This window comes from Cupressus sempervirens, chromosome 5 (genome assembly GCF_028749045.1).
Source record: "Cupressus sempervirens isolate cs-2001-9-10 chromosome 5, ASM2874904v1, whole genome shotgun sequence".
NCBI classification, from domain to species: Eukaryota; Viridiplantae; Streptophyta; class Pinopsida; order Cupressales; family Cupressaceae; genus Cupressus; species Cupressus sempervirens.
The window spans coordinates 610,803,939-610,876,027 of NC_143122.1; positions in this window are offsets into that span (position 1 = coordinate 610,803,939).

Sequence of the window (72,089 nt, forward strand, 5' to 3'; positions counted from 1 at the left end):
TTGGAACCTTTGAGTTAGTATACTTTTAGGATTCTTGGACTTTAGATATTTGTGCTTTGTGGTTTTGATAGACTGTTTGGGACTTGAGATTATCTCCTCAGCATGGTGGGAGTGGACCACTTAGGTTCCACGTGGTCGGGTGGTAGTGTTTTATCACTCTTATCATTTGAGATCTGTCTGAGACACCGTGGTTGGAGCATTCTTGGTTGGTATTTATCTTCATTATGTTCTTGGATCATTATGATAGATGATATACCTTAAGGTGGATGTATTTACTGGTATGTTCTTGTATTGATGATTTGCATATGTTAGTTGATGATATGTTATGCTTTACTTTGCATGTTAGTAGGATGTTTTAGGAGTGACATTCCTACTATGTTAATACCAGTGATCTCTTCGGTGCTTTAGAATGTTACGCACGGAGGGATGGCTAGGATCCATGATGGTCTAATGATGCTATTAACAGTTGGGAGGAACCGTGCATTTAGTTAGTTATGTTTGTGATATATGGTTATCTTTTATGATGGATGTTTATGTCTTTATGATGATGATGTATCATGTATGATATGTGGTTTCATTATGTTATTGCATCATGGATTAATATTAGATGATGATGTACTTTATTTACATGGATGTTTATTCTTTTAAGCTTTTCATACCTTGTGACATGTATAGTGGATGATTGAACAATCTAAAATGTACACTTGTATATGGTTTTAAGAACATTGGATGTATCCTTGTTATTTCATTGTTAAGGATGTAATGTTAGATCGATAGTTAAGATTAGAAGTAATTCAACATTAAGGGATCTTTAAAGAATGTAATCTGTTATGTTATGTTATTTTCAATTGGATGTTACTATTTCTTTCACAAGTATTGTGTATGGTTTTACTTTCATGTTTAAAATTTTTTTTTTTTTTGGAAAACTTAGTGAAATTCTTTGGATCTCTTGGCAGAGCATTACAAGTGTCTACCTCCAACTTTTTTCAATGCACAGGAACACTACCTCATACACCTAGTTGAGGAGATTGAATTGTGTAGACATGTACACACTAGGTCAATGTGGATGATTGAGAGGCACTTGAAATATTTGAAGGCTTTGGTTCAATAAAGAGTAGATCCTAAGGGTTCTATGGTAGAGAGATATATGGTATACTAGACTATGGTGTACATTATTGAATATCTTCCTAAGTTTGCATCAAATATCCATGTAGATCGCATTTGGGATCTCAAACTTTTAAAAAAATTATAAGGGGAGTACTTGATGGGGAAAGGTACATTGAGGAAAGTGAGAGGTAATAAATTATAAGATGTGATTGTAATAAATTATTTCTTAATCTTCAAAATAAATCGGTTGTAAGTTGTCTATTTTTTTTGGTACAGGTGCTTCAGAGTGGGATGTACTACATTTGTATATTGCAAACAATCTTGATTGGATGACAGTATGGACTGAATGATGTCAACATTCTGGTCAGACATTAACATGGGAAGGTGTATGTTCATTGGTTAAAGAAGCTCATCATAATGGAGATTCCAATGTTATGCAAAGGGAAATAGATTTAGCACATGGTTTAAGAGATTTCCAAGTACGTACAAATTTATTAATCACCCATATGTTTATCAACTCATGATACAATAATTTTGACATGTTTCACATATTATTGCAGGTTAAACACCACAAGGCTATGTTCTGTAATGGTCAAAAAATTTGTGTCAAAGTGTTGGATGACACGAAGAAAACTTGTGATTTAGGAATAACTGGAGTCTTTCAAGTGACTAATATTTCATCTAGAAATGACTTACATCCTCGAGAGTCTAAAAATTGATACTATGGCATTTTGGATGATATACTTGAGTGTGACTTTAGTTCCTTCAAATTAGTACTCTTCGTTGTCAAATGGTACAGGCTAAAACTTAATCCAAATGATCCTAATAGAACTGTTATTGAACATGATAATGGATTTGCAATGGTTAATACAAGGTCATTTGAGCCAGTTGGGGATGAGCCCTATGTTCTTCCAAGCCAATGTGAGCAGGTATTTTACTTAGAGGTTCCACATAAACCGAGTTGGTCATTTGTTGTTAGACATGAACCAAGAGGAAGGTCAATAAAGTATAATGCGATGGAAGAAGAAGATATTGAAGAAGTAGAAGATGATGTAGATGCTGCTACTGATGATGATGATGAAGATGATGTTGATGTTGATGATGATGATGTTGATGATGACGAAAATGATGACAACGATGATGATGGCGAGGATGATGATGACGATGACGACGATGATGATGACGAGGATGATGATGATGATGATGATGATGATGATGACAAGGATGATGATGATGAAATTTAGATGTATGCCATCAATCCTTAATCTATTTAATATTCATTTATTGATAGAAATATATTTGTCTTATATGGTTACATAGTTTATTCATTATCTATTTAAAAGCTACAAGTTTCAACTACAAATGGAATACTACTAATCTAAATTAACTATTAATCTAAATTAATTAAATAAAACTATTTAAAACACATATTGATGCGTGAATGTACTGAGCCTTATTTTCTTTCAGGTCAAAAGCATTTGTAAGTGTTTAGTTTAGAAAAGGGAATTCATTAAATATCTATAAAAGGGAGTTGTACCTAGAATAAAATTCATAGGGAAAACATAATATAAGTGCTTAGCCTTTCACTAGGCCTACTTCCCTAGTAGGCATATAATGTGAGCCTGATTTAAGTGTTATATTGTGTACCTTTTAATGTTTTTAATTTTTATGTGATGCTTATGATGGATATGATTATGATTATGATGTAATTATGCTCACAATAATTGAATTACATTTGCAGGAAACTGAACCCCTTTCAGGAGCATCCCACACAGTCTCATGGATCGACAAGTATAAGTCAATACTCCTTATAGACAGTCTATTTAATACACTTATCAATAGTAAGATTGATGTCTTCTAAGATCTCTCTCATTTGAAGGTACCAACCAATAGGTATTTTTTAGAACTGTCTTCCTCGAGTGAGGGAAATATAGGAATAGAAGAGGAAAGTGAGACATGAAGTTTATCTAGAACAGGGAGATTAACTAGAGGTCAAAGGACTAGAATGAAATTCAATAAATGCATGAAATTTTTCCTTTCTCAAGGGGGATCATGTTCTTATGATGATGAGATGGAAGGTGACATCAAGGTGCCCTTGAGGTATCAACATCTACAGAAACATTGGGTACCCAAGGAGCTTCCTCCAATAAAAATTGATTTTTGTGTTAACGAGAGGATATATCGCATAGCACCATCATCATTACATGGTTTGGGCCTATTTTCTATGGACATCATAAAGGTGTCTTACAAAAAAGTTTCTAAATTGATGGAGTATGTTGGACCATGTTACAATTACAAAAGTTGGATGCATATTGTTCAATATAAAAAAGTATGCGTAGGTATGCCCTCTCGAAAAATTATTTACAACAGCAGGACAATAATTAAAGTAAAAGTGTGGCTATATACATTGATGGAAGGCCAAACGCAATAGGGAATATTGTGGATTTAATAAATAGTACACGACCTAGGTCAACTATAAAGCAACCCAATTGCATATTTGAGGCACGTGAGGGAAATCGTGTATTCATCTGTGTGATAAAATCAATACGTGTAGGGGAAGAGCTTCTTATTGATTACAATTTAAATTGCACAAATACAAACGAGGCTACTATCATGGGGGTGGTACATACTATTAAACAAACTTCTAATCAATGACTCCAACATACCATTTAGTCAATAAATTTTTGGCTAACATTTTTATACTTGATCTTTGACATAGGGGCACAATATGGAGCAACCACCCAAAGGGGATGTTGGTAATGTTCCTGGCTCATCTACACATGAGCAAGTAAAACTCATTGTAAATGTGCAAACAAGATAAAAGCAAAATGTTATTTTTTTAATGTTGTTTTCTTCATTGTTTTGGAGTAATTTTGATAATACTAATACTATTGTTGTCACAGAGGGCTAGTGGTCAGAGGGAGGGAAAGGAACCTACAGTCCCTTAGTAGCCCCCCCCCAAGGAGGGTCCTTTCTATATTGATTTAGCAGAGACCGATGACCCGATCGGTTCAATTAAAAAGGTGCTAAAGAAAATTGGCAGAGAAATTATACGTTTGGCAACCATAAAGCCTACTACTTAGGAAATAAAAGATAGGGGATCTGAATTGTTGCACACCTCTGAAACCTTAAAATTAAGTATTAGTGAAATTTTTAATTATAACAAGAGTTCAATAATGGTTTTTATGTTATACTCTTTTATGACATTAATTAAAATATGGATGCATTGTCTTTACAGAGTTTTTTGCGTGATTTCGAGCCCCGTACCCATGATGAGGGTGCTGCAAGTGGTTCAAGTAGATCGCATGTGCCATTCCCCACTTGTGTTTTCCACTGAATATATATAGGAATGATCATAATCATTGACAATACATACTCGAACAATCCTTTTTTTTAATGCTCTAACAATATTGTCCATGTTAGTCCGCGTGTTCTATATTTATGCATGCTCTAACAATTTTATTCTTCAGCTTCAGATCAATTGTATCCTATGATGATGCTGCCTCCATCCAAGACAACCACAAATCTCTTTTCGACTGCTGAGTTGACAACACACAGCTTACAAGCATCAATTGTTGCATCATCTACTGGTACACAAATCCCTCTTTTTCTCTCTTTTGTTATGTGTTTAAGTGTTATGTGTTTAGGATGTAGATTGTAATGACCCCCCTTTGGTATTCACTCAATGTTTAAACTTTTTCACAATTTTATGATTCCAAATCATAACAAATTGACTCCATTCATAGCTTGGATATACAAGGTTATGTTATAGGTCAAACTTCAATTAGCTATCTTTAGTTATGAAAGATTGTAATATTGAAGATCATCTTCTCTTATAGTCTATTATCACAATTATATTCTGATGCAAAGTCTAATGGCTCAAACACTTTTAAATAAAGCCTCTCAGATGGTTTCAAGTAGTATTTAGTCATTCCAACCCTTAGATCATCATATTCACCATGTGGTGCCTTACAAATGTACCTTCACTGTTTGGTTCAATAGTCACCCTACCATTCCTTTCTTTGTTCACTGTCACCTGCATCTAAATCATGTTAAAGTCATCATATTTAAAAGCCTTAGTACCTCTCCCACAAGTTACATTTTAATCATAGAAAGTGGGAGTGGCACATTTTCCCAAATTACTTCAAAATAGTAATAGATTGTCATGTTTCCTGTGATAGCAGAGATCTAAAAAGTAGTTTTGCTTGAGAATAACTTACAAAACCCTTGCACAAAGTTAACCAAACATGAAAATCTCTTCAAGAAGAAAATTAGTAACTTTTGAATGGCAAGAACCTTATTGAGTTACCAGTGTCAATCTTGCAAATTAGAAAATTGTCCCTGTGACAGTGAAGTGCAAAATTCTTTTATTTATATCTTTTCTTCATACACACACCCCTTTTCTTGACTACAATACTTGTGTCTTATAAAGACCTTTCTTTTTGAGCCTTTTTCCCATCTAACTGACTCATCAAACTGAACAAAGACTCCTTGGATGCCAACTGCCCTTCATAACTATCTTATGATAGCAACAAATAGTTTTTTTTTTAACAACTTTTTAACATCAATTATCATTTGTTCTTTTATACTTCGTGACAAAGACTTATGAAAATTATGAAACTTTTTGCAATAGGAGTTGTAGCATCATTTCCTGGATGTTCCTATGTTCCTAGTACGGGAATGGTGAAGGATGTCCTATTGATCATCAACGACAATGAAGGCATTCCATTAAAAGTAGCCAAAGTTCCAGGTACTTTAAAGTTATTATTATTCTATAGTGATATAATAGTAATTTAGTTTTTGATCACTCTTCATTCGCTAATGATCCCATGATTGTTTTGTAGCGAATGATGTTTTTTGAAAAAAAACTTGGTGATGAGTGTTTGCGAATATTCCATCCCACCCTGTGTACCTGGTGGAACATCATATCCTAACTAAAACCCCAAACCACTATTTTGATTTCATATCATTGCTAGAATAGTTTTCCTCTTCATCCATTTCTTGAACTATATTAAAGGTAGCTTCACTTCATTTATGAGTCTAACATGTCTTTTTTACTTAAAAGGTGGAATAACCAAGACAAACCATTGAAGGATGATCTTATAGAGAGCATGACCCAACTCTTTGGACCTCATGCATTCGAGACAAACAAGCTCCTTGGAAAATTTGGCTTATGTTTGAAGTATATTAGGGACCAGTATAGAAAAGGTTTACAGGATAACCCTAGGTATGAGCATCTGCCCTATGTTCCTAAGGCTAAGTGGCAAGCTCTGATTTTGGATGGAAAGTATAAAGCTAACAAGAAAAATAATATTACACTAGTAGAGAGTACAACAAGGTATGTGATACTATTGAGAATGTAACTATGTATTAATTAACCTCTATATTTATACTATCTATCATATTTCAAACTTTTCATAGATTGCTTGAGACATCAAAGGCAACAAAGGCAAGACTAGAAAAGCACGGGACACACAAGCTCGACTCTGGTGGTTTTTTTAAACTTCAAGCACGAGTTGTAAGTATTAGTAAATGAAAAATTGTATCAAATTTTTTTTATATTGTGATGGGAAATGATAGGATAGACTAGCTTGTCTATGCTCCTGATCCTCAACTTTTGCAACTTTTGTATTTCCTTTTGATATTTTAACTATCCTCCATTGGTTGATGAAACAATACAAGTAAAATTCACCATACCACACAAAAATGTAGGGCTCAGAGTTCAAGAGATGCCTCATAGAAGAGGATAAGAGAATTTGCTTCCAACAAGGCTATAGAGCCATGGCTGAACGACTACAAGCTGAAATTAGTGTGGAAGGTTTTAATAATGATGCATCTAAGCCATAGGTAAATAAGCTAAATGAAATTTATTTCAAACTGAATACTTTACCAATTAGTCTATTTGATGTTAAGTTCCAATATAAAGTGAGTATATCTGTTTTAAGCAAGCAATGATAACAATGCGTAGGATGTTGGAATACAGCCTGACAATCCTTCTACACAATCTGTGGATGCTAAAGGTTCACATGATGTGCATCCCAATGGTGGAGGTATACATTTCCTATTAAAGAATTTATATGTAATTGCAATGGGTGTTTGGATTAACATAACATTTTGTATAGCAGCTATAGAGGATTGAGGGGTCGATGTTCATGAGTGTGTTGATGTTGAGTCCAGACAAAATGATGTGGTTAGATCAGGTAAAGAGCACCACAGTTATGTTATTTAAAATAATTAAATACTTGTAACAATTATAATAAATTATTTTTAATTTAACTCTTTTATTTTTTATTGCAGAGGACCCCCCTTTGCAACAACATAGGAATTTGAGATCATCAAGAATAGAGAACTAAACAACTGATGAGGGGGGAATTGATGATGACACTGATTCTCCTCTTAGAGATTACATAGAAAAAAGAAATAGAAAGAAAAAAAATAGATGATTGTCATCTACATACCTTAATTGATAATGACTGAATTTTATGTCTCAATGAATTTAATTATGTGCTAATGAATGTTCATGAATTGTGTGTTAATGCAGAATATTGATGAATGTTGCATGTTAACGAATCTAATGTGTTAATGAATGTTATCATGTGATATTGATTAATGTTACATTTTAGTAATGGTTGAAAGAATGAATGAATGTAGATGTTAATGGGGAATGTAGAGTGATGTTAGGGGGAGGGGGGTGGGGCCAAATGAGCTTCCACCTTCACGTGGTTGGCCCTGTTTAGTAGAGAATATTAAACTATTCTCGAAACAAAGTGAAGCTCAATAAGATACTAAATATTTCTCTATTTTGTCATTTGTTTAGATTGTTGTCCTATGCATCTAAGGCTTAATGCTTTGAACTATCATGAAGTTCTAAACTTGTAGCTTTTTTATTGCATCCTTGGATCTCAGCACTGTCTTGGGACTGTGTTATCACCAATGATACGATTATCATAATTAACTAGGGAAACCCTTGATCAGCACTATCTTGGGACTGTTTTATCTGAATATGCTGCTGCTTGGAAGAGGTTATTTTAAGCAAAGGGAATTAGGATTTCATCATATTAGATAGCTTTCCTGACAAATATATCTAACTCTTGGACTTCAAATCAATTGTATCCATGAGTTCATGGTCAAATACAAAGCTTACCTCCAAGTTTCAAATCTTCCCAACCATACTCTCTGAATTTTATATCGAATGGGCCCTTTGTTAGTTCACTAAGAACAATTGCTGCTTGTGTCAAGAGAGTCCAAGATATTAGAATATGGAACTGTTTCCCATAATCTTTGCTAAATTGAAACACTGTAAACTCCAGCTAGGTTCATGGAGAACATTATAATGTTACTGCACACCTATTTTCTTAAATATGTACCCTACTTGTAGAACGCCTTGAAATAGGAAAAACCCAATTTTCTAAGCTAAAAGGCCCATGTATGCTTATACATAGCTAAACAAATAGACATATATTATGAGAACGGGATTGGCGCATGAGAGTTTAGATAATAAACATCTTGTGTTTATTTTTACGTGGTAGAATTATGAATTATCATCAGACAAAGAATCTACAAATTTTTCAACTTTTATTAGTACAAATATTATATTCATATTCATTGTTAAGATTTAATAAATAACAATTTTTTGGTCATGAGACAACCAAATTTGGTGTTGGATACTTGCATTTCAACATATTACATGCTTCAGAGAGAATTAAACAATTATAGAAGAATAATGAACTGTGGTGGATGATTGAATAGAGTCCAATTTCTTGGAGAGTTTAGAGTGATAGATTAAAAGTCAAATTATAATGACTAAATGTTGAAGTTTAGATTATGTTGCACTGGGTCCCATACCCAGATCGAGTCCAATTCATATAGTTTGTAGGCCTTCCCCGAGTTTGTAATAGATGTATCTGGAATAATTTGGTTAGGACACCCTTGCCCTTGCCATATCAAGGCTGAAGCTAGATCCCCACAGCCGATTTTGGAAATAAAATAGTATGAAAAATTACAAAAAAAAGAATAAAATACTGATATGTATATACCTTTAGACATTTTATGTAATTATTGAGATTTGGAAGTAGTTTGACCACTAATGATTTGTTTGTTTTATACATATGCCATAAGTATTAAACCTTTATAACTTTTGATTTATTATTTGGCATTGAATTATTGATTGTGTTTCATGGTTAATTTAGCTTGTTTTGTGCAAAATGTGGCTGTTTCTAATTTTTATTTATTTATAATGTACTTTTAGCATGATTGCTGAAATGTTACATAGCTAGCTGTTAATGAAAACTATATTTTGATTCACTTTTTTTTAGGGGAATGCCAGAATACAAACTTGGACTCAATGATAGGGTGCTACTAGAAGCTCAAGGCAAAGCATCAAAGGGTAAAGCAATTGATTTGGATGACATCAAGTTTCATCAGTATGCAATCAAGCTCATTTTCTTATTCAATTCCTTAAACTATCAATTTTATCTTATATTAAAGTGCTTGCAAATTCCTTGATGTTGCACTTGGTCTTATTTTCCCTTGAAAAGGCATATGTTAATTTCTATTTCTTTTGTTAGGTGTGTTTGTCTTGCTCATTTTGAAAATGATAGAACTATGTCCTTCATACCTCCTGATGGGACTTTTGATCTTATGAACTATAGACTTAGCACACAGGTTTGTTCATATATTCAAGAGAATGCATTTTTTGTCAAATATTTGAAGTTTTGTTATGAAGGATATCCTTCTAAAGTAGGTTTCACATCATATCATAGGTTTCATATTGATGATTCTAGTTTATGAACTGGTAAACTAGAGATCCTAGTTGATCAATACTTTCTTCTTATTAAAGGAAATTGCTCCCTATTAAGAGGGATCCTAGACACACCTAAAACTCCAACCTTGGTGTCATCCTAATTGGACAGAAGAGATCATAAACATAGTTTGGAGGAAAACAACAGCAGATGAAGATGTACTATTGATTTTATGAACAGACTGATCAAGTTACATTTAATATTATCATATTTTTGTCCATATGATCTAAATGAATAGTTTCCATCAATTGAATCATTCCAACAATACTAAAGCCCTGACCAAACCTCCAACCACATGCCATAGCAAAATTCAAGATGGCATTCAAAAATCAGAAGCAATCCGCATGTACAAGTGTCTCTAATATCTTCCAAAAGTGATGTTTCTTTCAAAAAGTGCCTTTGAAATTTCTTTAATTTCTTTCTCAAACTCTTAGTATCCTCATACCTTGCAGGATGAATATAAAATAACAACTAATATCCTGTTGCTGCAAATATGTCTCCAACTGTCAATACTTCTAGTTATAGGAGCATCGATGGTCTTAGAAGAATACGATAGTGCTAATAACATTGATGTCTAGGAGATATCTAAGACTTAGTCTAGAATCACACACAACATACCAATACAAGAGAATATGCTAGAATTTTCAATGCAATCTGGGGTGTTATCTCTGGTATTTGTTTTGTGTATGTAGGTTTGAGTAGTCACTGAACTCTTCTATATTACACTGAACTCTCCACATGATTATGTACTATTTGAATCTTCTCTTCTAGCAATAATAGGAATAACACTCCTAATATAGTTTTGATTTGCAAACCTACTTTTAATTAGCAACACTATGGAGAAGTAATACCACAAACTGGACCATGAAGGACAATTTTCTTACCATAGCCAAAGATTTTTGAGGGCTAGTTAATTGTTACCCTAGTTTTTGAGGGTGGGCTCATGTTGTCCAATGTTCACACTTTGATATTAGTTCTAAGTCTATGCTTAGAATAAGGGGCACCAATGAAGATTAAAAGAATTATGAAGATAGGACTGCTTGATTTCAGCTTCAAACCTTGGCAAATCAACTACGTTATCTTGTAGGCATCATGGCTATCTATATGGTTGAGAATAAATATCTGTTGATATTATAAAACCTTAAAGAAATAATCAAAGAAATATCAAAACTTTTTCAATTTATTGGGATTTAGAATTTCATAAAACATCCATGATGATATTCACTATAGTGGAGATAGGAAGGATGTAAAATTTGGATGCTCTTGTATGAATTAGGAAAGATGTAAAATATGGACATTTGTATATGAGTTTGTGATTCTCTTCATCTTTAAATTTTACATCTTGTGTGTGTGTGGAGTAACATGATACCAAATTACCATCCATTGCATGTCATAAGATCTCAGATATATTTGATTTTTAGGCTCGATGCTAGAACAAAGAAGTGTAAAAGTGCATAATGTCAAGATCTTGCAAATCTTATAGCACATATAGAAATACTTGAAGCTTATGTTACACTTTTGTCAATTGCATAGAATAGATTCTAGAACCATCAGCCTTGATTATATTCAGCAAACAACTTAATCTCTTGCTCATATTTCCACCAACCCAAAGACTATTGGGTATGTACAGGTCTTGCATATGGTAAAGGCCATATAAGCGATCCTACTGATGTTACTTTGGAGGTGAATTGATCATGACATTGCCTATCTATCTTGTGTTTATAGATTTAATGTTTATTGCCAATATACTATTTTCTTCTGTCAATTAATTTTGTTGACCTTATACTACTGTCATGCTGTATATATTGCCTTTATACTGTTGTCACTGTCTTGATTTTGATGTCACGATGATGACTATTAGTTGAACTTATAGAAATTTTAGTGTCTCTCTATGTGTTTTCTTCTTCCAACAATAATTAGTGATTACAAACATATATTTTATGAATGATGTCGAGCAACGAGAATTGCTGATCTCAACTACACAAAATGGAAGTGCCAACCATTTGATTGTTAAAAACATCATGTGCTCAACAACCATTTTCCACCTAATTCAAAAGAATATACATGTTTCTTGAGAGTAGAGATTGTTCACTAGAATAAGCAATGCCCTTCTGAATAATTTTGAGTCTAAACAAATTTTCAATAACCCTTGTTAGAAAATCACAATATTAATTCTCAATGTGGAATGCATTCAATATGTTTTTGATCATGCTAACAACAGTGATCTATATTTAAAAATATATATTTGAAGTCTGAGTCATCAACTCTGATCAATCTTTTATATAACAATACAGTAACGTGTCTCATAGCAATGTTCTATCTTTTATGAGTCTGCCATTATTTATTGAACTATCCTTTATAATAATAGAATGACCTATTATAGCTGGAAATCGTTGTATTCCATCACAAATATTAGGCATAGAAAGTAAATAGTTTGTAGGATTCAGCAAGCGATATTATAGGATTGTAATAGTTTTGTACAACACAAGGCTTCCTAACACCACTCAACCTCCTATCCTAAACTATTATTAAAATTTACAAAGTAGGTTGTGGTTTAGGTATTTCTTCTTTTGTATTGTATTCAAAGATCATGCTTTAGTATACAACTTCCTATTATCTCTAGTTCTTTGTTGCAGACCCATCATAAATGCTTTGTTAATTTTGATGCTTGTATTGTCATAGGGTCTGTATAAATGGTTAATCAATTGTTTGTGGGGTGGTGATAAATATGTAATTCATGATTAAATTAAAATGACTATTTACCATAGTCATTCACAAATGACTGTAATATTCCTTTGATCATTTCATCCAATCTTTTTCTTTATGTTCCCAAATTATTTATTCCAATTTGATGCTCAATCTATTTAGTTGATTAAAATATATGGAAAGTTCATATGATGTCTATTGTAGGGTCTATTAATGTGTATGTTGAAAATAGTTGTTCATCGCTCTACAAATTGCTATCTATAGCTACTGCACATTTGATAACGTACTGACCTTAATACTATGAGGCCTATAAAAAGCATCTCTTTGCACATATATTTATCACTACATTAGACATAGCCACCCCTTTGCTGCAAGCATATAATTATAAATAAGAGATAATGGCCAGATCATTGTAGAAGGTACATTAGACTTTGCAAATAATGGTGCCTTCATCATAAACAACCACATTTATATGTAAGACATTGATTGTTTTCGCAATCAATTAAATTATATTTGACAAAATTGAATATAGTAGATAATGTAATAATCATTTTGACATTGTCACCGTAACCCTAAATCTGCATTGCAGTAAGCATTGTTAAATAGGATAATTCTTTAAGATAATAAGTAAGATTCAACAAATATGATCATTTGATCATCATTTGACTCTAGGAAGGAATAAGCATTTATTGATTTCTCTATGGTGTTAGCCAGTTATTTGGCGTACCTTCTTGTAGAAAATCGCATGTTTCCAATTCAATAAGAAAATATAAGATTGTATTAGTTGAATAGGTTGTTTTTCACAGGATGGCAAGATCGTTGCTATGATACCTCAAAGAACTGGTGTCAAAAATAACTCAAATCATTGATCCTGCCTAATAGCAGGAATGGTTTAGTGGAGGCTCAATGAAACACATGCAATAGGAATTCTTGGAAAGAGATATCTCTAATTAGAAGGCAACAATAGAGGTGCTCTTTGTGCCTTGAATTTTTTGACAAAACCTTATGAGTATGGGGCCACGATATGACTTGATGAGAAGATAAATGCTATACTTGCATGATTGGAACAAATAGTTGATGTGCAAGGCACTTAATATAGCACTTGTTGTGCCTTGAATTTCTCGAAAAAACCTTAAGAGTATGGGACCACAATATCATTTGATGAGAAGATAAAAACTATACTTGCATGAATGGAACAAATAGTTGATGTGCAAGGCACTAAATATAGCACTTGTTGTATCAATGTCACCTGGAAGGGCATAAGGCAAAGGATTGTGTGTTGGTGAGAGCTCGAGTGATTAGTATTGGCCAACATCCTTCATTATTAAAAAGTTCTACACTTAATTTTGGAAAACATAGAAATTCTTTGTGTGCCCTATTACTAAAGCTGAATGGCACTACTATTAAAATATTGGCATGAGGTATGAGAATCCAAAGCATGGCACATGTACTTGTAGAGTTGCAAAGGAATTTCTTGAATCCCAAGGAAAGAAAATGATGAAATATAGTTTGCAATAACCAACACCACATTCATACTATCATTCATGCACCACTCGTTATGCACCTTACCAACTACATGCATAAGTACCATTTTGTGCGCCTAGATGGAAGGGATAACCAAGGCTACACGTTCACATTCCCCAAATTAAGAGAAAATGGCCAACATCCACATAAGTGTATTGATTTCCCTCTACATGTGTTTCATGACACTCAACATCAAATAAAGATTGCCCAGCCTTAATGCAAATATTTGTGTTGTGCAAGAAGACCGCACAAATGATCCACGCCGAAAAACAAAAGCAATGAAAAAGACATAGCTAGACAAGCTTGTCCAAGTTGTCAAAGTAAGTGGTGAATATGGCTTCAATGATGCACAAGATGACCCATGAGAAAACAATTGTGCTAGCAGAGAAACATGGTTATGATATGAGTAGAAATTATACCCTCTGATATTGCTGAATGGTGAAAGTTAGTTCATGATGTTGTGCATTTGTTCAAAAAAGAAAAAGAAGAGATTTATGCTAAAGTGTAGACTAGTAAAGGGAGAAATAAAAATCAATTATGGTAGCATTCACCTATTAAAATAAGGTGAAGTCCTTCCAAGTTTGGAATAGTTTGAACAAAGGCCTATTTTTAGTAGGTTACCTCTAGCCAACTAAGTACTCAGAGAAGATGTAAATGGTTAATAGAGTTAGAGAGAGAGAAGATGCTAGTGGATACCTAATGTAAGAATAGCTTCCTATTTTGTCCTTCAATTTTAGTTTTGTCTCATTGGCATTTCATCAAACAATTGGGGTGCAATGTCTAAATTGAAATTGAGTATCCACCAAAGAAATTACAAAATACAAATCCTTTGTATAGGATTTATGTCAAACACTTGCATAAAAATAGAAATCTAATATTTTAATTGTATTAGGAAAACATAAACCCAAATACTTAGCACCCAAGATAAACTTCGCCAAAGTTACTGTGCTTTAAGCATCAACATTTTCACAAACACTTGTCTGATATACCTTATTAAAAATGTTCATAGATTGAACAGAGGCATTTCATTATACATTTTGCATACAATCTTCAAATGTAAGGAATCAATTTTAGCAAAAATATCATTACTGAATGATTTAAGCAACATAAGTATGACATATTAAGGTCTGAGAAGGAGTGAGGCAAAGGGAGGCGACAAGGGAGGTGAAGCTTCCAGCTACGTCATTCTCAACTACCTCCAACATCAAACCAAATCAAGACTCTTAAACCCTAAGTAACTTCATTTGGTCACATCTTATATTTGAGCAAGATGGTGTCGTATTAGTGCTCCTTCCATTATTTCATGATATATTATAATCATGCCATCCAATCGACTATAGGACAAAGATGATTCCTGAACAATTGAATTAGCAATACGGTCAATTTCCTTTGCATTTGGACACTTGGTTTGAGGTTCATCTCATCGATTCTGATTCATCACATGATCTTTATCTGATTAGACCTCGATAGAAAACATTGAGATTTCCTAAGCCCCAAGCCAAAATCATGTAGGCTTCACTCCACATATCATAAATCCTATATATAGAGTTGAGCATTCTCACACCATCTAAGAGCTGATGCAGGTGAAGCTTCCAGCTATGAGATGCCCAACTCTATATACGGGCTTTATGATATGTGGAGATTCAAGCCTGTACAATTTGGGCTTATGGCTCGGGGAATCTCAATGTTTTCTATCAAGGTCTAATCAGATAAAGATCCCGTGATGAATGAGAATTGATGAGATGAACCTCAAACCAAGTGTCCTAATACAATGCAGATCGACCATATTGCTAATTCGATTGTTCAGGAATAATCTTTGTCCTATAGTCGATTAGATGGCCTGATAATAATATATCATTAAATAATGGAAGGAGCACCAATAAGATACCATCTTGCTCAAATATAAGATGTGACCAAATGAAGTTATGAAGGTTTTAGGAGGTTTGATTTGGTTTGACATAGCTAGAAGCCAACAAATTTTTTCTTTTTTTGTTTTACTTTGTATCTGTCACAATTGTGATGTCTGCCACAAGCATTGTGATGGGGTTTCCCTGGCAATGATGCCAACTGTCATCGTAATTGCAAGGGTGTCTGTTATACTTGCGATGTCCACCACAATCATTGCGATGCGGTTGTTGTGGCAGTGACACCAACTACCATCGTAATTGCCAGTTTTTTCGTCATAATTGTGACATCTGCCACAAGAATTTCAATGGGGTTGTTGTGGTGGCAATGCCAACTATCATCACAATTGCAATGTCAACCAAAAGCATTGCGATTGAATTGTTGTGGCTGTGATGCCAACTGTCATCGCAATTGCCAAGGTGTCCATCATAATTGCGATGTCAGCCACAAGCATTGTGACAGGGTTGATTTCACAATAAAGTGGTTGCATAGTGACGGATAGGTGTCATAATTGTGATAGTAAAGGATAGATGTTGTAATTTGTGATTAAAAAATAACGATGTCTATTACTATCATAGTGGCAACACATTGTTATCATAATTGTGACACATAGCCGTGACAAATCGACGCCAAATGCATTAGTGTGTAGATGAACTCCAAAAGTCAGTAGATAAACTCAAAGAAGCCAAAGTGTCACCACAAGAACCACCTCAGATCATTCAAACTACTGGATGTCCATTTCTACTATCTCCATCACCACCAAGAATAGCCATGCAAGCTCATCAAGAGCCGAGTGCAACAACAGGGGTAGATACAAGTATAACAATACAAATAGCAAGTGCACCCCTAGTCACAGTGATACAAGAAGAGGATAAATAAGAAAAACAGGATAAGGAGGAGTTTGCAATATAAACTTAGGTTGACTTGCCAAAACTAGGAACTCCTACCAAACCTGTTTAGCAGCCAAGTATTAAAAAGATGACCTTACATGTCAGTACACCAAGCTCAAGTTCTACTAAGGAACCAGGACCATTCATTATAGTATTCTGAAGCTTGATGAAGAAATTTAAATACCCTATTATTATTCAAGCACTTTAATTGAAGAAAAGATGAATAAAATATAGAGTGCATTGGATAAGACAAGGAGGCAAGAGGCATTGAGGAAAGAATACAAATACAAGCAGGCAATGAATGAGATCAAAAATATATTCATGGATGCATTCAGCCTACAACCTCTAGATTCACGTAGGCCAATCCTTGAGCAACTATATAATATAGTTGATCAAGTGAATAATAAAGATCATGATACAAATGTAAAACTCATGGAATGGTTAGAAAAGTTTCTAGGCATGTTCAACCAAAAAAAATCCAATAACATAATTTTATGATAGGTTGACCTAGCTAAGAAATTGGATAATGTAAAGATTGTGTTAGGGAACATCTTTTCCCTTTATAGAAAATTGTGTGATTTTTCTAGGTTCACACAAGAAACAAATCCAAAAATTATGAACCTTGAGAGCAAACTAAAGCTCTCTAGCATGCAACTATCCTCAAATCTTGCATATAGTGAGAAGCATTTTTCTCAAACACTTCACACTCAGAGGGAATTAGCTGCATTATCAGCAAAAGAGGCCACTATTAAAGAAAAGATGACTCAAATACAAGCCTCTATCACTCCCCATTTGGAGATATTACATAAGGAGCACATGTATGCAGAAATAGTCTTGAAGAAGGATCCAAATATTTCTACACATGAAGGACTTGTTGATCTAGCAATAGAGCTTGCAATCCAACACAAGTCATTGGATATTACATTGAATAACTGGGATGCAGCTCTCAAAATACTCCTTGAGGTAAATAAAACATTTTTTGCCAAACATGGCATTACCAGTTAGGACTGTTTGACATAAAGTGTCAGAAAGGGGGAGAAAATATTCAAAGGAGGAGATAATGTAGGAGATAATATTCAAAGGGGGAGATATAGTAAAGGAGGAGAAATTCATATAGTAAAATAAGGAGATAATAGGATCAAAAGGCAAGAACAGGTCAGAAACAGGTCAAAGAATAAAGTACATCAGGCACAATGGCACAAGACATCAGAATTCATGACATAATCAACTTAGGGGGAGTTATAAGGTATATTGTTGTTGACAATATCTTTTTTGAAATTTTGCAAGAAAATAATGTACATATAATGGTTGGATCATGAATGATCAATTAAGTGTTTTTTTGACACTCATGTCAAAGGGGTAGATTGTTGATCAAATAAGTAAGATTGACAATCGAGTGTCAACACACTTAACCATTTTCACTGCACATGTCGAGTTACATATAGTGCTAAGAAGACGAGAAGATAGTATGTGCCGAGCAAGTCACAGTAGGTGCTGAGCAGATGAGACAAATATGTGTCAAGTAACTCAGGATCCAACAGGCATTGAGCAATGAAGAAAACTAATAGGTACTGAGTGACACAGTAATTCTACAGGAGCCGAGTAACACAGAAACATAGTGGATTCTGAGCAATCTAGAATAGATGATGTTGAGCATCAGTATTACTTCATGTGCCGAGTAACACTAGATTAGCATAAGAGTTTGTGCCAATACAAACCATGATGTGAAATGGTTATGCATGACTCATGATAGGACAAAAGGATAAGATCAAATCCTCACAACCACGTATGCAATCCTCATGCAGCCAATCAAAAAATTAGAGATTGCATGCAGCCAATGGGTGAATTTTTAGGATTTGAGCGGGAACATTTTATCCAAAGATGCATAACAAACCACTAATCTTTATAAGGGAGTCTTGACGCCATTGAATAGAGAAGTGAGAAGTGTGAAAAAAAGAAGGAAAAGCATAACCTATTATTAAGGTCATTGCAGAACATTTGGTGTTAAAGATTAAGTGGATAGGACAACATTTACACATCTAGTTGATCAGAACAGAACAAGGAACACAATCAACAGATCAGGTCTAGCAGAGATCAGTTATAGAAGAGGAGATCAAGAGCCTGAGATGAGCATTAGAGAGTGCATTAGATCAGGTGTATTATTTTAATGCTCTCTCACAATTGTATTAGGAATTTGGAAATCCTATTGAGTTAGGTGGGTTTAGCAACTCTATGTAAATCCTTTAACAGAGTGGCATTCTAAGTTGAATGTTCTTAAGTCCTCTAACAAGGCACACTCCTAACAAGGTGTTGAAATCCTTTAATAGGGTCACATTTAACAGTGTGTTGTAGCCTTTAATAGTGCATGCCTTTAATAGGGCAAACCATCAGAAGTGGTTGAAATCAATTGCTATAGTAATTTTGTGGGCATCATCCCCACCCTAGTTTTACCTTCTTATTCCTGAGGGTTTCTGGGTCACCAAAATCTCAAGTGTTAATGTGGTGATGCATGTTTGTTTCTTATGATTGTTTAATGTTTTTATGCATGGATGTTAATTTCAGTTATGTGTTATTAAGTGTTAAAAAGTAGTTAAAAAGTCTAGTACTTCTGATTCACCCCCCCCGCCACCCCCCTCTCCCCCCCCCCCCCACTCTTAGAAGAACTCTTCCCATTAAGACATTCCAACAAGATCTACCCTCTATGGAAAGTGTGAGCTATCTCTTTCCATCCATAAGTGGTTGCTATCAGTTGTAGCTTGTGTGATAATTCAGCAACTTGTCATTCTCATCATTAGTAGAACATTCTCTATATCTCGCTAAATCTGCCATCTGCATCCTTTTTGGTAGTAATCAATACTCGCAACAATTTAAACATTAATGCATATCACCCTAAAATTTTTCCAATAATCCCTTTATGGAGTGCCTTGTCCTCACGCTCACGTGAAAAAATGAAGGTTTGCCACCTGTTTTGATTATTCATATGACATTATTGAAAGTATGCTCCCTTTCCATCACAACTTGTGTTGATGATGGCAATAATTTGAAGTCATCACATTCAACTAATCTCATGACACCATGCCCAAATTTGGTCAGCTCATCTACAACACCATTCCCCTCTCGATATATATGAGCCACGTGGATCTCATGGTAATCTTCCATCAACCTTTTGATTTCAGTGATTATGACTTTAATTGACCAGTTGCATCGACCCTTACTCTTAACAGCCTTAATAATAAGCATAGACCCCCCCTCAATGGAAAGCTTATTGATTCCACAAGCTCTCACAATTCTCAACCCCCACAAGAGTGCCAAAGCTTCAGCTTCACTATTATAGCCTCCTCCACAATTTCTAGTATAAGCGACCACCATATTTCCCATATTGTTATGAAGGACACCACCCACCATGGTGCTACCCATCATGGATGAACCATCAAAATTTAATTTGAACCAAGGCATAGGGGGTGGGTGCCACACCATCTTCTTTCTAGCCAAGACTTTTGAATTGTCAATTTTTTCCACAATTGATTCAACATTCCAAGTAGAAGCCCATTTCATATCTAGTCCACTAGGGGGGTTCAGGGGCAGGGGGCTTCCAATGCCAAATCTTTTTGCATTCTTTTAGGAGCTTGATAATCTACTGGGCCACCCCCAAATTGCTAGTGGATTGTTCCCTAAAAATCTTATTGTTCCTCTCCTTCTAGATATGCCAAGTAACATATGGGGGGTAATCAAGCAAAATTTTATGAGGTATGGGTGAGAAACTAGATTGTTCGAATCAATAAATTGCTTCAATTCACTCCCCATTCACCACTAGACCTCCCATAGGGAAAGAACTTCCTTCCAAACATCTATGGCAAGGGCCAGTGGATAAGAACGTGTGGAATAAACTCCACATCTTGGAGACATAACATGTAGCCGCTAGCAAGTTGACACCCTCTATGCTGGAGGTTATCAATAGTGAGGATCGACCCATAAAAAGTTGTCCACCAAAAGCAGTTTATCTTGGGTAGGATCCAAGGGTCCTTGGTTTTTCTCTAATCGGTCTAGGCCACCTCCCCCCCATACACCAAAGATAAGAAGACTTAACTATAAACTCCCCTAGGGATGTGAGTTTCCAAATGAAGGAGTCCTCAACTAGAGTGAGGGGGATCTTATAGTTGTGGAGAAGGATTTTTAGCTCTGAGCAAGCCCCTACTCTAATTGCTCAAGGTTCTAGAAATTAATCCATTTTCTATCAAGGGTGATGAAGTTTCCAATCTAAGGGCCATACAATCCAGTACACATCTCATGTAGAGTTAAGAACTTAGTATGCATGAGGGGGTTATCATGAATCCATTGATCTTCCCAGAACTCAATAGAACTACCATTCCCCATAATCCAATAACATCCCTTTCTTAGGATCTTTTGAGTGTTAACCACATTATTCTAGATCTTGGAGGCTTGGGGGAGATCATGTGCCTAAGGGAATTAGTGGGGAGACAATCTTCTAAAATATTTAGCCTTTATAATGTTAAACTAGCTATCCTGGGAGCTCACCAAATTCCAACCAATTTTGGTTAATAGGGCCTTATCGAAGTGTCCTATTCCTCTTAAATTCAGACATCCAAGAGCTTTTAGTTGAAAGACTTTCTCCCAGGTAACCAAATTCATTCTTGACTTCTCTTCGATATCCGACCATATGAAGTTCTGTTGGATTTTCTCAATAATATTTATGAACCTGCCTGAGATTTTGAAAATGGAGAGGAAATACACCAAGATGCCCTATAGGGAGGTGGGGAGAAGCTAGAGTTTCCCAACATTACTCAAGATTTTTCCTTTCTAGCTCGCTAGCTTTGTTTGGAACCATTCAACCAGATCATTCCAAAAATAATTAGTGACTTCCTTTATTGTAAGTAGTAGACCAAGATAAGTATCTAGGAGGGATGCCTCCTGGCATCCAAGAATACATATCACCTTTTCTCTCAAATTGGTAATGGTGTTAAAGAAAAAGACTTTTCTTTTCTGGTAATTTATGCTTTAACTTGATGCCAGCACATATTGATTCAGGGTGTCTTTCCATTCTTTGGCTTCATGGATGGAGCAGAGGATGGAGGAGATGACAAATAAGAAATACTATCGAAAAATTGGTGGATGATTTGTGGGGGGCACTAGGAGATAGGTTTAATGCCCTTAATTCTACCAATGTTAGTCAAAGAAACTAAATTTCTACTTTGAACTCTTGCTATAATAATAGAAAAGTAGGGAGATAGGGGGTCACCTTGGCGAAGACCTTGGGAGGAAGAGAAGAAATTGCCAAGGGCTCCATTAATGATCATCAAGAATGTAAAAGAGGTAACCACATTTTCTATAATACTATTAGCCTTCTCATTAAAGTTGAGTTTAGCAAGAATAGCAAAGAAGAATTCATGCATGACCTCATCATAGGCTTTGGAAATATTCAATTTTAGTGCCATACCTTAGTTCCTAGACCTTTCCATAGAGTGTATTACCTCATGGGTGGTTATAACCGAATTGAGTATCTACCTCCTAGGCACAAAGCATTCTGAAAGGGGTCAATGAATTTGTCTAGAAGGGGCTTGATACAATTCACCATAACATTAGCAAGAACCTTATAGATTGTGTTACAAAGGTTGATGGGTCTAAAGTCTTCCAGACTCTGAGGATTGGTTTTTTTTTTTGTTTTTTGTTTCATAGTTGTTTTAAAGAAAATTAAATTGATACAATGAAAGAAAGGAAAGGAAGGGAATTATTTTCTTATTTTTGGCTTTATTAGGTGCATGGATTACTTTAAACTTAAGAAGTAAAAGCTACACACTTATTGTGAAAAAAATATTTTAAATTTACTTTTGAATATTAAACTTATGAAAAGAATTGAAAGCTACACACTTATTGTGAAAAAAATATCATAATAATTTCTTTTAAAAATAAAATCAATTATTTTCTTTAATTTTCCATTTTGAATAAATAAAAATAATATTTTATTTATTTTCTCTATACATTTACACCTCCCTTTATCCCCGCACCTTATAAATCCATGTGCATCATAGATCCTACCTTCTTAAAAAAAAATCAACTATTTATTTTGCCTTATATAGTGTACAATTGATGAAACATAGATGAAGTGTGTAAATAATATCTTTATTCCCAACCATTAATTTTACCTCTTAATCGTATCATTGATGGAATGTAATGAAGTGTACAAAAATGACCTTCATCTCCAATGGGTAAGTTGACCTCTTAATCATATTATTGATGGAATATACATGAAGTGTATAAAAAGGACCTTCATCCCCAACCTTTCATTTTGCCTCTTAATCTCTACCATTGATCAAACACATAGATGAAGTGTATAAATAAATCTTTTTTTCTAATCATTCATTTTTCCTCTTAATCCCTATCATTGATCAAATGTGAATGAAGCACATAAAAAAAATCTGCATCCCAAATGTTCATTTTGTCTCTTAATCTCTATCATTGATGACACACACACACACACACACACACACATAAATAAGACCATTGCATCCTCTTCTTTGGATCACTTTTAAGCATGAGCCTATCAAGGATTTCCAAAAAAAAGTATTCTAAGTCGCTAATACCAATAGAATATTTTTTAGATTTCTATTTTGGCTCTATTGGTTATCATTTGATTTAAACATATATCTTACATTCAATTAGATATTGTTAATGGTCAACCCAAATCCTATTTTACTATTATTTGTTTTCACCATTCATATCACTAGGAAATGGAATACCAATAGATGTAACTCATGAAGACCATAAATCCCAACATAAATCTACCCCAAGATGATAAACAAGAGACCACAAATCAAATAGAGAAACACCATTACTAGAGCATGCACAAATATCCTTACTCTCATTATTCATCTGGATGGTCACAGGATTTAAAAAATGGTCCAAAAAACCCATTTGAGCCATGACTGACACAAATTTCAATTAGTTCACCATGAATATAGTTCAAGATCTTCAAGCTCTTACAGTAGGCATCACCATGAAAATCCAATAGTGAGGTCAAGACCATTATTACTCTACAAAGATTTCATCGATTTCCTTAATGTTGAAATATTTCTAGAGGAAGCACACGACATGTCCAAATCCTACCTAGACCAACTCAAAATGGGATTTTTTGATGGCCATAAAAATGCCAGAGATTTAAAGATATGCACCATGCTTCCTATAATGCCTACCTCTAGTTTACTTTTCATGTTTTATATCCAAATTATTTTAGGCCAATTTTATGTTTATGTTTTATGATTAGCAGTACTTGGTTATCGGATTTGATTGGATGTTACTTTAAACTCAATTTATACATGTGATGAGCTACTCGACACTCGGTTATTTCATGTGCTTATGATTATTTTGATGATAATATATGTATTTCCATATAGTAATTTCAGGTATTTCTTCACGATAATTAGATAGATGATTTATATGCAGTTTCTATGGTTGTGTACCCCATACTTGCATGTGTATAGAATTTTTGTTTGATTTTTCTGATGTGCTTGACAGAGGGAGTGGTAGTCACCTACTAGTTAGGATCTATACAATGCACCACTCCTCACCATTTCTTATTTAGTTCAGATTATATATGTGTACATGCTCTGCTTTTATGTAGATTATAGGTACCAAATATTGCCTTCCCTGAATTACTTGGATGAGCATGCCCTATCACAGTATCTCAATGGTAAAAGAGTGGAGATAATTCTTGTGTCCAAATCCTAACCTTAAGCCAATTGTCCTAGAAAGTAGGACAAGTATTTGAGTTATTTACCCATCCAAATTCATGAAGTGATGTGAATTTGTGATGTCGACCCTGAAGTTTAAATTTGTACTTTGTCTTTCAATTGGGTTTTCTATTTGGATTTGTGGGTTTGTTGTGATTTTCAATTATAAGTAAATCAATTAAAATATTATTAAATCATTTAATTTAACAAAAAATTTATAAAGAAAAATCAATATATGATAAATTGAGAAATTATTTAAATAAAAGAATTAAATTTAAAAGATTTAATTAAAGTTCTAATATATGTGGAATTATATTTATTTAATTTAATAATAATTTATTTAGGTTTCCAACTCCTATTGCAGTAGCCTCCTTTGTGATGGTACAATAATTACAACATCCCACATAGAAATTTTTACATTGGTCTTCCTCATTTGATCTACCACACTAAAATAAGAATTATATGTTCTTCTAGAAGCCTTATATGTAGAAGCTTGAGGTGGGATAGTTTGCGGGTTATTCACATTATCTCTACTTTCACACTGGCTTTACTATTGAGGGACATTAGCGGGTTGAATGACATTGTGTTTCTAGGAAACTATTTGTACATGTAGTGCTACACTTGATGTTTAAGTCTAATTAGGAGGTTGAGAAGCAACCTCTGCCACAACTCTTCTCTTGCTTCTTGTATTGCAAGCATAGGAATCCTAGTTTACATTACTATGCTCTTCCATTAGGTAGTTCATGAAAGAACATTCACCCTGCCAAAAATTATCAATAGATTGATTAGCATTGTGTTGCTGGACAACTGCTTGCTCTGGTATAGTTAAAGAAAAATAAGATTCTACCTTCTGACACATGCAATATCCATAGGAGTAGTTACAAGAAGAGAAAAAATATTGATCTTGGGAAAGATTTTTCTAAGGGACTAAAGCCCTATTTAGGTTCATGTTTGAAGACTGGGGGTGGTTGATAGGTCTATTCTGATTATGAGGGTTGTCGATAGGTCTATTCTGATTATAGGGGATATGACTCTAGTTTGGAGGTCTACCATGAATGGGACCTTGACTCTGGACTTAGAGAAGCTTATTATTTAGAGCTTGTTGCCTCTTCATGGTCACCAACTCATTTCACATATTTTGTACTACTACACTATTGTTGTTCATCTTCTTTTCTTGATCTAGCATCCTCCTTTCTACATTCTGCATCAATGTTTGCATCATGCCCTCAATCCTATCAATTTTATTAAAGGATGTAGAAGTTATTGGGACCACAGCAAGAGGCTGACTTACAGAGGAAACATGAATAGGGGCTATAGTAGGCTAATTATTGGGCAAGTCAAGGAAAAAAGGCATTGGGGGCCTTGGAGCTAACTTCTCTCCTTGTATCAAAATATTTTCAGCTCTTATAGAAATATCATAAGCATTTGGTAGAGTGTCCCCTCCCATAGATTGTAGAGTGGTAGCAATGTCACTATTGAAGGCTCTGAGATAATAAAAGAACGCATTACTAGGAGAGGGCTTCACTACAGTAGATTCCTATCCCATGTCTTCTAAAATCTATAATTGAAATCAGTCATACATTCATGGGGGGGGGGGCTCTTGATAGTTATCAATTGTTCTAAAAGTGACAGGTGATCACTTTTGTCCTCAAAATGCTTGCATAGGGCTGCCCCTAACCTATCCCACTTAGTAATAGAGTTATGACGCAAACCTCTATACCATTGTAGTGTCTCTCCTTTCAAGGATGAGGCCATAAACCTAGCTACTACATCATTCTCAATGATATTATGAATATTGTAGACAATAGACACCTCTTGACTATGCTCAATGGGGGAGATAGAGGTTTTCCTAATAAACTCATGTATACTCTTGAGAGTTGATGTTGGTATGTCATGCCTTTAGACTAATAGAAGGCAGCTCCCACCATTAAAGGTGACAAAAGTGTGAGCTCTAGCCCTATAAGAAAGTGTTCTATCAATATGAGCAAATGGTATTCTAGGCTGAGACCTAACAATAGGAAGAGTGGAGATAGATCTTGTAGGGTTATGTGTTACTGTCATACTCCTAACTATTGATAGAGACACTCTAGCCTTTCTTCTTGGATAAGAAAGAGAAAGCTCTTGGTATTGGAAATTACCTCTAGAAGATGCCCTTGTGCATTTCTTGGGCATTAATTACCAAAACTTTGGTCTAGAAACTAGATTGTGCTTGAAGCTTAGAGTCACTAAGCACTTTTGAACAATGAGCCTCTTGAAGGCTTTATACTGAAGGTAGTACTATCTCCTTGACGTGAACATGGAATCATTTCTTGATGCTATTAAAATTTAAATGATTAAATATATGGTCCCATTGGGCATGCCAACAACTATTGTCACAAAAGCTTGCACCCTTGTCCAAAGTTTTTACCTAAGGACAACCTTGTGAAATATGGAAATAACCTCCAAGAAGTGGGACTTGAACTATGAGGCTAAGTCTTTGGAGAAGGTTGGTTTACTCTATGATTAGGATGCACTTAAACTATTTTTGAAGAGAAAAGGGAGAAGAAAGTCATGAAAGCAACTACCTAATCTATTCTAAAAAGGTGATGCACCAAAATAGGGTGTTTAGATCAAAAATCTACCCATACATTCACAATACCATTATAATGATAGTCCAAAGATATATGGATTTGCAATTTCTTTAATCTATTAACCACATAAAGATTAGACAACCACATGAGTGAAACAAGGAAAAAAATGTTTCACTTCTTATCATTCAGGGTCAAAAGAGATACAAAAATTCCAATTATAGATATTCACAGTACATTGAAGAGCATAGTACATCAATGATTGAAAGAGATAAGATAGGATGTCATATAACTTAGAGGCAAAGAAGGAATTTATATTAGCATGCCAAGGCAATACTAAAAGAGTACAACATTTTCTTTTATAGTACAAGCATAACTTAGATAACTTATATTATAACACAAAATCCAATCACTACAATCAAATCTATAGAGAATAATAACTACAAAATTGGAAAGATCTGATTATAGTGTGAATCCATACAGAAGAAGATCACTTCTTCATGAAAAAAAGCTCTAAGAGGTTAGGAATTGCATTCATTAACTTCTAACTAAATGGATGGATCAATAGGTGGTGGTGGAGCATCTCTTTGCATTTTTCAGACCTAGAGAATGATGAAAGTGGTTGTGGAAGATCGAAAAGAGTGGATTCATAATCAAGGTGTTGCCTCTATCATTGTTAATCTTGCCAAATTAGTCACATTATTTGGTCAATAGGAGTTAACCATCAAGCCCTTCCATGTGGACCAAACATTTCCTACTAATCTAATACTCTGTTAGCAATTCAACTTTATGCATTGCGTTTGACCACCCCTGATTGCAACTTCGCCACTACCTTGCTTTGATAACAATTCTTGCTAGCGAAACTATGACCCATTGGTTATGTTACTTCACAACTTAATCTTAACATTCTTCACTAACCATCATGACCTTATGAAGGCTTAGATCTGCCACATCCGCACCATCTCCATCTTAACTTGAGGCTCCCTTTTAATCCTTGTGACCAAACAAAACAAGAGAAGTTGCTTGATCATAACTCAAATCTTGACCACTTCTTAACCTGCTACGATCATGCACTAACTATAGATCCAAAAGATCTAATAGTGCAAAGCATGCACATTGAGGATTTGAAGACTTTCCCTTTTTACGTTATCATGACTTAAACCATAGTCCATTAATATAATCATATGATTAGGCAAAAATAAAGCAATAATGCCCTCGCCATCTTGATCTTGGTCAACACTTTACCAACTATGACTATGTAAATCACATGGTCATGACTTAAGACATTCTAAAGCATAATATGAAATATAGCCAATACTAAATTAAAATCTTAGGTGACCATTATGCAGATTAAATTTGAATTTGATTTTCTGGTAGGAGGGCATTTTGGTTAACAATGACTAAAATCAAGATCATGCAACAATCCAAGTATAACACGTCCTAGCCCGACACCCTATAGGTAACTATGTAGGGACTCTAGTGGAGAGTTGGTAAATCAAAATTACCCAAGCTATGGCATAATGATAACTATTCCCCTCGATACACCCTCAGTAGGCTAATGTGCTAGAATAGATAATGGTTCCCCTCTACACCACCCTTGAGAGGCTGACCATACTTACCTTTTTTAATTTTCTATCCATTAATTAAGTTATCACTTATTAGAACTCCTCAACTCCAACCTGGGTTAGGATACCATGGTTGTGTTAGAAGCCTTTACACTAACCCTACCCTACATACCCATACTCATCACACGATGAGTGTTTGTAGGCATGCATATTCCCAACCCAACCCTAAATGAACATAACTCCATCAAAATATAAAAAAAAGATTGAGCCTCGTAAGTCACCCAAAAAATGTGCATACACGTGCTTGTATGTATTGCACCACCATCATGAAGATCAAACACAAGAAAAAATAACACTCAACCGAATAATAGCTCGAGAGGACAGATGTGACATGCATCCCAATGCAACTTAAAAAGTGAAACAATAATCTAACTAACATCCTACGGATGATCATATTCCATGATCAATAACATGCCAAGAAAACTTGAGAAAATTGGGTGGCACACAAATCAAGTTAAAAAACCCATAACTCGAAAACATTGAAAATAAAACCCATTTGATCTTTGGGCAGAAAAGCCACAAAAAATATAATCAAATTTAGATTCGGACACCGTATGTGAAAAAAACTAGCATAATGGCATGAAATCCCAAACCCTCATCTTGAAAATAGGGAGAACGTCAATACCCAACCAACCAAATAGAATCAGCAAACAGAAATAGAGGGGAACACTAGTTCTTAGTCTCCAAACAAATAGCTATAGGAAACAATACCAAAAATGGAGCTGAAACAAGAAAATGGGAGAGCCCTACCTGATAGAAAAAGGGGTTGAAACATGAAATAGCACAATAAAATAAATAACCTGTAGTAGTTGCTAAAATCCATGGCACAACAAGGTCTCCTCGAGCTCGATGCAACGAGACTGACCTTGCAAAAATCCTATGCCATAGCTCTCACAATGAACATAAATGTGATCCTCCACAAGAGGACTCTCAAAAAAATTTCAATTTTGTATTCTACAAAAGTGAGAAGTGAGGAATGAATTTCTTCTTTCTATACTTATTCACTTTTCGAGTGAATAATTGATTAGGGAAAATAACCAACCAACCTATTTAAACCCTGAATCAACCCAAATGAAAACAAGATTTTCCTAGTAATAAGAATTCATTTATAGCAAAGCTACCAAAAATTAAATTCAATAAAATTTAAAACCCAAAAAATAAAGAAATTCATTAACAAATTTTGCGACAATGCGAACTGCTAAACGCACAAACACTCTCACTGTTCTAGTTACATAATGCAAACAATTTTGGATTTAATCCAATCACTAGAAGGTTTACGTTAACCATATAGGGATGACATTGGTTAAATATGAACAATTGAATAACTATCTTGAGATGCCACTACTAGGGATATAAATCCAACACACTAAATCACATGATCAAGTGCAATTGTATATAATATCATAGTTGAAGTAGTAAATGCATGAAATACCTAATTTAACCATTTACTCAATTATACTGAAATAACCCATTTACATCACTCACATTTGAATAAAGCATAATGAAACAAAAATGGAGTAAATCATCATAGCGTAAATCCACATATAACCAAATCAAAGATATGTCCAAAATAGCATATAACAAGATATCATCATAAACCTATTGTCATCTCAAAATGGCATCAACATGCAAATATGATAAACTAAACAACATAGCAGTCTAGCATCTATGATACTAAAATCAAAGTATAACACCCGACCCTCAAGTCATCTCAAAATACAAAAAGAATAAAAATAGTATCAAGTATTTCATGAACCAAAATATAATAGGGTACAAACTACAAACATGAGAGGCACTATAGATAGATAGATAGATAGATAGATAGATATACATATGCATATACATATACATATACATATACATACATACATACATAAATATATACACACATACATGAAAATAATAATGCACTTTCAAAGAGTTTACAAATGTTTAACAAAATTTTTGTTTACAAGAAAATGCACCTAAAGAACTATTAGCTCAAAAGAAAGAACATGGTGTTGAAAAAGTACAGAAAATGCTTTACATGAGAGGTCCACAAGTGGTGTTGACCACTCTTGAAAACTTGAACGCTGAATAAAAACTATCAATGACCAAACACCTATGCCAGAGTTACAACACAATGTGAAGTTTATTTTAGATAAGGTGGAGGTAGATTTTCATAAGTTTGATAATCAAAATTTAAGGTAGGAGAATGAAGGAGAAGGAGCATCTTTAGAAAGAGACTACACAATAGAAACAACAATTACACAACATAGAGGATACTATGGGAGCCACTAGATAGAATCTAGGAAAGTGTTGTGGTAGGTACTATGACATTGGAATCACTTGCAAGTGTCTTTAAGAATTTATAGTCCAAATATCAAATGCATACAGGAGTGTTTCAAGTATTGGCATAGTCTCCCTATGATGATCCCAAGTATCAAATGATTATACGAGTGTTTCAAGGTTGGGAACAACTTCAAAGTCCTTTGCATCGTTTAGAGGTAATGTCATTGTGGAAGAGGCTATTAGAAAGAATAGTCCACCAAGATAACTAAGAGTGGCCAAGGGGGAGTGTGAATCAGTTATCCAACAATTAAAACATTTATCTTCTTCAAACAAATTTAACCATTGGTAGCAACCATACAAGATGCACATAGACAATTACACCAGATATGTTGACTAGGGAAACCCTTGATCAAAGGGAAAACCCCAATGGGAATGATGCCCACAAGATGATGTACTAATATAAATATTCCTTGTTAGAGGATGGACCTTGTTAGGAGTATATTACAACATTTAGTACAATAAGTCCCTATTAGGAGACTTTGAATCCCTATTAGGAGATTTCAACCCTGTTAGGAGTTGTGGTACAATGTATACAAGAAGAGCCCACTGCCCAAGCATGCAATTTCAACTACAAGAAGAGCTCACTACTCAAACAAGCAATTTATTGTTATTTTCCTTCTTTCCTTGATCTTTCCTCTATCCTATCAATCAGACCAATCATTATCAAATCTTGTAGACTAGGTCACGAACCTTGGATCAAAATACCAAACCTCGAATCACTTAGCAAAACCTTGGCAATGAAATTTCCTTCACCTCCACACTACTATGCTCAACTCTACATTCTTCACTCTTTACTATTTTTAGAAGATTCACAATTTGCACATATACATGCCACAATAAATGAAAATATCATTTTTTTATACCAAGTCCATAAAAAAATTCCTTGAGTTAGCTGTTAGTCCTTCTCAATGAATTATTATAGGACTACATTAAGAACATGTTATGCTTAGCGATAACACAAATCTTCCACCTTGCAACTTGAATAACTTTCCATACACACAATATTATGATGAGTGAGCTTAGCCATGTCATCCTCAACATGTCTTCTGCACATCCTTAACCTTGATCCTCAAGATATCAACTTTGCTAAGAGATATAACAAGTTTGCCAAAACATGCATCTATAAACTCTATCTTAGAATAGACATCACCAAAACTTACATAACTTCTTCTAGACTAATCCTTTCTTTTTTTTCATTAACTATATATGACAGATACTCAGAAGCATCTCCCATAACCTTGATTGGTGATCATGCTCAACTAGCCATCCGTACCAACTTGATCTTTATGTTGTTCTTCTATCAAATACCTCAGAAGACATCGAACATGCTATGTTGACATCAATGACAAACTCAGTTATGAATGTAACATATCATCATCAAACCAATCTTCCAACAACAACCTCCCCCTTTGGTATTGATGGCAACATAAATGAGAAAATCTAGTTCCAAGGATACCTACAAAGGACTGTCCATGTTCAAATCCTCTTCATCAATTATACTCCCCCAATTATATACCTTAATGTGCTTTATACCAAATTTTTATTCTGCATACTATACTTATGTCAAACATCTTCCTCAACATACAACCAAACTTTTCTTCTTAACATAATATTTTCCTAAAATACTTTTTCCTTTTTAGCATAATGTTTTTCATGCCAAACTTCTCCCCCATTGATATCAATGTCAAAGGTTTTTGTAACCAATATCTTTGCATCAAACTCTATAGCAATTGATACTTATTTAGCTCAAGTGTCAAAAGACATTGTTCACAAAAATATCAATCAAGAGTCCTAGATAACTATGTCCTTCATAGATACTCCCCCATATAGGAAGCATCATCATGTAGTCTAGACAAACCATGGTGCTCTATTAACTTGGACTAATGAATTCTTGCATCTTCTACTCTGATGTAGGAAGGGGCATAACCCCAAGAATACCTCACAAATACTCAAAAGTCTCTTTGGGAAGAGGCTTAGTGAATATATCTAGAATCTGCTCTTTTGTGCTTACATACTCCAATCTAATTTCTTTTTCTGCAACTTTTTCTCTCAACATATGATACTTAATAGAAATGTTCTTAGTCTTCGAATGCAATACTATATTCTTAGACATATTTACTATTCTTATGTTTTCACAATGTATAACAATATGTTCACAAATTTCTATCCTTATATCCTTCAGCATTTGCTTCATCCAAATAACTTGATTGAAATTATTTGTTGCTACAACATATTCTACTTTTGGTGTACTTTGAGTTGTACAATCCTACTTGTTGCTTAACCAGGAAACCAATCTTCCTCCAAGAAAGAAAGCTCCTCCACTGGTGCTCTTTCTGTCATCCATACTGCCTACCCAATCTGCATCAGTATAAGCACTTAGAGTAAAATAATTAGATCTATCATACTATAATCCAAATTATGAAGTTCCTTTTAGATATTTGAATATCCTCTTTATTGTTACGTAATGTGCTTCTCTAGGATCGACCTAGAATCTTGCAACAATTACAACTACATTTTTTAAATCTAGCCTTGTTTAAGTTAGATATTGCAGACCTCCAATAATAGATCTGTACTTCTTCTGCTCAATAGTAGGTGTTTCATCTATTATAGATAACTTGTGTCTAGTTACCATAGGTGTTCCAACAGGTTTACATGTTTCCAAACCAAACCTATTTAGTAAGTTCTTTAAGTACTTAGTCTGAGAAATAAAGGTTCCTTCTTTATTCTATACTATCTACAATCCTAGGAAATATTTCATTTCTCCTATCATACTCATTTCAAATTCTTTCTTCATTTCTTTTGCAAACTTCTTTCTTTCTTCATCATTATCTCCAAATACAGTGCCATCAAAAAATATTACCAAAATCATTAAACCATCATCAGTTTCTTTCCAATACATATTTATATTTACCCTAACTTTTTTATATCTGAGCTTTATCAAGTGCTTGTCTAACCTTGCGTACTGGGTTTTGGGTGCTTGCTTCAATCCATACAATGCTTTGCTCTGTCTACATACTATGTCCTTGTCATTTTTCAAAGGATATCCTTTAGGTTGCTCAATGTATACCTCTCCTTCAAGTTCTCCATTCAGAAATGCTAACTTGAAATCCATCTAACATACTTTGAATTTTTTTTGGTGCTTCATAGGCTAGAAGTAGTCTTACTGATTCTATTCCAGCCACTAGAGCATAAGTCTCCTCATAATCTATTCCTTCTTATTCTGAATAACTTTTACATACTAGTCTTGCTTTGTTTCTTATAACTTCTCCTTGCTCATTCATTTTGTTCCTGAATACCCATTTGATTCCTATCACATTCTTATCTACTAGTCTAGAGACCAATTCCCATGTTCCATTCTTTTCTATTTAATACAATTCTTCTTTCATAGCTTGTTTCTAGTAGTCATCGTTACATGCTTCATCTGCATTCTTTGGTTCAACTTGAGATATCAAGCATAGTTCTTCATTCACTCTGCTCCTTTTCATTACACCTTTGCCTTTACTTTTGATGATCTATTCAAATGGGTGATTCTTTATCATGTGCTTTCCTAAAGTAGGAGTTTCTATCTCAACTCTTGGTTCTATTAAAGGTTCTGAGCTTTGTCCCTAACTTGGCTCTCCTTCATTTTTCAAATCATTGTTAGTCTCAAGAAATGTCTCATCATTCCTTGGCTTAGTAACAACATCATCATCTGAATTGTAATCAACTATTCTCTCTTGTATTATGAACTTCTCATTAATTCTCACATTTGCACTTTCCATGATAGTCTTAGTTTTCTTATTATAACATCTATAAGCCTTTCTTTTCAATGAATAACCAAGAAACATACCTTCATCACTTCTAGCATCAAACTCACCAATATCATCATCTCTCTTTATGTAACACTTACTTCCAAATATTCTAAAATATTTAACTATAGGTGAGTGACCAAACCAGAGTTCATAAGGTGTCTTGTTTGTGTCCTTCCTAACTTGCACTCTATTCATAGTGTAGATTTTTGTATTCATAGCTTCTCTCTAAATGTCTTGGATACATCATTATCTACTAACATAGATCTTGCAACTTCTATAATAGACTTGTTCCTTCTGTCTACAATGTCATTCTGTTTAGGGGTTCTCGGAGTTGATAGTTGTCTTTTAATTCCATTTTCTTCACAAAACTTGTTAAACTCATTTGAAGTAATTTATCCACCTCTATCTGATCTTAAAAATTTAATCTTCATACCAGATTCATTCTCAACTCTATTCTTGAAGATCTTAAACTTGTCAAATGCCTTAGATTTCTCTTTAAGAAATGCAACCCACATCATTCTGGAAAAGTCATCAACTAGAATCATAAAATACCTTTCACCATAGGATCCTCTAGTCTTGGTAGGACCATTGAGTTCTGTGTATAAATCTCCAACTTGGTTGTAGTGGTAAACTTCTTGCTAGGAAAAGAAGTTCTATTATGCTTTGCCAAAACACACCCCTTGCAAATTGTGTTAGCAGGCTTTACAATCTTTAGCAAATCTCTAATAGCAAACATTATACTTGTCCTCACAATACTATCATAGTTTATATGATAGAATCTCTTATGCCATAACCAACTATCATCTTCCTTTGTAGACAAACATGTCATTTCAATGGGATTCAATTGAAATACATTACCTCTAGATATGATTCCTATTCCAATTACCTTTCCATGTATATCTTTGATCATGCATGTCTTTTATGAGAATTGCAACTGATAACCTTTGTCTACTAGTTGTCCAACACTCTACATAGTTTTCTTTAAAGCATCAACAAAGTATACATCCTCAATATTAGTTTTACCATCAAGAGTTATAGATCCAATACCTTTTACTTGCCATGCTACATTGTTTCCAACTTTGACAATTTCTCCATCCTAACTTTTGAAGTCAACAAACTTTTTCATGTCACTAGTCATATGATGTGAACAACCATTATCAATTATCCAATTAGATTTCTTCTCAACCTATGATACCAAAGCTACCTTCTCTAGAATTTCTTCTTTAATTGCCACAAATCCAATTTCATCATCACTAGCACTTAATGCTTGTTTATCATAATCATAATCTTCATTTTCATACAAATAATCTCTATCTTTTCTAGGCTTATGATTTCCCTTATACTTTTTCTCCCTTTTAGGACACTTAGATGCATAATGACCATATTCATCACAAGTCCAACATTTAAAGATTTTCTTACCTCCTTTTTCTCTTCTTACTAGAAGGGCTACTGCTTCATCAGTCTTTCTACCTTCTTTGGATCTACTATGACTATCAAAATCTTCTCTAGCACTTGTGCTCCTTGATAAGTTAGGTTTAATACTTTAGGCACTGAAAGTTGCCTCTATTCTGGTTAATTCTCCAGATTTTCTAATTTCATTCTCAATTACTTCAAGTCTTCCAAGAAATGTCTCCTTTGTGAAATCTTTGGTACATGATATCAACAATTGTATCATCTGAACTGCTAACTTGAATGGTGGTGTTAGAGTCTTCAATATCTTCCATATAACTTCATGTTTGGTTCCTCCTTGAGCTTTAATACTTGTAGTAATTTATGATATCCTGCCTATATATGTTCTTACAGATTCATTTTCCATCATCTTAGCATCTTTAAATGCACAAATCCAATTTTGTAGCCTTGACTTCTTAGTGATCATCACCTTCAAAACTATTTTCCAAAGCTTTCCAAATCAAATGTGAAGTAGCAAGTGTTTTTACCTGATTGTACTCAATTTAGGAAGCATAGTCAATAGTGCTTCTCTAGCTCTCATGTCACACATGAAAAGATCTCTTTCTACCTTGGTGCAAGTTTCCAAATCCTTTTCTTCAATGATTTTCTCTACTAATTTTGTCAAGATCCAATATCCTAGACCAATACATAACAAATGTATCTTTATCTTTTCCTTCTAGTTGTCGTAGTTTGTTCCATCGAACTTTGGACTATCTTTTCTTAACATGTTCGCCATGGATCTCCCAAAGCTGTTAAACTTTTTCTTCAAGGACCTGAGGCTCTGATACCAATTGTTAGAAATAATAGTCCACCAATATAATTGAGAGGGGGGTGAACCAATTATCCAACAATTAAAGCATTTATCTTCTTCAAACAAACTTAACCATTAAACCAAAGTAAGTAGCACCCAAAGAAGATGCACATAGACAATTACACTAGATATGTTGACTAGGTAAACCCTTGATTAGAGGGAAAATCCCAGTGGGAATGATGCCCACAAGATGATGTAATAATATAAATATTCCTTGTTAGAGGATGGACCCTCTTAGGAGTCTATTACAACATTTAGTACAATGACTCCATGTTAGGAGACTTCAAATCCCTATTAGGAGATTCCAACCCTATTAAGAGTTTGTATAATGTATTAAGAAGAGCCCATTGCCCAAACATGCAATTTTAACTACAAGAAGAGCTCACTGCTCAAACAAGTAATTTACTATTATTTCCATTCTTTCCTTGATCTTTCCTCTATCCTATCAACTAGACCAATCACTATCAGACCTTTTAGACAAGGTTATGAACCTCAAATCCAAATACCAAATCTCAGATGACTCAGCAAAACCTTGGCAATGAAGTTTCCTTCACTTCCGCACTGCTCTACTCAACTTCACATTCCACACTCTTTGTTACTTTTAGAAAATTCATAATTTTCATATATCCATGCCATGATAAAGGAAAATATCCTTCTTTTATACCAAGTCCACAAAACAATTCCTTGATTTGGATGTTAGTCCTTCTCAATTAATTATTATAGGACCACATTAAGAACATGTTACACTTAGTGATAACACAAATCCTCCACCTTACAACTTGAATAACTTTTTGTACACACAATCTTATGATGAGTCAACTTAGCCATGTCATCCTCAACATGTCTTCTACATGTCCTTAACCTTGATCCTCAAGATATCAACTCTGTTAAGAGATATAACAAATTTATTAGAACATGCCTTTGTAAACTCTATTTTAGAATAGATAGCACAAAAACTTACATAACTTCTTCTAGACTTATCCTTTCTACTTCTGATGTTAACTATATATGCTAGATATTTAGAAGTGTCTCCCATAACCTTGGGTGATTATCATGCTTAACTAGCTATCTGTACCAACTTGATCTTTCCACTATTTGTTTGTTAGATACTACAGAAGACATCAAACATGCTATGTTGACATCAATGACAATCTCAGTCATGAATGTAACATATCATCATCAAACCAATCTTCCAAAAGAGGCTTCTACAAGGCAATGAGCCTCATAATTATGGCATTTATACAAAAGTAGAACTTGCTTCTTCAACTCGTTACACTCAACTCTTCACTGAATTTATTTTTCAATTCCTTGCATATACAATTTTATCACCTTGCAAAATTTTATTTTATCCTACTAGCTGGGAATAGTTGATTGCTCATTTTATTGTACCTAATCTGATGACAATTCTACAAGAATGTGTAATCAACCCAACTAATCCGCAACTAGACCCATTTAACTAGGTTATGGCTAGTTTCTTTCTAAAAAATCTTCTATGATATGTTTTTGAAACATTTCAAGTAAACTCTGTGCATTTTTCTTGGTATTCATTATTTTTGTGGAGGATCCTTGAGGTAATTCACTTAGCATGGGTTGAGTGAGTTTTATTGTTTTATTATTTGGATTCTAGAATATGTATGTAGCTAAATCAATTTTTCTATTGTGCTAAGATGTAATAAGCACCTTAAAAAAGATCTCTAAATATACATGTTTAGAAGGAAATATAAAGAGATACATTTTTAGGAGGAAATAAAAAAAACATTTACATATCCCCTAAAGAAAATTGTAGATCTAGGCCACGTTAATGAAAGCGCATGACATGACAACAAAATCATAAAGAAATGGCACAAAGATCACATGGGCACAACATGACACCAAAATTGCAAAGCAAGGGCACATAAATGAAATTGTAGTGCAATGGAATGGCAAAAAAATGTAGAGATCATAATGAAATGACGATCAAATTGCAAATCAAGGGCACAACAACAAAATGCAAAGATCACAATAATGAAATCATAGAGTAAGGGGAGAAAAATGAAATGTAGAGATCAGAGCAACAAAATGCACCAATTACGAGGGCACAAAAAAATTCATGAGGGCGTTGCAATTAGGATGCCAACATTGGTATTGTGAAGGCATCGAGGACAATTGCAAAAAAAAACATGAAAATCACCACAAATTACACCATCGTCACAAATTGTCATCGCAATTTGACCCCAAATGTTGTATTGCTAGCTCAATTGGACACCAAATATTATAGATGGATAGGTATCCTTGGGCTAGCCCTTACGTAAATATCTCAAATAAATTTAACCAATTAACACCTTCTTTTTTTCCAACTTTATAGCTTTACTCTTGATAATTTCTTATGAATATAACTAAAAATTAATCTTCACTATAACCATGTTGTTAGAGAGAAATAATGGAACTTATCTCCTTTTAACTTAGCTTTAAAATCAACTAGTATATAAGGAAAATTTTAGAATGACCAAAAATAGGTCACTTATTAACATTAAACTTTCATGATGTTAGCTAAATTGATCAATCATACAACTTATTCATAGACATACAAAACCTATCAAAAGAAATTAACCTATTTATTTTGATTGTAAGAATTCTAAACCAATTTTGCAACTTATCATATTAGCTTGCCTTATTAGAATCTCTTCTCCATTCTCTCATTTTTTAAGCAATTATATGCTTCTCTATTAACTTCTCTATAGATATGTTTTATGATTATTTCTTTGAATTGATCAAAGATGGCTAAAGTATATTCAAGTTTCAAATTAAGGATCCATTTTGGGTTCTTTCTTTTTCATAATGCATTTAGGATAATTTTTGAGTCTCTTTCAATAACTAATTTGTTGATCTTATCTATCTATTTAGATTCAAGCCTTCTATTAGGGTCATTGATTTGACTAAGTTATTGGACATTACTCCCAAAGGTTTGACACATTTAATTAGGCAAGATCCATTATCTAAACAAATAATACATCCTAAGCCTATTGAGCCTAGATTACCTCTAGAGGCCCCATCAAAATTTAACTTTGATCATCTTGTAGGAAGAAGTTCTCATTTACATTCTTTCCTAGATATCTTGTTGTACTTTGTGTATATCATTGGAGGGTTAATTAATCTAAACCAATTGCTATGCATTTCTACATCTCAAATTTAAAATAAACCTTTCTCCTTATATGACTTTGATATTATTATTAGTTACCTCAATAATACAAGCCTCCACTTTATTAAAAAAGGATTTTAGATCCATCAAGTTTCATTATAGAAAATTCTTCTATTCCTTTCTTTCCATAACTCCCATAGGAGTATGGAAGGGGATATTTTCCATAAATTACTACAAACCTTAGAACAACAATGGTTCAGCCAACTTTTTTAAAAAATTTAATAAGTTAGCAAGGAAAGCAGTTTTCCAATTTAATTTCTTACATAACAAATACCATCCTTTCTTATAAAAAGGGAAATCATAAAGAAAGTGTTTAGACAATTCATATTCTTTTTCACAAAGTGGACATCTGGTTGGTCCATCAAAACCCATCTTGGTGAACCTATTTGCTTTTAGAATTCTCTTTTGAAGAGAAGCCCAAAGGAAGATACTTTCTTTTGGAAGACATGTAGCATCCCAACATAGATTTAGAGGGATATCAATCTTATTCCATTGTAGAGAATTAATTATCTTTTCATACCCTAGTTAGACTTTATAATTTATGTCTTTTGAGGCTCTCGAAATTAATTTATCTATCTTTATTTATGATTTATCTGCCTAATTTTTGAAAATTGATTAAAAATATACTTTTCCTATGATGAAAGTGGAGTGTCATCTAAGGGTTTTCATTACCATCCTCCATACAATTTATCATTAATTTTAATTTTATAATCACTCACATTCTTACCCTATATATAACTAGGGCCCCTTCAAAGGTCTAGCTTCATTCAAAGCCTCTAAAATAGGATGTTTCCACTTTTCATCTCATTTCTTTGTGATGTAAAGTGGGAACCATTATTGTGGCCTTTCCCATGAATGATAGAGTATTTTTTATGTTTATAGGCAAATTTACACTATCTAGAGATGGGAGCCCATCACAAGAATCTTCCCAAAATAAAGCATCGTGCCCTAAACTTGTTAGAATATATAGGCCACTGATATAACTGAGAGGGGGGAGGGGGTAAATCAATTATACAATTATCATTACAAGAGTTAGCCTTAAAAAAACTTAACCATGTGAGTAATCTAAATAGAAACCACAACAAGATACTCATACACAATCAAGACCAGATATGTTAACTAGGAAAACCCTTGATCAGTGAGAAAACCCTAGTAGCGATGGTACCCACAAGATGATGTAATAATATAAATATTCCTTGTTAGAGGATAGACCATTTTAGGAATCTGTTACAACATTTAGAACATATGAGTCCGCATTACGAGAATTTGAATCCCTATTAAGAGTTGTGGAAGATGGTTGGAACCCCTACCCAAACAACTTCAAGGTTAAAATCAAAGAACCCACTGTCCAAATGATCTTTGTATTATTGCTTGCAGAATAATAGAACTGAACTGTACTTCTTCCTCTATCTCTATCCTACCAACTAAAATTTTTCTCCTTCAGATCTTGTAACCAGATCTCATATTGTGCATCCAATGATCCTTTGGATTGCTTACATGTATTCAAGAAAAGAAAATAACTTTCCTTTATACGATATCTTCATAATAATTCCTTGAGGCATCCTTGAGGCTTTCTCAATTAATTAAACTAAGATAATTAATTAATTCACAATTACAACAATACTATCAGCTCACAGTCTATACAAAAATTTAAACATGTGAAACCATGTCATGCACTGCTGTCACCATGCTACTGTCTTCTAACACATATGTCTACACATCATCTTTATTACATCTTAGATGAAGGATAGTGATAGATCATTTGAACTCTATTTTCTAATGCTCTATTTCTTTACTGCTTCTAGTAAAACAAATGTAGCTTCTGTACAACATCGAATCAGACTTAGTCCATTGAACCACATCATTAGGAAAACCTCAAGAACATTTCCTCCACTATGCATCATCTAAAAATTTCTCAACTCCTACACATACTAAGATTATTGACTATTATTCTTTCAATTTTAATAGAATTACTACTGTGTTGACATTAGTGACAAATATAGTCATGAATGAAATAGATTAATACTCTTCAATGCTTAGGATACTCCCCAAATGTAGTATCATCAGCATTCATGATAACAATCTCCCCCTTTTGCATTGATGACAACATAGATGAAAAACATCTAAGTTCCAAGAATATCAAATTGTATTATGCTTTTGTCTTCTTCTCTAATCATCTTCATCAATCTGAGATCTTCCAGGAATGTTGTATTGTTCTTCTTCTTCTTTTAGGATTGGAAATAGTTGTTCATAGTAAACAACTTCCAATACTCTCTATCTACATCTACACACTTACACATCCTTCAACACACTTACATGAATATTTCTAAATCTCCCTAAAGAGATAACTCTTCCCCCATTGCCATCTCAAAAGGTGCATGTGTTCTTATGTACATCCATTCAATATGTTTTTCATGTACATTCTCTCCCTCATTGACATCAATGTCAAAGGTGTCAAACACAATACCAACTGTTAATCAACTGCTCAAATCATCAAACCAACTTGAGTGTCTAGAGACACTATTCAATACCAGATACCTAGAGTCCTTCATGACTCAGTACATATTAGATACTCCCTCATATAGGAAGCATCAACATTCAATCCAGTTTAATCATAGTGCTCTACACCACTAGAGTGATGCACTCCTTGCATCAACTACTCTGAAGTAGGTAGGGGCGTAACCCCTAGCATAACTCTTAGGTACTCAAAAGTATCTTTAAGAAAAAGGCTTCATAAAGATATCTTCAAACTGATCTTTATTGCTTACATGCTCCAGCCTTATTTCTTTCTCTATTGCCTTTTGTCTCAAAACATGATACTTTATGGATATGTGCTTAGTCTTGGAATGTAATACTGGATTTTTAGACATACTTACTATACTTTTGTTATCATAGTAAATGATAATATGTTCTATAAACTCAATTCTAATATCATTCAACATTTGTTTCATCCACATAACTTGATTACAATTATTTTCTACTACAAAATACTCTGCCTCAATTGTGCTCTGAGATATATAGTCCTATTTATTTCTCAACCAAGAAACCAATCTTCCTCTAAGAAAGAATGCTCCACCACTGGTGCTCTTTCTATCATCTATACTCCTTTCCCAATCTACATTAGTATGTGCACACAAGGTGAAATCACTTAATCTATCATACCATATTCCATAATCAGATGTACCTTTCATATATTTGAATATCCTCTTTACTATTGCATAATGATACTCTTTTGTATCGGCTTAGAATCTTGCCATAATCCCAACTTCATTTTCTATATCTGGTCTGGTGTGAGTCAAATATTGTAATCCTCCAATCATAGATTTGTACTTCTTTTTCTCAATAGATACTTTATAATGCAAATCATTCTTAGTCTCAAAAAAAACCTTCAACATTCTATCTAACAATTCTACAATTATCATCTTCTTCATCAGAATTATAATCTACTATTTTCTCTTTAGTACCAAACTTTTCATCAATCCTTACATTTTCACACTCAACTGTTGTCTTATTTCTATAGTTGAAACATCTACATGCTTTTCTTTTCAATGAATAACCAAGAAACATACCTTCATCGCTTCTAGGATCAAACTTACCAATATCATCAGCTCTCTTTATGTAACACTTACTTCCAAAAATTCTCAAACACTTGATTGAAAATGAGTGACCATACCATAACTCATAAGGTATCATGCTCATAACTTTTCTATTTTGTCCTTTATTTAGAGTATATATTGCAGTGTCCAAAATGTCTTTGAGACATCATTCTCAAATAACATCACTCTTGTTGCTTTTGCTACTAATTTGTTCCTTCTTTCAGCAATCTCATTTTGTTTAGGTGTTGTAGGTGAAGATAACTATCTTTTGATTCTATTTTCTTCACAGAACATGTTGAGCTCTGTAGAAGTGAACTCTCCTCCTCAATTTGATCTTAAACATTTAATCTTAACACTAGATTCATTTTCAACTCTATTCTTGAATATCTTAAATTTCTCAAAAGTTTTAGACTTCTCTTTAAGAAATTCTACCCACATCATTCTAGTGAAATCATCAAAAAAATCATAAAGTACCTTTCACCATAGAATCCTCTAGTTCTTGTAGAACCACTTAGATCTGTGTTGACAATCTCCAGTTTCTCTTTAGTAGAGAACTTCTTGCTAGGAAAAGTCACTTTCCTCTACATAGCCAAAACACATTCCTTGTAGACAACATTAGTGGGCTTGACAATCTTAGGTGGATCTCTCATTGTAAATGTACTACTAACTTTCACAATGTTATCAAAGTTTATATGACAGAACCTTCTATGCCATAACCAATGGTTATCAGCCTTTGCAACCATACATTTTATTTTAGGACTCAATTGAAATATAGTACCTCTGGATCTAGTTCTAGTGCCAATCAGCTTACCATATTTTTCTTTGATAATGCAAGTCTTCTCTGTGAACTATAATAGATATTCCTTTTCTACCAATTGTCCAACACTTAACAAATTAAGTTTCAACCCATCAACAAACTAAACATTGTTAGTGTTAGTTTTACCATCAAGAGTGATAGATCCAATCCCTATAATAGGATAGGTTGCATTATTACCAACTCTAACAATACCTCCATCATGATTTCTAAACTTAATGAATTTGTCCATATCACCAGTCATGTGATGTGAACATCAGCTATCAATTATCCAATTTGATTTCTTCTCGACTTGGGTAACTAGAGATATTCCTTCTCTATCAAGGTTATATTCCTTAATAGCAACAAATGCTAATTCATCATCACTTTCACTCTGATTTTTTTCATTAGATTCTTCGTTCTCATTAGCATATAAGAAATTTCTATCCTCGTCTCTTCTAGGCTTAAATTTTCCTCTAAATTTTTTTTCTATCTTAGGACATTTAGATGCAAAATGACCATATTCATCACAAGTCCAACATTTAAAGATTTATTTACCATCTTCTTCTCTTCTTACCAAATGGGTTATTCCTTCTTCAATCTTCTTATCTTTTTTAGATTTGCTACTGTTGGCAAAGTGTCCTCTTGCACTTGCACTTCTGGATAGATTAGATCAAATGTGCATAGCACTAAAAGCTATCTCAACTTTGGCTAATTCCTCAGACTGTCTCATTTCTACTTCTGCAGATTCTGATCTTCCAAGAAAAGTTTCCTTTTTGAAATCTTTAGTATAGGGCATTACTAGCTGAATCATCTAAGCTTTTTGCTTGAATGGTGGTGATAGACTTTTCAATATCTTCCATATAACCTCATCATCATGTTTAGTTCCACCAAGAGATTGAATACCTACAACAATTTCTGATATTCTTCTTATATAATTTCTGATGGATTCATCTTCCATCATCTTGGCATCTTGAAATGCACAAACCCAACTGTGTAATTTCATTCTTTTTTCATGATCATCACCTTCAAAAGTAACTTCTAATGCTTTCCAAATTTCATGAGAAGTTTGAAATGTCTTTACCTGATTGTATTGCTTCTTTGGAAGAGATGATAGTAGGGATTCTTAGACTCTCATGTTACACATGAAAAATCTCTTTCTCCTTCAATGCATTCTTATATCTTTTTTTTTGATTCCACAATGTACACCCCATTTCAATCAGAAATGGGGACCCCTTACTTCTTTTTTGGGGCTTTTCAGATCCCTAGTATGAGGTCCAAGTCATTTTGAGGTCTTTCCTAGTGCCCTAGTTCATGTCTAGGTCCTAACGGAGAAACCTAGAGGTTGAGGAATCAAAATTTTAAAGGAACAAGTCATTTTACAAATTTTGGTGCATCTGGTGCACCTCCCTAGGTGTGCCAATGTGCCAAAACTTGTTAATTGTGCATGTTTATGCGTAGTTTTGTAGCTACACATGAAGAGTCTCAAGTCTCCTTTGTTTTGAGCTGCACCACTGTAGCACACAAGGTGCGATACTTCGCACCTTTTGCCTCCTTGCTCTGACCTGCAAAAACACACACAAGTTAAAAACAATTGTGGTGTGCATCAACACACCTCCCTGGGTGTGCTGATGTGCACCATTCACATCTAAAAAACTAAAACAAAATAATAATAAAATACTTTTAAAAAAAAAATTGGGTGCGCATCAACGCACCTGCTTGGGTGCACTGATGTGCACCTAATGTTATTTTCAAAAACTTTAAAAAATTGTCCTAATTCCTAAAAACCTTTTTAGGTGCATAGTAGCACACCTCATGAGGTGTGCTACTATGCACCTAAAAATAAAAATTCAAAGAACCTGAGAAGAATGCACATCAGGCACACCTGTTAGGTGCACCTGGTGTGCCAATTCAGTATTTTCTAGGTTTTTCACTGTCTTTTTAGTTTTTCAGCAATTGATTTTTTATTTTTTTCATTGGACATAGTTTTAGGGTCTAAATTAATCATGTTTCCTTCAATTCTAAACTAATGGGTGTCCTTTTGTGTAGATACAATGACGTCTTCCTCATCTTCCCTTGGTGAGAAAATGGCCCCGAAACCAATAGTATTCAAGTTCCAGGGCATTCTAACAAAATCACACTTTCAAGATGACAACTCAAAAATTTGAGATACTAATTTGGGACACACTAATTTGGGAGAATTTTTAAAGATATGCAAAAAATTGATTGAGAGGTCCCAAATGATCTCTATACTAATATGATTAGGGCTCCTCAATGCAGCATCACACCCAATGTTAGTGTAGTCTTCAGAGCTGATCATGATGCTCGCAGAGCATTCTATTCTTAAAGAGAGGGTTGTCAAAAGAATAATGGGAAAGATCATTCTAGATCTCCAACCTAAGAATATTGAAAAGGTGTTCTATCTCCCATGGGCAGATAAATTCATTAGGCTAACCTATGAGAAAGTAGAAAGATGGTATCGGGAACATGTTGAAGAGGCTTTTAAAATCATTCAACCATCGTACCTCATAGAGAAGACCCCTATGGGAAAGAAAACTAGAAAAGTATACATGACAAGAGGATATATGAAGGAGGATATTAGATACTCGATCATACTCTTGAGTAGAGTTATGGGTTTACCTGTAGCTGAACACCTAAACATTTTCATGGTGCACTTTATTGAAACAATAAAGAAAGCATAAATGCCACTAGATTGGGTTTCTACTCTTAGTGAGAATTTGTGTGAGTAGTTGGTGGTGCTGAAGAATAACAAAAAATTATACATGACATCATACTTGGTGTACTTGTTAGCTGCAAGGTTGATAGATTATCCAAGGCTCTATGAGAGGGGTAGCATGCAGGATGTGAATGCATGGCCATATATTGTATATCCTCAACTGGTGAAGAAAAGGCTTTCAAAGCAAAGAAAAGAATATAGAATTGTAAATGATGCCTTCATTTTCACCATAATTTGATTCATCGAAGGAGATTATGTGAAGAGAATGTTAGATGATGCAGTTTCACAGATATTACTAGTCAGGGCTTATTATATCCAATTCTAGACATTCATATATTTAAGGGTGGTGGGTACAACCATTAACCCTAAGAAGCTCCCAAGGTATCCTAGTGATAGACTTATTCCCCTAGAGATCTCCTGACAACTCTTGTATGCATATGATAGAATTAGAAAGTAGCATAAAACATGTTGGAGGTGGCATATGACTATAGGACCTTTTCAAGTGGATCAGTACCAAGATATCTCTTCTTTCAAATGTGAATGAGATCAATATCCCTTGGAAGAATACAATTCTCTTCAGCCATGTTTTGATAATATTAGGAGAGTACAATATTTGGTAGGTAAAACATTTCAACATGAAGAAGCCATTCAACATCATTGGATGAATGTGACATATGACTATCATATCCGCATAAGGGATTATTGTAGAATGACTTTCTATTTGGTAGAAAAGGCCTTGAAGATAAAGATTTTTCTGAAGATACTTCAACAAGATACAGAGGACTTTCTTGATTCTTTGTTCAATAGGGAGAAGATTTGTGAATGACCTATTATGAATGTTGAGGTTGATAGAGGAAAAAAATTAGATATTAACCATAGGGTGAGGCAAATCATCAAAATGATGCGAAATTGGATCAAGAAACCATTCAAACTTGATCCAATTCTAGAAATAGTAATCTTCCATGTGCAAGCTCGTCCATCCAAAGGTAGAGGGAAAAAGGTCACCATGCCTGCCTTTTCAGATCAGTCACCAATAAGGCCAAAAATCCTACACCAACTTGATAGGCCAGTTGGTTACTATCGAGCTCAAAAGGGTAGAGGTAGGAGAAAGAGAAATTCTCCTTAATGAATTGAACCTAAAGAAGGATAAAACTTGGTACCTCCATAAAAAGGAGAGGAGAATATACAAGGGTTAAAGAATACAAAAGTTGCACAAGCCCGAGGTGATCCTTAAGTGCCGTCAATTGCACTAAAACAAACAGAAATAGAAATTGAGGTGAAAGACGTTTCCCCACCTTGGCAAGTAGAAAAAACCTCCCCCTCAACACCAAAAATAAGGAAAATTAAAACTCTAGTGAAGAGGAGACAAAAGGTGATCAAGAAAGTGATCCCTTTTCCATCAATCCCCAAACTCATTCTAGAAGAAGAAGAAGGAGAGGGTGATGAAGATGAAGAGGATGATCTACCCTTGAGTCAAAGGACTTGGCTAGCTAGAGCCACAAAGTAGGAATGAAGGAGAAGCCCTATGGTTACACCACCATCTATCCCAAATGAACTCTTGTAAACTACACATTTAGAGGATGAAATGTAGCAATGGATAGATGAGCAACATGTGGAGGGCACTAATGTCTTCTAAATGTTAGATTTTGACTTTATGCCCATCTGTTCCAAGTTAGTTGGGGACAAAATTAGAGTTACGCTAACCAATCAACCTCAATAGGAGGATTGGACTCAAATGCCCCCCAAATCACAAGGACCTAAGATAGTTCTAGAGTCCCAATGACAAGTTACATTTTGTGTAGAAAATAGATCAGCTACCCCTCTTCCTCCAAGCATAGAAATTGAGCAGGTCCAAACAGAACATGAGGAAGAGCCACAACAAGTATCCACCAAAAAATTTTTGGAAGAGGGAAAAATAGGTGAATAACCTCAGCAAACTTCCTAGGACATAGAGGTGAGAACTATGGGCTCCACAGATATAGAGACTGCTGCCAAAGAGCCTTCACAAAGGGAGAAGACCCCAAAAAAGAGCAATAAGGGGAAGAGTATAGCTGACCAAACTCCTTCATCCTCTAAAGGTAAATCCCCAGTGTAGCATATTCCAAGGTGGCTCAAAAAATAAGTGATCAAACACAAGAAACAATAGTTCACTACTGAAGAGGAGGATAGAATGAAACTAATAGAAGTACTAAGGAAACCTAGTTCACCTCCTAAAGATGTGCAACCATTAGCCTTCATTATGAGTGATCAGAATTAGGACCTTTTTGCTCATGTAGCTCTTCCTCCTCTACAATCAAATGTTGAAGAACTGACTTTGCAAGATTATCAAATCCAAGAAGTCATGCTTGGGAAGCCAACCTTGGAAACTACAAAGCTTATGGTTATGACTAGGATGAAGGAAGTTTTCAGGAGCCTAGAATAGGATGGGGTAGAATTGATAACGCTTCAGCATTAGAATGAAATCCTAAAAGGATATTTGCAAAAAAAATTTGGCCCCTTAGATCCCACTAACCCTGAAGAGACTTTGAAAGTAGCCATTGAAAGGAGAGATAGGGGAGCAATACAATTGGACTCATTTTTTAGTGCTTCTCAACAATGGCAAGAAATTTTTGAGGAGAAAGATGTACTAATTATTCAAGGGAATCTTAAGCAATTACATGTTATGCAAGAAAATGTAGATAAGTTGGTGGCAATTTTGAATCAAGATTTTGCTCTTATGGATGAAGTGCATACCTAGGGAAAAGATTTACAAGCATTACAGATGATCAAAGGCCAAAGGTATCGGATGTTAATGGATGTATATACAGCTGTGGAGCTAGATAAGATAGATGATTGGATTGAGAAGATAGTGGATAGTAATAAAATAATGGAGTCATTATATATGGAGATTCAAAGACTCAAGGACCAAGCCCGAGAGAAAATTTTGGAAGCTGAGAAACACTATAGTGATGCATGTCTGGACATTTTTGAAGATGATGCATGGGAGAAATTAATACCTGTAGAGGTATTAGTTCAAAGATTTTGGAAATTTTTTGAACAGATTTCTAATGATCAGGATATCTGGTAGGCATTTAGAACAGAGGAAGCTTTGTTAGAGCTTGATACAAAACTTGGGAATTTTATAGAAACCCGTATAGAAGTAGATATCTATAAGAAGAAAGTAATGGATAAGTACAATGCCTTAGATTTACCAGATGTGGTGTAAGGCACTGAGATAATTGATAATTTCAAGCTCAAATATCTCGACATAGCTCTAGTATAAAGGGGATCAAATCCTAGAAGCCAAATTTTCAATTTTGACACTTAGTGAAATTTTGCATTTTATGGCCTCCAAGGTGCGCAAGTGTGCTAGGTGCACTAGTGCACTTTTTGAAAAGTGTTTTTGAAATATTTTGAAGAAGTTAGAGGTGCACTGGTGTGCCAGGTGCACTTCTTTCAAGGTGCACTTTTCTAGAGGTACGCGAACAGTTAACTGCTAGTTCCAAAATTAGAGCTTTCCATGCATCATAAACACATTTTGACAGTAGTTTAACACCTATAGATGCCTAGTGAAGGTTAAGCTTCTATTTTCAGCACTTCCTGACACTCCTACATTAACCAAAGGCTCTCTTCTTCTCATTTTCTCATAAATTCCTTTTTTTAAGACATGTAAAGGCTCATGCATCTAATTAATGATATAAAAATGGGTGGAGTCTTACTAAGCACTAGTTAGAGAGTCAATTTATACATAATTGATTTTCTTTATTAATTTAGAAGCATATAATTGCATGAAGATATCTCTCACTCTCAACACAAATTGAGGAGATTATTTCTTATAAATATAGGATTGTAATATGTAATCAAGGTCGTTGTTATTTTGCAATGATATATGCTTTTGGTGCTTGCATTTGGGGTGTAGTGATTCTGGCCTAAATGTGTCATATTTTTGTGAATGTATGTTCATGGAATGTGACTGAGCAAAAATTTTAGTGTGTTATTTTTGGCTATGCAATCTTTTAATTCTAGTGTTTGCTACAGTTTTATGAATTTCGATGACGTATCTAGTTTGAGAAGAGATCACCATATTGTTCTTATATAACTTTTTGTCTTGCATGAGTGCACTTTTTGTGGCCTTGCGATTTGATGAAGAGTGAAACATCTTACAGTTACTAAATTCCCATTGAAGATTGCATTAGTGGAATTAAGGAAGTGTTGCTCCTATTTTCATTGGTTACCTACCAATTTCTTCAAAAGACTTGACTCGCAGATGCATTGTTTTTGTAGCTTATGTCCATTAGGATTTTACTTTCATGTTATTTTCTTAAACTTCTTGTCACATTATCTTTGTTATTTGTTTTACTAACCCCTTATTAAATTAGGAATTCATATTAGTATTAGATTGCATTCATTGAAAAATAGAAAAATACAAAAACATAGTTCTTTTTGCATGTTTATTATTTTGAAGTAGCAAGCAAATTTGACATCTTATCCAAAGCTATCTAAACTAGAAAAAGCCTCCTCATGAACACTCACATTTATCTTCAACTGAGTGAATTCTAGTATGTCACAAGATCTCCTGAAACCTTGGAGTTGATTCCCAAGATTTACTTTTCAAGAGAGGAGTTCAAAAGGATTCTTATTGTTAAGCATCGTGCAAGATGATAGCTCAATAGCTTTGATTCTTTGACAATTGCCTTTTGAGCTTTTGTCAAAAGCCAATATCCTAGACCCATGCATAGCAGATGAGTCTTCATCTTTTCCTTCCAAGTATAATAGTTGGCCCCATCAAATCTTAGACTATCTTTCATAAACATATTCACCATTGATCTCCCAAAGTTGTTTACCCTTATCTTCAAGGACCTGATGCTCTTTTACCAATTGTTAGAATATATAGTCCACTTATATAAGGAGCGGGGGTGGGGTGTGGGTTGAATAAGTTATACAATTATAATTACAAACATTAACCTTAAACAAAATTAACCATGTGAATAATGCAAATTGAAACCATAACAAGATAGTCATGCACAATTAACACCAGATAAGTTAACTAATGAAACCCTTGATCAGAGGGAAAACCCAAGTGGGGAAGGTACCCACAAGATGATGTACTAATATAAATATTCCTTGTTAGAGGATAGACCCTGTTAGGAGTCGGTTAAAATATTTAGTACATATGAGTCCCTATTAGAATACTTTGAATCCTTGTTAGGAGATTCCAACCTTGTTAAAAGTTGTGCCAACCTTGTTTGGACTTGTGGAAGACAATTGGACCCACTACCCAAATAGCTTCAAGGTTAAGATCAAAAACCCACTATCAAAATGACTTGTGTATTATTCCTTGTGGAATAGTAGAACTAAAATGTACTTCTTCATCTCTCTCTATCCTATCAACTAAAATTCTACTCCTTCAAATCTTTTAACTAGATCTCATACTACACATCAGAAGATCCCTTGGATCGCTTACACGCATTCAGTAAGCATTTCACTCCTTCTCGAGTTGAGCCCTAATAATTTGCATTCCACTCAATCCTCTTAATCCAAGTCCCTTTTCAAACAAATAAAAAATTTCCCTTTATACCATATCTTTAGCCTTGAGGCTTTCTCAATTAATTAAAATAAGATAATTAATTTATTCACAATTACAACAACATTGTCGACTCACAGTCTATACAAAACTTTACATGTGTAAAACCATGTCATGTGCACATGATGGCATCACCACACTACTATCTTCTAACAAATATTTATATGCATCATCTTCATTATATCTCAGATGAAATATAGTAATAGATCATCTGAGCTCTGTTTTCTAATGCTTTGTTTATGCATTGCTTCTAGTATAACAGATGTAACTTTTGTACAACATCGAATCAAACTTAGTCCTTTGAACCACATCATTAGGAAAACCTTAGGAACATTCCCTCTACTATGCATCATCTAAAACTTCCTTAGCTCCTACCCATACTAAGATTACTGACTTCTATTCTTCTAGTCTTAACAGAATTACTATTGTGTTGACATCAATGACAATTACAGTCATGAATGCAACATATCATTACTCTTAAATACTTAGGATACTCCACCGATGTAGTATCATCAATAGTCATGTTAAAAAAAATAATATCCCAAGTTAAGCTATTAGCTATTATTGGATGACAATTCAACATAAAGTTCCAAATTCTTGAACCTTTTGGAGTATTTTTAGTTTTGAACAAAGATAGAAGATTATTATTGTTTACATATTTATGATATAAATTTTGGCCCATTTACTACTATGTTCTTTAAAAATTCTCCAAATAATTATTTCCCTTAATGCCTCATTTTTCTTACTTGAATTTTTACGCCAAGGCCTCCAAAATCTTTAGGTCCACATATATTATCCCACATTATCAAGACTTGTTTTTTCTTATCTTCAGTTCCTTTCCAAAAGGAGTTTTTAAGTTTAGAATCTAATTTTATTTTTACACCTTTGGGTAGGGGAAAACATGACTTATGATATGTGGGGATGACTAATAGTATTGCTTTGACATTGGCATTCTATCAACTTTAGTTAACCATTTCCCTTTTCCACTTCTCATTGTTTTATCCATTTTTTCTAAAATCATATACCAAGCTTTGTTTTCTCTAATATCTTTTTCAAGTTGAGTACCAATTTATTTACATGGAAAGGTTCCTAATATGAATTCCATTATTCTAAAAATTTCTCTCTCCACCTCCTCTTTTTTATTAATAAAGAAAGTTTCTGACTTGTTAGTATTTACCTTTTGATCAGTTGCTTCCATATAATTATTTAGTATTTGCTTAAATTTTTTTATCTTCTTCAATAGTGTTTTCTCTTGGTGGAATTGTATGATCTACAAATTATTGATGTTTTATTTTAGGTACCTCCTCAATTACTATGATTCCATTAAATTATCTATATTTTAATATTCAGATAATATATCAAAATAATCATATTTTATTTTATAAATAATTTTTTTTTCATTTATTTTGGGATCAATTTTAGCACATACATTAGATTGACAAGAAGTTCTCCTGATTTCAATGTCATTCTTATATGTTTTTCCTTTTTTTCATAGAAATTGTTTGTTCCATTAACTTCTTTTGTACTTGGTGTATTAGATCTATCAAGTTTCTCTCATTCCTCAATGCTATCAATGGTTATAACTCATGAATGGTATTTCCTCTATAATGGAAGGAGAAGTGGACTTCTTTCCTTCCATATTGAACCAATGTATCATTGTGATTTTTAATAATAGATAGAAGTGAGAAAACAAAGCCACACTATGGAAACATCAAATACTAACTCCTTCTTTCATTCATATATTTCAAGAGTGAATAACTATCTTGAGTGGTTAGTTTTATTTTCTATGTAGTTAAAAAACTAGAGTGCAATACAATGATAAATTTTAACAAATTATTGCAATTTTTGGGAGACCTAGCACACTCATTCCATGTGCATCATATCAAAGGGAGGTAGTACAATCATTAACTTTTTTTACTTGTAAATAAATAATGAACAACTAATCTAAAATTCAAACTCAAGGATATGCAATAATTATGTTGATTGCAATTATATCAAATGTCCTGGGTATTTGATAGGAGATTTATAGTATAATGAAAAGTTCTAAAATAATTTCAAAGTCTAATTTAAATTTAGGATTAAACTATATCATTTAAATACTAAAATACTATTCATGTAGCCTAATACAACATCTAAGTGTTCAATCACATAAATCTATATAGTCACAATCTCCTCTAATTTAATACTATAAAATATTAGACTCAAACAAACATTTCTTATTTAATTAATGATGAATTTATATTGAAAAAATACATAATATATAATTCATTTTCACATCACTAGTTACCATTCATGAGAAAATTTATCATTTATCCTTCTCAAAAATTTATCATTTATAGATCTTAGGTGTAAGTCAAAAAGGAAAAACTATGGACAAACTTGGGAATGCCAAAGTCAGACATTGGAGAGTGTTCTTGGTTCCAACTCCTTTCCACAATATAAACAAAAAAATGAATCTATTGAGAAATATTTTCTAAAATAGACTTTAAAAACATGAATGTGGATGTGAAAGTTATACATGTATGTAATATGTTTGTTGGCCAACCTCAACAAAATTTAGTCTCACGAAATGAGAGCATTACATACGTGTAATGTCCCCTTTTGGGGCTAGTCATGATTGATACTTATTTAATCAATCATAATGTATTAAGTCTTAAGAACATATCCATGTATATTTTAGATAATGTGGCACTATCATGTAAAGAAAAATCTTTTTTATATTCTTTTGATTAATAAAATACTTGTTACATTAATAAAAAAATATTGTTAATTTAACCCATTTATTTATTATTGTAGTGGATCCCCCTTTGGTGCAGTAGCCTCATGCTCCAAAAAAGATGAGCGAGCATCATATGATAAGATCATAACCACACAAGGAGGATAATGCCAAAGATATGGATGTTCCTATTAGCCTCTACCTTATAAAAAAAATCTTGTTTGATAGTGCAAGAACTTTGTCTTAATGAATGTGTTGATGAAATATTAATTAGTGTTGTGTATTAATGAATTTTATGTCATCTTAATGAATATCATGTGATTATAATTATTTATGTTTGATGAATTATTGATGAACTTTTCATATTAGTGAATTTTAGGTCATCTTAATTAATGTTATGTTATTGTAATGATTGAATGTTATAGTTCGTAAATGGATGAATGAATGAATGAAATATGTAATTAGATGTTAATGGGGAAGTTAGAGTGATTATAGAGGGGCATAAGGAGGGGGAAAATTAAATTTTGCCTTCACATGGTTACCCTTGTTAAGTAGAGAATATTAAAGTATTCTTGAAACATGGTTACCCTTGTTAAGTAGAGAATATTAAAGTATTATTGAAACCAAGTGAAGTTCAAACTAAACCAATCAAAATCTGCCCATGTAGTTTTGAAAGTTAGAGTTGTTCATCTTTTCATCATTTTGGAGATTATGCATCAAGCCTTGAGGACTTGTAATAAAAAAACTATGAAACATAAAAATTTCTAATGTGTCTTAGGTGATTTGATTAGAAGTTTTTGAGTATTTGAGTTGTGACAATTCAAGGAGGTAAAATTATTATCTATATCAAATTAATGTCTAATATTATTAGGCATTATTTTGTTATAGAGATATTTGAGGTTGAATATAAAGGCATGTTCATATTCTCATATTGTTGATGATGTTGAAGATGAGGTTGGAGATCATAGTCACGAAGAAATAAAGGTAAGTAAAATAAAAATGTATTCATCATTGATATAGTTGATTATCATCATTTCTATATTTCTATATAGTATTCATAATGTCCATTTAAAATGACATAAAACCTTTTGTGTTTCACTAGTGAATGTAGGTGACCAATATGTTGCACTTGTTAAAGAATTGAATGCATCAACCAACCATGAAATTATTCCTAGCTCTCAAGAAGCATATTTATGAGGCAAAAATTAGGTTCATTGAACCTAATAGGGTTGTATTGTTGATCACTCATGATTATCTTGTTGTGTACAACTGCATTTGGCATTTGGACTTTGCACTAAAAGAATAGAAGATGTTCTGAGTATGGTTTGTTAATGCTTCTCAAGTTTGCATTGTCTCAAGAAAAAATCAAATCATACACTCCCTAAGTTTAGTGTTGATTAGTCTATGATATTGAATTTTTCATGATTACAAGAATACTAAGATGGAGTTCAAGACTTCATTGAGTTAAGATTATCTTATGTTAGTGCCATTTTAATTGTATCATGATTAGTTGGATATATCAAATGGTATAAAAAAAGGAATAGTTTCTTCCTAAAAAGAATGCCCTCTTCTTAATAGTTGCATTCTAAGAATTTGTTTCAACTTCCATGTACAAATTTGGTATTTGTATGTACAAGTTTTTTTGTACAATTGTTTATTATATTCATTAGTATGCTTTTAATTTCACTAGATGTTCATTATGTTGTATTTCTAGGTGAGCACATATTGATGTTTTTTGGTGTTCTAAAATGCATGAAATCTAACTTTAGTGGCACATTTTTTGTCACTTTTGTAAGTATTGTGTACACCATATTTCTCTAAGCCAAAAAAAATCTAATGTAAATGACCATTACTAACATGTGACCTTTAACTATTGATCAAGATAATGTTTTTATATATAAATATCCTTGTGTTTTGAAATTGCACGATGACTTTACAAGAGTTCCATCATGGAATACTAAGATGGAGTTCCATTATGAAATACTAAGATGGAGTTGAAGGCTTCATTTAGTGTTATGTAAGTGTCAGTTTGGTAACTTCTTCTTCATTTCCTTATGCTTTTTAAGATGAGTTTCCATCTCTTATTCTTTTTCTCTTCCTTCTCTTGTTGGCCACTAATATGGTTGTATGTAAGCCACTTGTAGTACACTATGATATACATGAGACCCCTCCTTTCCTATTCATTTTCTTCCTTCTCCACTACAAAAGATCACTTTAGAGACATAGATCATTAGGAGATAGAATAGGTAGCTAGTTAAAAAATCTAAGGGTGGCTCACTATAAGTGGGGATCACCTCCCAAATTACAAAATTAAATATTATAGTTAAAAATGTGAAACATGAAATTCAAACTATAAAAAATCCATATATATAAATAAAAGAGATTTGTCGCTAAATAAAAACATAATTTTATACATTTACTAAACTACATATAATACTTTGTTTTGCAAATGAGTAGATCACATTTATACATCACATAGTATCTATGATATCAACCTATTTATCTTCATCAAGTGTTTATGCCACTTCTAATATATATCATCATTGGGAAACTATCCTTTCATGTTAGGTTGAACCAAAGATAAAAACTCATGACCACATAATCATAATATGTAAATAAAGTTGGCCAAAAAAAATCTATATTTTTCCCTAAGCATCATAGGTCTAAACCAAATACTAGTTCACAATGGAAAAGATAAACATATGCTAGTGATACTACTATCAATAATATTATTGTTGGAATAAAAGATAGAAGCATAGGAATGATATACAAACCATCTACAACAATGACATCAATGAACAAAATCCAATGATCATAATTAAACATATTTTTTATTTTACTGCATATTATTGGTTACTAGTCACGACTTCATATGAATGTGTTAGCATGAATGCTGATGGTATTCATTTGGGGGAGTATCCTAATAATTAGTTAGCATGTGGAAGTATTGACATGTTGCATTCATGACTATGTTTTTCGTTGATGTTAACATAGCAATAAGTTTGTGAAGACTGATAGAGTAGCAGATAGTGATCAAGGTTGTACGGAAAGAGGTCTAATGTTCTGGTGATGTATAGGTAAGGAATGTTCCCATCTTTTTCTTGATGATAAGGTTAATTTTACATTAAATAAGTCAAAGATGTACATAAGATATGCCTATTTTTACAAAGAGTAGTACAAAGACATAGAAATTGTTAAGAAGTTTTCCATGATTGTATTATATCTTCAAACAAAGATATAATATGTGATGTGCAATTAGATAATGACTAGAAAACAAACTAATGGTGATGTTAGCGAGTGTGCAAGTCCTAGTATTGCACATGTGAGAAGTTGTATAGACTATGAACTGATAGTGCTATTGTAATTTTGAATTAGTTAATTATCTTATTATAGTTAATTAGGAAAGCCTCAAGGCTGACTCAATGAATTATTATGAAGATAGGGTATAAAGGAAATATGTTTTCCTTGTTTGTAATATGGTTGAAAAAGTATCAAGTGCGAAAAGAAGTAGAGTTTTTAGTGAATGTGAGTAAGTGATCCAAGGGATTATTGGATGTGAAGTGTGTGATCTAGTTACAATATTCAAAGGAGAAAAAGTCTAATTGACTAGATAGAGAAATAGGAATGAGTAGTACAGTACAATTCTATTATTCTACAAGGAATAATACATAGATCATTTGGACAATGGGTTCATTGGTCTTGCCCCTAAACTGTTTGGATAGTGGGTCCATCTAGCTTCCACAACTCCTAACAGGGGAAAGATGTATGGTTTTGAAAAAATTTATATATATTGGTTTAAATTTTGTTGTTGTGCTTTAGTTAAAGGAGAATAATTATAGCTTGGAGACTACAAACAAGTGTTCGATGAGCATGATAGTGAGGGACAGTGAATTCTCTCATTTCGATCAGTATATATATAATTTAAAGTCTCCTAACAGGGACTGATATTTACTGAATGTTGTTATAGACTCCTAACATGGTCCATCCTCTAACAAGGGATATTTATATTAGAACATCATCTTGTGGTTATCATCCCCACTAGGTTTGTCTCTCTAATCAAGGGTTTCCTAGTTGACAAATATGGTGTTATTATGCATGAGTATCTTGTTGTGGTTTGTAATTATATTGCTCATATGGTTAATTTTTACTAGGGTTGATAATTGTGATAATAGTTGGATAACTAATTCAGACCCCCCCCCCTCCCCAAGTTATATTGGTGGACTATATATTCTAAAAATTGGTACCAGAACATCAGGTCCTTTGAAGAGAAAGCTTAACATCTTTGGGAGATCAATGGCGAGTCCTTTTAGAAAAGATAGTCCTAACTTAGATAGAGGAAATTTAGACACCTTGAAGATGGAAATTCTTGGTGAGCTATTAGATTTGGGTAAAAAATGGAGCATTGAGTTTCCAAATCCAAAAACATTTTTTTCATAGAAAAGAATAGAAGCACAAGTAAAGACAGATTCAAATCTAAGAAGACATGAAGATCAAAGAAGGTACTGATCTTCTTATGAAAAGAGAGCCAAAAGGTATGAAATTTTTTGTTTGTTTGACATGCAAAGAGTTTGATCATTTTTCATCCAGATTTGCTAAGAGAGTAAAGAATGTAAGGATTAAACTAGGGACAAAAATAACAGTACATGCAAATATAACCAATAATAGAAAATAATAGATCACACAGAAAAGAACACAAGACACCAAGATTTAACATGGTTCACCCAATCCCTGGGCTACATCCACCAAACAACAAGTTCGATATTATTACAATCCATTGATTAGAACCTAATTACAATCTGTCATCCCTTACAACTCAATACCATTGCAAGAACCTACTTCACATCACCACTATAAAACAACCCTAACCCTAAGCCCTTCTATACAAATATTAGACCGCTTTAGGGTTACTACATGTCAGCCATAAATTACCCATTACTTTAGTAGTGAATCCACGAATGGAAAATCTATAAATAGTAACAAAAAAATCAAGGAAATGTAGTGAGCCCCAAAGAATTTATGAAGTATGTACAGTAATTTCCTTATCAGTCACCACAAACTAATAATCTCCCACTTGGGGACTAATTAGACTCCACACTAAACAATAATCTCCCACTCGAAGGCTGGTCCTGTAGTGATGTCACTACTCCATGAGGTTCCCGCTGGAACAAACTGCCCCAGACTCTATTGTTCTTGTATTCATGTTCAGTCTAGAAGACCAACTGAAGTTGAAGAGGAGTTTAGCTTCTCCCTTGTTACTACCTTTGTCAACATATCTACTGGATTGTCATTTGTATGTATCTTCTCTAGCTTCAACTATCCATCCTCCAAAATAGACCAAATGAAATGGTACCACAACTGTATGTGTTTGGTCTTTGAATGTAGAGCTGAATTCTTTGCAAGATGAATGGCACTCTGACTATCTGTGAACAAATAATTATCCTTCTAAGGATGTCCCAATTCTTTCAAGAAGAACTGAAGCCATATGATCTCCTTGGCTACCTCTGTAGCAACTACATACTCTACCTCTATAGTGGATAAAGCATTAACCTTTTGTAAGCTAGAAACCCAGCTCACGGCTACCCCACCAATAGTAAAGATATAACCTATAGTACTCTGTCGAGTATCAATATCCCCTGCCAAATCTAAGTCAACATAGCCCTATAAATTAATATTAGAGCCCCCAAAGTGTAAACACTTATTGGATGTTCCTCTTGAATATCTAAGAATCCATTTGACTACATTCCAATGCTCAATTCCTGGATGACTCATATACCTACTAACGGCTCCCACTGCATGTGCAATATCTGGTCTAGTATGTACCATGGCATACATCAAGCTTCCTATAGCTAAAGCATGGAGTACCTTAGACATCTTATCCTCCTCTTCTTGTGTCTTAGGATACATCTCCTTAGTCAACTTCAAATGACTTGGTAAAGGTGTGCTGAAAGCTTTAGCATTCTCCATAGAGAAATGTTGCAACACCTTCTCAACATAATCAACCTAAGATAGCATCAATGTTCTATTATTCTTATCTCTACAAATCTTCATACCAAGGATTTTTTTTTATGCCCGCAAATCCTTCATAGAAAATGCATGTCCTAATTGGCATTTCAGCCCCTTAATGTGATTCATGTTAGACCCAGCTACAAGCATATCATCAATATATAAACATAAAATAATGTAGCTATCATCATCCACCCTCTTAAAGTAGACACAATGATCTGAATGACACCTATTGTAACCATGCTCATCCATAAAATTGTCAAATTTTAAATACCATTGCCGAGGTGCTTGCTTCAAGCCATATAAACTTTTCTTCAATTTGCACACTAAGTTCCCCTTACCTTTGACTACAAATCCCCATGGCTGAGCCATATATATCTCTTCATCCAAATCACCATGAAGGAAGGTTGTTTTAACATCAAGCTACTCTAAATGCAAATATTATGTAGCCATAAGACTTAAAACAGTATGGATAGAAGTCATCTTAACAACAGGAGAAAATATCTCATCAAAATCAATGCCCTTTTCCTGTGCAAATCCTTTCACAACTAACCTGGCTTTAAATCTTTTCTTACCTGCTTCCTCTTCTTTCAACCTGTGAACCCACTTATTCTATAAAGCTCTTTTACCACAGGAAACTTGCATAAATCCCAAGTTTTATTCTTCAGCAAAGATTCCATTTCGTCTTTCATTGTAGACTCCCACTAAATCTTAGTATCCACCTACACAGCTTCATCATAACATTCAGGTTCACTAGCATCAGTAAGTAAAATAGAATACAAAGAGGGAGAAAATCTTTGTGGAGGTCTAATTTGTCTTGTTGACTGTCTAACATTTACTGGTGTGTGAGGTATCTTTTGTTGCAGTTGTTGCACATCATGAGGAATGACTAGAAAATCAACTTTTGGAGTATCATCTAGCACTACATAATCATCTTCTTTCTTCTCATGTTGCTACAATAGATCTTTGTACAACACTTTCTCATTGAATATGACATCCCTGCTTCATACAATTTTCTTATTTTCAAAATTCCAAAGCCTATAACCAAACTCATTAATGCCATATCCAACAAATACACATTTCTTTGACTTAGCTTTGAGCTTCCAGTTCTATTTTCAGAATCTATGTGAGAAAATGCTTCACAACTAAAGGTTTTGACAAAAGAATAACTCACCTTCTTACTAGTCCATGGCTCCTCTAGAATACCATAGCCCAAAGGAGTAGAGGGACCTCTATTAATCAAATATAAAATAGTATTAATAACCTCCACCCACATGTGTAAGGGCAACCCAGCATGCAACCTCATGCTCCTTATGCGCTCCATTATAGTCCTATTCATACATTTAGCCAATCCATTTTCCTATGGAGTCCTTGGAATAATTTTCTATCTATGAATACCATTAGAGGAGTAATAATCTTCAAATTCATGACTGCAATACTCACCAACATTATCAAATCTGAGACATTTTAATTTCTTACTAGTCTCATTTTCAACCAAGCATTTCTATTTCTTAAAAGTTTGAAATACATCAGATTTTTGTTTGAGGAAATAAACCCATACTTTTCTAGTTGCATTGTCAATAAATGTAACATAATAATGAGAGCCACCAAGGGAAGATACCTGAGCTGGTCCCCATACATCGATATGCACAAGCTCTAATTTCTCCTTTTTGTTTTCCTTCCCAATCTTCACAAAAATCACTCTCTTTTGTTTTCCATACACACAACTTTCATAGAAATCCATATTAACACATTTTAGACCTAGTAAAACTTTCTTTGAATGAAGTACTTTCATACCTTTCTCACTCATGTGCCCAAGTCTATTGTGCCATAGCGTTGTATCAGAATCTATAGCAACTATTTGTTCTCCCTACTCAACTACAACAATTGTTCCTAAACATTCATTTCTCTTTGAAACAATTAAAGTAGAAGGAACAATATGACCTGTTCAAAGATATAAGGTGCCTACTTTCACAACTTTTTCTACTACAAGGGAACCTTTTGAAACCTTCCAATTTTTATCATTAAAAGTAACTAGACAACCCTCATCACCAAGTTTCCCTGCTGAAATTAAATTCCTACTTAGCCTTGGAACATGTCTTACCTCATGTAGTAGCCAATGATTCCCATTTTGCAACTTAATCTTAATTTTTCCCTTTCCAACAATTTGACAGGGTTCATTATCCCCCAAATAGACAAAGTCCAAAATCCCCTTGGACATAATCAATGAAATAACCTCTATGAGGTGTAGCATGAAATGAAGCACCAGAATCTAAAACCCATGAATCATCAATACTTTCTAAAGATAGAAGCAAAGCATCCTCTTTGGATTTGTTACTTACCATATTTGCTTCCTTGTCTCCATCTAATTTATCTCCTTCATTTTTCTTTTGATTCTAGCAATCTTTCTTTTTATGACCTGGTTTCCCATAGTACCAGTAGTCATTTGGTCCTCTTGATTAAGACCTCCTCCCCTTTGACTTTCCTCTTGATTTCCCATTATTTCTAGAGTTACTTCCTCTCTTAGTCATTTTGCCCCTGCTTTGTGCATTCAAAGCACTTCCTGATGTAGATCCACCTAAGGTTTTCCTATGAGTTTCCTCACTCAAAATAACACCAATCACATCTTCACAGTTTAGGGTACTAGATCCAGGAACATAATTACTCACAGCCATTACCAAGCCATTCCAACTTTCAGGCAAAGAATACAAAATCAAGAGAGCCCTAATTTTTTCATCAAAATTGATATGCACAGAAGATAACTGACTAGTAATAGTATCAAATTCATTTAAATGATCTGTAATAGATCCACCTTCTGCCATTTTCATATTAAATAAATGCTTCATGAGAAATACCTTGTTTGAAGTGGAGGGCTTTTCATATAGTTTCACTAGGGTTTGCATCAATTCTTCTGTTGTCTTTGCTTTTGTAATATTAAATGCCACTTATGGTTCCAGACATAACTAAATGCTTCCAAGTGCCTTTCTATCTAAAAGATCCCATTCATCATTTGACATAGATCCCTGATTCTTGGCTTTTCCTTCTAACAGCTTCCATAAATCGTTCTGATAAAGATAGTCTTCCATTTGCATCTTCCATAACTGAAAGTTCTATCCATTAAACCTGTCAACCCTCAGGTTACCCTCGTCTACCATCTCTCCCACTTGACTGTGAGACTCCCACTCAACCGTAAGACTTTTCTGCAAAGGATACCTAAAAAAACAACTAGGCTCTAATACAACTTGTTAGGATTAAACCACAGACAAAAATAACAGTTACAAGCAAATATAACCAATAACAGAAAATAATAAATCACACAAAAAAGAACACAAGACACCAATATTTAACGTCATGGTTCACCCAATACCTGGGCTACATCCACCAAACAACAAGTCTAATATTATTACAATCTAGTGATTACAACTTGATTACAATCTGTAATCCCTTGTAGCTCAATACCACTGCAAGAACCTATTTCGCATGACCACTGTAAAACAACCCTAAATATTAAACCACTTTAGGGTTACTACATGTCAGCCATAAATTAACCATTACTTCAGTGGTGAATCTATGAATGGAAAATATACAAATAGTACCCAAAAAAAATTGGGGTGATGCCCTAAGCCCCAAAGAATTTATGAAGTATGTATAGTACTTTCCTGATTAGTCACCACAAACTAACAAATAAAAAAAGAAAGAAATCACTTTCAGATGAAGATGGAGAATTAAAAGAAAGTATGGAAATATTCTTGGATTACTATGATTATAAGGATAATAATCTTGAATTGGTTAAGAAAGATGAAGTAATAGAAGAGATAGCTTTGGTAACTATTATTGATTCTAATGAAGAAGAATATAATACTTGAATTGTTAGACAGAATGTAGAATTTTTCTCAGAGACTAACAATGATCTATAGAATGATGTGAAAATTGTTGAGAAAAGAGGAGAGAGATCTAAACTAAGAGAAGAAGTAGGAGTTGAGTTAGAAACTCCTACCTTTAATAGGAATTTGACCAAAAATCACCCTCTAGAGAAGATAATTGGAAGCAAGGACAAAGAAGTAATGACAAGAACTAGATTAAATGGAAAGATATGTTTGATTTCTCAAGTTGAACCTAAGAGGATAGATGAAGCATGTAAATGTGACCATTGGATTCAAGAAATGAACAAAGAAATAGATCAGATTGTGAAGAATGAAACCTAGGAATTAGTTCCAAGATCTAAAGACAAGAATGTTATTAGAACCACATGGGCATTTAGAAACAATATGAATGAACAAGGTGAAGTTGTAAGAAACAAGGTTAGAATTGTGTGCAAAGGAATTTTTGTATCAAGAAGGAATAGATTATGACGAAATATATGCCCCTATAGCCAGAATGGAAGTAGTGGGAATGTTCCTAGCTAATGCAACAAATAAGAAATTCAAAGTGTATTAGATGAATGCTAAATCAACCTTCCTGAATGGAGAACTTGAAGAAGTATACATTGAGCAACCCAAAGCTTTCTCTATGACAAAATAAAAATATATGGTATGTAGACTCAAGAAATCTTTATATGGTATAAAACAAGCACCTAGGACCTGGTATGCAAGGTTGGACAAGAATTTGGCAAAATCTAGATTTACTAAAGGTATAACAAATAGTAACTTGTATTTGAGAGAAATTGAGAATGGTTTGTTGATACTAGTAATATTTGTTGATGGCATAATATTGGAGGCAATGATGAAGAAAATGATAAGTTTTCTAAAGAAATTAAGAATGAGTTCAAAATTAGTATGGTAGGAGAAATGAAGCTCTTCCTAGGTTTGTAGATTGTATAGAACAGTGATGGAATTTTTATTTCACAAGTAAAGTATTTGAAGGACTTGTTAAAAATATTTGGTTTGGAGAGTTATAAGATAGTTGGTAATCACAACTGGTCAAAAGTTATCTAGAAAAGATGAGACATCTATAGTTGAGCAGAAGAAGTACATATCCATGATTGGAAAATTGTAATATCTAACTCACACTAGACCACATATAGAAAATGCAGTTGGGATTATAGCTAGCCTTCAAGTTGATCCTAAAGAGTATCATTATGCAATAGTAAAGAGGATATTTAAACATTTGAAGGGAACATTTGATTATGGAATATGGTATGATAGATCAAGTGATTTCACTATATGTGTTTATATTGATGTGGATTGGGAAGGAAGTATGGATGATAGAAAGAGCACAATTGGTAGAGAATTCTTTGGAGGAATATACCCAAGAAACATGATTATATTTCACAAAGTACAATTGAGACAGAGTATGTAGCAAAAACAAATAATTATAATCAAATTATGTGGATGAAGTAGATGCTAAAGGATATTGGGATAGAGTTTTTAGAACCTATTATCATATACTATGATAACACAAGCATAGTAAGTATGTCTAAGAATAATGTATTGCATTTTAAGACTAGTCATATATCTATTAAGTATTATGTCTTGAGAGAGTAGGCATTAGAAGAGGAGATTAGATTGGAGTATGTGAGTACTAAAGATTAGATTGTAGATATCTTTATGAAGCCCTTACCTAAAGATACATTTGAGTACTTGAGAGGCATGCTTGGGGTTATGCCCTTGCATACTTCAGAGTAGATGATACAGAGATTGCATCGGTTCAATGGTCTAGAGCACTATTTTTTGATAGAAATGAATGTTTATTCTTCCTATACGAGGGATTATTTTGATGATTAGGGTCATTGAGGATCTTGGTAATTAGGATTTGGTACTAAATAGTGCCTTTGGAGACTTGAGTTGGTCAAAGACTTGAAGCAATAAATTAACATAATGAGGCCTTTCTCATTGATGTTAATGGGGGAGAAGAGTGCATGAAAAACATCTCCTAAGCATGGATAGGCGGGAGATAGTTATTTGGGAGATTTAGAAAGATTCATGTAAAAGAAAAGGAATATCTCTATGGGGGAGATATGTCGCATGAAGAGTTATTAATGCCAAAAGGGAAGATAAGAGTATCATTGAATGTGAAAGAAGCTATAAAGTTTTTTAGTGTTAAAACATCTCATAAGCATGTATTGGGAGAGAGAAATTTATTACAGAGATTTAGAAAAAATCATGTAAAAGAGAAGGAATATCTCTATGGGGGATATATGCAGCATGAATAGTTATTAATGCATAAAAGGGAAGATAAGAGTATCATTGAATGGGGGAGAATCTATGAAGTTATTTAGTGTGAACAATTGTTCCCAATCATAAAGAAGTTGTAGAATAGAGAAGTGTTCCAAAGGATTTTAGATTTGATTGATGAAGAGGATTTGAAAGATGAGAACATCAGCAGCAACAAATTATTGTTGGTATTCTTGAAACTTATATATGTTTCATCTATGTTGCCATCAATGCCAAAGGGGGAGATTGTTAGCATGAATGATGATGGTATTCCTTTGGGGGAGTATCCTAAGAATTGATGAGCACGTGACATTATTGACATGTTGCATTCATGGCTATGTTTTTCATTGATTCCAACATAGCAGTACGTTTTTGAAGATTGACAGAGTAGAAGATAGGATCAAGGTTGTACAGAAAAAGGTCTAATGTTATGGCGATGCATAGGTAAGGACATGGTCCCAAATATATCTTGACGATAAGATTCAATGTGCATTAAATAAGTCAAAGATGTATAGAAGATATGTCTATTTCATAGAGAGTAGTACAGAGATAGAGCAATTGTTAAGTAGTTTCTGATGATTGTATTATATCTTCTAACAGAGATATAATCAAAGACTATGGTCTTGCTTTGTTCCTCAACCCAAATTCCCTCAAGAATAAATAGTAGTGGGTCACCTTGTCCTAAAATTATATACGAAGAAAAATCTCTATAATTGATCTATTTTAAAATTTGAAATTAGAATTCTATTATTAGGTCTTGAATAATATATGAGGCATTTATGATTTCAATACATTTTGGAGGCATGAATGATTGGATCTATTAGTATTTTTATGAATATTATTTCTAGTCATGTATTTTTGACTTTGGTGATAACTTGCAATATTTTGTTTCTATTGGATTCAACGTTTATCTTTGGATTGCAAGTTTGGAGGATAAGAAAATATTTTTGGAGATGGTGGCCAATTTAGTTATTATTATAGGTGGAATGATGGAGAGAGAGAGGAAATATTTTTTTAAATGGTGGACATCTTTAAACTATGTAGGATCATGAGAAAATAATTCTATATTTGATTGCAAACCCTTTCTTTCTTCTTCATTATAAATTTCTCTAAGGCCCATAGTCTTGTTGCTTCTAGTTCTTTCTCTTATTCATGCAAGTGTAACTTCATAACTTAAATGAAAACTTGTAGATGAATGTTCTTAGTGTTCTTAATAAACAATAAATTTATCTCTACACTTATATTATTTCCTTTAAGCGATAACTCACCAATTTAAAATCCAAGATCTATAATCCCTTTTTTTTCTAATCGCTTAGAAAAAATTTAGTAGTGTTACACTGAATAGTTTGGTCTAGAAAATACTAGAAACTTTAATACTCAGCCTTAATTTCCATGATTGATTATATGAATACTTTTCCTAATACTCTTGCTATATTCTTAATATTTTTATTTGATAATCCCTTTGTAAATGTATATGTAAGTTGTTTTCCAACTCTACTATGTTGTAGGCTAATATCTAAATTGTTTACCAACTCTTGAATAAAATGATATCTAATATCAATAAGTGTGGACCTCTTATGAAAGACATGATTCTTTGATAATTAAGTGCAAGGTTTATTATAACACTAGATTGTATTTTCCTCATTTTGATCAGACATTCATTCTACCAAGGCTCCTTGCATCCATATTGTTGGACATATATGTTACTAATGTACTTGCTACACACTTCTTCTAGTAATGAGATTGTCAATGTAGGTTTCCTCTTTAAATTTTGTGCTACAATCTATATTTTGATATGAGATGCTTATTCATATGTACTTTTTTTATCATTGATGCTCCATAGAAAGTCACTCTTTGTATATCCAATCAAATTAAAATCACCTATGGTAGAATACAATATCTCAAAGTCAATAGTCCTCATAATGTGTGCTTAAATAATTTGTTCTCTTTCTTAAAAATGTCAATTATTTGGTGAGTCTATGAATATTTATATCCAATCGACTCCATACATAATATCAAGCTTTAAACAATTATAATGGATATGATTGTATTAAAGTCAGATTCATTACATTCTCTACTAAGTTATGTTCTTGTTGCTAAAATTTATGATATTGGACTACCCTTTATCATTCTAAACTACTTCAATAGAGTTGTTGCATATTTTAACTCTAATAAATGAAAATCTAGGATCATAGTGACTCTTTTCTTATAATATTCTTTTAAAAATAATGCAAATTTTCTTAAACAAAAATTTAATTGTTCTTACATTAAAAACCTAGCTTTCATGTTACATATACTTTATCAACTTACGATTCATTTTCAAACATAAATATTTCCAAATAATAACAATCAAAACATTAATAAAACTCTAATTTAACCAAGAATACATCGGATATACACAAGAAACAGGCTATGACTATCCATACAAAGTTACAATTGTGATGTTCATCATACTTGTGAAAAACATAGAATAATAGGTATGAAATTTATATTATGCAAAGATGGGGAAACTCAAGTTTTCTTCTAAAATGGGATGTGGAAAATTCTTATCTTTTAGAGTACCTCTAGACTTTATGCAAGAATCTCAATCTAAAACTACAAACCTCTTTGAATGAATCTTTGTCCCTTTTCTTAGAGACTCTATACATATTACTGAAATTGCATACCAAGATATATGTGTCTCGTAACATCTCATAATTGTATACTATATTTTATTATTTAAAAATTAACTATTTTCATTGAAATTTTGACTCTCACTCAATACTTTCAACATTCTTTTCATTGAAAATAAACTTGGCTAACTCCACCCTTGATAAAAGTTTTGATGAGGACCTCATCAAAGACATGTCATCCTTGTTGCAAATAAACTTGGTTGACTCCACCCTTGACAAAAGATTCTACAAGGACCTCATTGAAGACAAAGCATCTTCATTGAAAATGAACTTGGCTAACTCCACCTACTACACAAGTTTCAATGATAACCTCGTTGAACTTTTAGCATCCTTGTCAAAATATGATGTGGGCACCATCAAAAATTAAATATTTTGACAACCAATTTCACAAGAATTTGACCTCTTTTTTTATGCCAAAATTGGTCAAAATTTTGAGGCTCAAGTTGGTCATCAAAATATTGACAAAATATTGTGACAAGGTATTTGGTTGAAACATCGACAAATATTGTGTCAAAAAATTGACCAATAGGCATAAAAAATGCATACAATTTTAAAATAGCAAGGGCCTAAAGATTAGAAGAGTTAACATCAAAAAAGATAAGAGACATTGTAACCTCCATGGTCATGCTAAAGGGGGCTCTATTATTATCCATTGGTAATTTGTTCATTATATTATTTTAATAGCATATAAAAATAATAAAACTTCTTGATGACACAATCATGATCATGGTTTATTTATGTTGATCATTTTTATATAGGTCAACCTCCATAGGTACATGATATGGTTATAGAAGTGGAGGAACATGGAGGTGTGAATATTGAAGTTGAAGATAACATTCCCATGGAACCAGATGATAATCATGTAGTAGAAAAAACATTTGAAGATGATGGTACAAATGTATTGATAAATGACACATTTGATATTGATATAAGTAATGATGATTATGATGAAAAAATTTATGTTCATGATATGCCTCTACTTAAGAAGGAAAAGGAAGCTCTTTACGAAGGGTCCCAAACTACTCTTCTTTCTATTGTATTCTATTTGGTGAACTTGAAGGTTATGAATGGTTTATCCAACACAGCAATGTCATGTATGTTAAGGTAAGTCATATTTTCCATTATAGTTAATAAAGAGTGAATCATGTGTTGGTAATATTTTTTATATTAACAAATTATATTTTTGATGTAGATTGATATGTGAAATTTTGTTGCCACCATCAAATTTTCTACCTCGCTCATACCAAGAATTATCTACCATTATGAAAGATATTAGAATGGAGTATCAAGCAATAGATGCTTGTCCCAAGGATTATATTATATATTATAAAGAACAAATTTTTTTTTAGATTTCCCTAAATTTTAGATGAATAGATATTGAATAGATCAAATAACAAAACAAATTCCTTGTAAGGTTCTTCATTATA